The 72,089-nt window shown below is 43.4% G+C and overlaps 2 long non-coding RNA genes across 3 annotated transcripts; one reads left to right on the top strand and one right to left on the bottom strand.

Moving 5' to 3' along the window:
- Nucleotides 1-10,905: 10,905 nt before the first annotated feature.
- Nucleotides 10,906-12,737, bottom strand: LOC128346655 (uncharacterized). The gene is made up of 2 exons (XR_008317105.1): nt 12,244-12,737; nt 10,906-11,043 (listed from the first exon to the last, which is right to left on the bottom strand). It is a non-coding gene; the product is annotated as an uncharacterized LOC128346655 (long non-coding RNA).
- Nucleotides 12,738-15,736: 2,999 nt separating this feature from the next.
- Nucleotides 15,737-46,642, top strand: LOC128342418 (uncharacterized). Of its 2 annotated transcripts, XR_008314971.1 has the most exons (4): nt 15,737-15,811; nt 38,001-38,076; nt 45,473-45,655; nt 46,554-46,642. It is a non-coding gene; the product is annotated as an uncharacterized LOC128342418 (long non-coding RNA). The 2 variants fall into 2 exon arrangements; XR_008314970.1 differs by lacking the exon at nt 46,554-46,642 and having other exon boundaries at nt 45,473-45,766.
- Nucleotides 46,643-72,089: the final 25,447 nt, after the last annotated feature.

The following is a 72,089-nucleotide window of genomic DNA, read 5'->3' as shown; positions in this document are numbered from 1 at the left end:
TTTCTATTTCTTTTTCTTCTATTCTGCTATCCCCTGGTATTGCTATGTCGATTATTTTAACTTGTTTTTCTTTCATCTTGACTACAGTTATATCTGGTGTATTGTGTGGCAGATGTTTGTCTGTTTGTAGTCGGAAGTCCCATAATATTTTTACATCTTCATTTTCTTCAACTTTTTCAATTTTATGGTCCCACCCATTTTTGGCTACAGGTAGCTTGTATTTTTTGCAGATGTTCCAGTGTATCATCCCTGCTACCTTGTCATGCCTTTGTTTGTAGTCAGTCTGTGCGATCTTTTTACAACAGCTGATTAGGTGGTCCACTGTTTCATCTGCTTCTATCATCAGCATCTGTTTTGGTTGCTTATGCCCCCACCCCCACACACACACCATGCTCAGCCACAGGCTTGAGTAATACATGCACACCAGGGGTATATATATTGCAAGGTTTTGTTGTGGCTTCCTAGTTGTATGTAGACATTTATTGTGTTCCTTTTAATTCCAGTGAAAACCCATTTCACACACATCCCTTGATCATTTCCAACATATTACCTGAGGCAATGGGGAGTTCGTGCATTTATCTGTGGCAGTTGGGAATGTCTTTCTGCTGAAATGTTATGGCAGTCTCAGACAGGTTACCAGAAAGCGGGTGGTCGTGGTAGTCATCCACAGAAGTTAATTGCTCTAACTGTGCTGCTTCTCATGAAGCCATGTGTGAGTATGCGAGGATGCAGAATGTAGTCTTCTGTCTGCCACTAGTTCACAGAGTGCCTTGGAAGTAAGTTACACTGCTCTCATGTCTGTGCTGGATTGATTTCTTCCTTCTCCAAGAGACCAGGCAGGCTCTAGTCAATTTCTTAATTAGGTCCCCTTATCAACATGTGCTTGGAAGACTCCTGGCAGGAAAGCTCATCCTGGCTGGGGTACCCACTAAGGTAATGCTGCCACTGGTTAAAGGCTATCGTTTTATTGCTTATTCTTTCTCATCCTTTTATAGCCTTGCAGAAATGGTTCAAGATTGGAGTAGCAACAGTTTGTACACTCACAAAAGGAATTAAAGAGGTGCATGTTCTTCAGATACATGCATGTTAATTATTTTCTTTTTTAAAAAGCTTTTGCTGATCTGTTCATTTAGGAGAGTGCATGAAACAGAAATGTTAGCATTTGCCATTTAAAATGAAATGCCATTCTTTATAGATTCTCCTCCCCTCTTGCCCCTTTTCTCCAAAGGGCCTTTAGTATTGGCAAGCAATCAGATGCAAAAGGACATCCAATGGATAACTTCCAAAGATGGGTCAGAAGAATACTGAGGCTCCTATTTAACATGGTTTTTGTTATATCTCCCCTTTGCTGTTAAGCATCGACAGTTACGCTGTCATTCCAAGTTTATTTTCAGAGTATTTTTGTGACCTTGAACACAAAATGGAATCACAATGTTGTCTCTCGGAGGAGATGTGCTTAATAGAGGCTGCTTTTTAAAAGATCTGTCCTTATAATTCCTCTAGGGTTTCACCTTCATCATCCTTTTTTTAAAAAAAGCTCTGTCTCTGCACAAAACATAGTCTCACAGGCTTTCCCTCTCATGCTCTTTCTTTCTCCCCCTTCTGATTTTGAAGTCCCAAAGCTAAAACACAAGATGCAAGGCAAGGGAGTCTGTTCATTGGCTTGGTAGTATTTTTTTTTGGTGTGTGCTTAGTATACATATTTTAGATGGCATCTGAGCAACAGAGGGTGCATACAGATATACCTTTCAACAGAACTTGCTGTGTTGTTTTCTCTTATAGTATGAACCCGACTTTCTTCTGCCTTCACAAGGCATTTGACAGATGTACTTAGCAACTATATGAATATTGACCTTAGCCATCCATCTTGCTCTGCCTTTCAGTCTTCAGAAGGCAGTCTTCTGCCTTGAAAAGCACAGCATGAATGTTTATTCATTTCTGTGGCCATTTGTCACTTTAAAAAAGAGAGAACAAAATCAATTTAAAAAGAGATTCAAAACTGTTCAAGGGATAAGGTGGAGGTAGGTGCGTGACATCACAAGAACCAGCCAATCTGTGCTGTGCACAGTCGGCTTCTGCTGCAAACTGGCAAAAGCATTTCCTGCCTAAGCATGATTTTGGACTGGAAACTGTACATCATATATTGTGTTGTGAGTGTGCTTCAACAGAGGCTTGGCTGTGCAAACAACTACATCTGTTCACACCCTACAGAAGATACAATATGAATTAAAAGTAAGTTGACAGTAAGGTAGTAGTTGCTGTGAAATATTAACAGGTTTATATTTAAATTGACTGGAGTCAGACCCAAGGCTCAAGCATGCATGAAAACCAAATTTTAGATGGAAGCTCCAGTCTCTAGCGGCTTCTCTGTAAGTCTCTTTGTAGTTTCTATTGCCTGAAAGGAAAAGTCTCAAAAGTGCTTGACAAAACAGAATAGTTTTAATCTCCTAAAAGACAAAAGGAATGAGAACTGGCAGATATCTCTGGCAAGAAAGGCTCACTGACATGATGCCACAACAGAAAATGCAGTAAAGCACAAGTTCTGCAAAACTAGAACCTGGAGCAAGGCCTTATTTGAGCTCACTATACTGGGGGGAGTCATCTGGTGGGAGTCATTCTCAAAAACACAGTGGACCCATACTATTCTAAACTAAACTTCCAAAGGTGGTTAATCAGCACATTTAAACGGTGCCAGGAAGCGGCTAGTGTGATATATTGCCAATGCCCTACTCTAGATAACAAATACACAGCAATGCTCTGAATTGCAGCTTGGGGCATTTGTTATAGGTTTTATGCTCCCTTAGCACACCTTCTGAAATACAGTTTTCACAAAACAGAATAAATTAAGAGCACAGATACAATGGAAGTATCAAAGCACTTAAACATACAACACAGCAATAAAAGTGGGAACGATACTTACTCGGAGCTAGCACATGATAAAATCAGCCAACTGGCATTTGCAGAATAACCATCTCTTCAGATTAGCAGGGTTCAGATATAATGGTGGCAGCTGAGGTTGCAGCCACCTTGGGAGCACTCTTTCATCTATCTCTGCCCATGCTTCGACTTCCATTGCAGATTCCAATGTGTCGAGGTTGGTTGTGTTGTCTGAATCCACCAATCTTGGCATATCCTGATCTATTTCCCTCAGGAAACCGGACATCTGTAAATCACCTGAAATCTCAATAACAGATGTCAGGTTCCCTGGGGGAAGTAGGGCAGAATATGCTGAGATTGATGGGTCCAGATGACACGACCGATCTCGGCATATGGAACCTACGGTGGAAGTAGGGGCTTGCTTGGGTATGGGGGAGTGCATGTTCCTGGGGCAGTGCCTGGCAATGTTTTTTGAGGGGGGAGTTAAGATGGCATTGAGTAAGTTGCTCTTCTTATGAGCTCTCTCCAGGAATTTAATTTTTTACTTCTCCTCCTTTTATCTATGGCTGGACCAGGCTGGTTGATGGCTTATTTTATTTTATTTTATGGTTTTGGGCATGAAGTGATTGGCTTGGCAACTTCAGGTGCTGTTGTGACATTTGAACCTGCCCATTCTTTTTAAAAACAAATGAGGAGGGAGCTAGATGGATTTCCCAAGCTACAGAACTATAGCACCTCCTCTAAGAAGGCTCTGTCACTGGTTCCTGACAGGCGGACATGATCTAGTGATGAGCCAGAGAGCAGACAATGGTTGAGAAGTTCAGGGAGGCATATAGAGGCTTATACAGGTCAAGGAAATCCTTAAGATAACCTGCTCCCAAGCCATGTACAGCTTCAAAGGCAACAACTAGCAGTTTAACTTGAACACATTTATTGTAACAAATTAATAGTCAGTAGCCCTATTGAGGAATTCAAAACTTGGGTACAGCATCAGGTGCATAGCAAGGTTGGAGTGGGTCCTGGGACAAGAAGTGAAGATATGCCCCAGCTTCCTCAGGCCCTTGTCTTCTTCTCCCCCCACCTCACCCTGTGTGGGGTGCAGAAGAAGTATAAGGATATGGTGAAAAAGAAAACATTCCCAGCATGCACACTCTCTCTCCCCCCTATGCAAATAATACCAGACACCGATGCATGTAGAGAGGTGAGTGGCTGTTACCCATAGGCCCCTCTTCCCTTGGGAGCCCAGGGACATTTTCCCCTCCATGTTCAATTATAGGGAGAGAGCTGGTCTTGTGGTTGCAAGCATGACTTGTCCCCTTAGCTAAGTAGGGTCTGCCTTGGTTGCATATGAATGGGAGACTAGATGTGTGAGCACTGTAAGATATTCCCCTCAGGGGATGGAGCAGCATTTGGAAGATCAGAAGGTTACAAGTTCCCTCCCTGGCATCTCCAAGATAGGGCTGAGAGAGATTCCTGCCTGCAACCTTGGAGAAACTGCTGCCAGTCTGTGTAGACAATACTGAGCAAGATGGACCTATGGTCTGACTCAGTTTATGGCAGCTTCCTATGTTCCTATGTTCCTATAGCTATGCCCCTGTACAGCATGCACAGAGAATGGGACCACATTGATTAACCCTGCTCCCTGGCACCAACACACTCTGTAGCCTTGTATCGTATTCTTGGCATTTCTCTGGGGAAGGCAGTGCTGAATCTGGGGCAGCTTCCTTCATGAGATTTAGAATCCCGGAATGTGCAGGGTTCCAAATCACATGGAGAATTGTTCCCTCAGGAGTCAATGTCCTTCTCAGAAAAATGCTGAACTTGGGGGTGCAGAGTGCATTGGTGTGGCGGCATGGCTAGCTAGTAAGCTCCTGCATGTAGCCCTACCTGCTCAGAATTCCTGAAGGGAGCTAATGTAACTGGCCACAGGATTAGTATACAGTGTAATCCAGTTCCCACTGGCATCCATAGTCTCAACAAATCACAATTTGACTTGTTGTTAAGGGCAATCCCACATAGAAAACATCATTATAATCCAACCTGGATGTGACAACAGAAGAGATGTATCTGTCCAGGGTCTGGTTTCACCAGGTATGGCTACAGTTACCAAAGCTGGCAAAAGGCACTCCAGGCCACTGACATCACCTGAAAATCCATAGAGAGTGCTTTGAATCTAGGAGCACCCTCAAGGTGTGTACATGCCAGGTGTATGTTCCCAATAGATGGCATCTGCTCTGAAGGTGGGAAGGGCCAGAAGTCGGATTACTGGTGCAGCCCGTTTTCAGACTATATAAAGAATAACAGTTCTTTATTGGGGGTGAGGGTGGGGGAGAGGACAGTACATTTGAAAGTTGGCCACAGTCCAATGCTCTAAATCCTACTTGTTTCCATGAAGGAATAAAACATGCTTAAACCCCTCCCCTTGAAACCAATGGGACATAAAAGTGCTTAACTCTGATTGGCTTGTGCCCATTAGATGAAATGAATATGTTTGCTCACTAGGTGACAGTGTTTCCTACAATAAGCTTCAGTTTCTTTCCTGTCTGAAAGAAGCAGCCATGTTGGCAAAATGTCTTGGTTCCTTAAGTAGCTGCAATGTAGGTCAGAGTGAAGAACTTTCTCATTTGCAAGTACAAAGAAAGACTGGAAAAATCTCCATGTGAAATTCAGCACAAAAGTAAAGATTAAAGATTACTTTTCTTAAAGTATATGCGGCTACAGATCTTTGCCTTTAAAAATTTTTTCCACTGTAATAATTAACACCCACATACATTTCCAAGGTTACCTTAACTGTATGCAAGAATTCTCCTTATTGCAGTTCCCAGAAAAGAAATTGTGGGAGAACACTTGCTATTTCAGTGATTAGCAAGGTTTCAAATTACAAAAGAGAAAGGACATTTTTAATTTCAAGGTGTCAGATGATTGGATCTGTTATGACATGACATTACTTACAAAAGCTGTTCTTTGTCTGAAAAACTTTTGAATGCTGATTGAAAGAGTTTTCTGAGATATTTCTTTATTTTTTAAAAAAGTATAGAGACTGGCTGCAATACTTCTGACAGCTAGGCTGCTTGATTCAACCATTCCTTCCTATGCATACTTTCCTGAGAATAAGCCCCATGTTATAATTAAATTATAAGCACCCCCATTGAAGACACTGGAACTTACCTCTGAGTAAACATGCATTGGATTGCATTGGACTTAAGTTGTTTTACATATAAATCACATCCAATAAGAACACATGAAAGCAAATCAATGTTCTGCAAGCATCACCTTTATTCCCTCCCTTGCTCATTTGCAAGTACAAAGGAAGTCTGGAAGAGAGTCTATGTGAGGTCCAGCACCAAAGTAACAATCAAATATTCCTTTCTTAAAGATCTATATGGTCTCAGTTCTTTTAAACTGCTTTCTCTGTAATCATGAACACACATTTAAGGGCCGGATTAAGGGCAACTGATGCCCTAAGCACAGCCCAACAATGGTGCCCCCCCCACCGGACCCCTCCATTGCTTAACTGACAAGACATTAAGACTCAAGCAAATTATTTACTTATACCTTAATATTTATTTAAATTTTAAAAAGTTTTCTTCTAGATTTTTTAAGGTAAAACACAACAGTTCCACGGCCTATAATTTCTTATAAATAGCTGCAACAGAATGAATGATTGAGGAAAATATTTCATCTTCAAGGTCAGATATCATTTCATACGACCATCTTTTACGTGAAGTTTTATCAATATTTTGTACTGCTCTTTACAGTAATTTTTCACAAATCAATGCCTTTTTACTTCAGTCAGCGTGGTGTAGTGGTTAGAGTGCTGAACTAGGACTGGGGAGACCCGAGTTCAAATCCCCATTCAGTCATGAGACTTGTTGGGTGACTCTGGGCCAGTCACTTCTCTCTCAGCCTAACCTACCTCACAGGGTTGTTGTGAAGAGAAACTTAAGTATGTAGAACACCACTCTGGTCTCCTTGGAGGAAGAGCGGGATATACATGTAAAAAGGGTGGGGGGAAAGCAACATAGTTAAGTAGTTTATCAAAACTTTAGTCACTCACTGAGCCAAAGAAAACATTTTTTTAACAATGCAGAGTAAAGTCGAACACGGCAGATAAAAACAATTACAAAAATTCGGCTAAAGTTGAGTGTGGCAGTGAAATGCAAAGTGGGAAAAGAAACGCAAGGTGATAATAAGGGAGGCAAAAAAGGAGTGTGAGGAACATTTAGCTAAAAGCATCAAAGGGAATAACAAAAACTTATTTAAATACATCAGAAGCAGGAAAGATGCCAGGGAGGCTGTTGGACCATTAGACAATGAGGGAGTGAAAGGGATTATTAAGGAGGATATGGAGGTTGCAGAGAAGCTTAATGAGTTTGTTGTGTCCATCTTCACGGCAGAGGATACTGAGCATATACCTGTTCCTGAACCAGACTTTTCAGGGCTGTAGGCTAAAGAACTCAGCCAGATTGAAGTGACAAGAGATGATGTTCTAAACTGTCTGGAAAAACTGAAAACTAACAAATTGCTAGGGCCAGATGGCATCCATCCAAGAGTCCTCAAAGAACTCAAATGTGAAATTGCCGACCTTCTTGACAAAATATATAACTTATCCCTGCAATCAGGCTCTGTACCAGAGGACTGGAAAGTAGCCAATCTAACAACTCTTTTCAAAAAGGGATCCAAGGGTGTTCTGGGAAATTACAGGCCAGTTAGCTTTATGTCCATTCCAGGCACATTGATGGAAAGCATCCTCTGGGGAAAAAAAAGTAAAGCACAGAGAAGAACAGGCCCTGCTGGGGGAGAACCAGCATGGCTTCTGCAAAGGTAGATCTTGCCTCACAAAGCTTCTGGAGTTCTTTGAGAGTGTCAACGAGTGTGTGGATCAAGGTGATCTATTTGACATAGTATACCGGGACTTCCAAAAAGGTTTCGACAAAGTTCCTCATGAAAGACTCCTGAGAAAACGTAGCAGTCATGGGATAAGGGGACAAGTACATGTGTGGATTGCTAACTGGTTGAAGGATAGGAAACAGAGGGTAGGTATAAATGGAGAGTCTTCACAATGGAGAGAAGTAAGAAGTGGGGTCCCCCAGGGAGCTGTACTGGGACCGGTGCTTTTTCATTTATTTATAAATGATCTAGAAGTAGTGGTAAGCAACGAGGTGGCCCGATTTCAGATGATACCAAACTCTTTCAGGTAGTGAAATCCAAGACAGATTGTGAGGAGCTCCAAAAAGACTTCTCCAAACTGGGTGAGTGGGCGACAAAATGACAAATGCAGTTCAGTGTCGGCATGTGGAAAGTGATGCACATTGGGATGAAAAGCCCCAACTTCAAGTATACGCTGATGGGATTTGAATTGTTGGTGACTTACCAGGAGAGGGATCTTGGGGTCATGGTGGACAGCTCGTTGAAATGTCAACTCAATGTGCGGCAGCCGTGGCTGCTTGGAGATGTGTTCTAATGCTGCTGTTTCTGTCACCTGCCTTTTCTTGTACTATGCAAAATGAGTGTGCCTTGATGCATTCATTTAGTGCATGGCCCAGCACAAATAGTAATGTTGTGGCCACATGAAACACAACTGTGTGGAGGAACTTCAGTGGGCAAGTTGTTTGTGTGAAGTGGCTCCCTGTGGTTCTGATAATTTCCCATACATCAGCAGAAAGCTTAAAAAGCTTACATTCAGGGGCATAGCAAAGTTGGAGTGGGCCATGGGACAAAAAGAGAAATGAGCCCCCCGCCGCCCTCCAAACCTTCTTCAGAGAGTTGTGAGCAAAGAGCTCTTAGGAGATGAGAGCTGGTCTTGTGGTAGCAAGCATGATGTCCCCTTAGCTAAGTAGGTTCTACCCTGGTTGCATACAAATGGGAGACTTAATGTGTGAGCAATGTAAGATATTCCTCTTAGAGGATGGAGCCGGTCTGGAAAGAGCATCTAGGTTCCAAGGTCCCTCCCTGACATTTTCCAAGATAGGGCTGAGAGAGATTCCTGCCTGCAACCTTGGAGAAGCCGCTACCAGTCTATGTAGACAATACTGAGCTAGATGGACCTATGGTCTGACTCAGTATATGTTCCTATGTTCCTGTGTTCAAGCTGTCAGCCTACAACCAGCAGCCCTCCCTCCCTCAGGAGACCTGGGACATTTGTCCTTCCTTGTTCAATAATACCTGCAGCCCATGTTGACATGACTGAAAATGAATCACATGGGAAACCTGTTCTTACTGATCGCCTGCCTCATAGTGCTGCTCTGTGGAGCTGCATTTCAAGAGGCCACCTATGGAGCTATCTCCACATATACGTTGGCCCTAGAGTTGTGCACTGCACTTGGGATAGTTACAAAGATCTGCAAGGTCCTTTGCAGTTCTAAAATACAATGACTCTATGACTGAGTCTAGTAAGATTGTAAGAATGTCAATTCCTGTTTTTGTCACATTGTTATGTTTACTGTTTATCAATACATTGAGGTGGGTCTCACAATCAAAGAGACCTGCCTGGGGAGGGTGAGTGGGGAGAGAGGGCTTAGCCCGCTCTCCCCGCAGACGACCAGCCAGTTTGCTCTAGGCGGTCACAGCGGCCGCCCACACAACTGCTGGCTCCGTCATGGAGCCAGCTGGGGCTGGGGAGTTTGGGGGCTGTGCGGCCCCCGGAAGCTCCAGTATGCCCTGCGCAAGCGCTCAGGGCATACTGGAGAGACCCCCGAGCCAGGAGGCTGCTTTTAAGCCTCCCGGCTGGGGGTCTACTCATGAGTAGCCATGCCACGGAGCCGCGCCGCAGCAACTCATGAGCAAAAAAAAAAAAAAAAACGGGTTTGCAGAGCACTCGCTCTGCAAACCCTGTTTAAGGGGAGGGTTACTTGAGTGGGTTATCCACTCAGGAACCACCGGGCTCTCAGTTGAGCCTGGTGGTTCACACAGTTGTAGAAAATCGGGTTAGGGGAAGCCCGATTTTCTACAATCGTGTGAATAGCCTCATTGTCTTCTTTTTAAAACCAAATGCAACAGAACAAGCGCTTTCTCATGATCCGTGAGCTTGAAGGAGCTAGGGGAGGAAGCCTCAAAAAGCTTACCTCCCCTGCAGATGATCACCCACCCAGATGATTGCTGGCTTCTGCCAGAAGCAGGGAGGTTTGGGGGCCAGGAGGCCCACAGCACTCCCATAATGCACTGTGTGAGTGCACAGTGCATTATGAGGAGTCACTCAATGCCAGCTGGGGGGCTGCTGGTGTGTGGGTGCCATGCAGAGCCACGTGGCACTAACACATGATCAGTTAGCCCAGGCGAATGGCACATTTGCACCCTTAACCTGGGCTAACAGCTGGAGCTCCCTTACGGGTTTGCCACCATGCCACCACTGGGAGCCACATGGCTCCTGGAGGTTCTCATGTGCAGGTAAAACCAGACTGGGCTTCCCTAGCCCGATTTTGCCTGCCTGTGAGATCAGCCTCAGTCTTTATTTTAATCACATGAAGGATAGGTTTATGATTAAAATTAGCCTGGCAGTTCACCATAATGGCCATGCTGTATTCTCACTCTGCCTCTCCAGATAGCTGCATGGCTATGCCCACTTTCCATGCTGATTTGGGCAGAACACATTTCCAAAACCTTTTTTCACTTTACAATGAGTATACCAGCTAGCAATATAGTCCTAAATATGTTTACTCAGAAGTAAGGTCCCCTGATTAAAATCCACTTCATCCCATGAGAGTGTGCATAGGATTGCACTGTAGCAACAATTATGCTGAATATTCATACTGACAATATATAAATTACTACATAAACTGAGTAATTTTGGTTTTATATTGAAAAAAACCCTTTGGTTAAATTATATTACAAGCTGTCACCATCTGTTGTGCAGGACACTTAATCCAGCACTCAAGCAATTATCTTTTAGGAAGCTTGCAAAGCTATTTCAATCAATTTCTATTAATAACTTTGTTTTAATGTTTCTTTTAAAAATGGGAAAGCCCTGATCCAGTATGTGATATTTTCATTTCTTATGTGATATATTAATAAATCTAATCATTTCAGGTATCAATCAATAAATGTTTATTTTGATCAAATATCAAATACAGAGTTTAAAACAAATAATAAATACATAGATCATTTCAGGTATGTATCCAATAGCAATAATAATCCTGTTGTCCTGATGAAACAAAAAGAGTGCTGAACCTGTAAGAAAAGAAGGAAAGCAATGCTGGATCACACCAAAGGCCTATGCAGTCCAACTTCCTGTTTTCCATAGTGGTCAGTCAGATGCCTTTGGGAAGCAAGTCCCCAAGCAGGAGATTAAGGCATACCTCCCCTCTTCCATTGCTTCCCTGCAACAGATACTGAGGCATACTGTGCTACAGTAGCTGAGCCAGAGCAGCGCTGGCCTGTGTTCAGCCACCACAGTGACCCCGCTCACCCTACGCCCTAGTCTGATGTCAGACGCGGGGGGTTAGCCATGCCCCCACATCTGACGTCAGATGTGGGGTGTGTGGTCTGGCTCCTCAACAGGGCCGCGTGGCCCCATTCGGGAGTTAGAGCCAGGCCAACATTGCATTCGCAGAGAGGCCAGAAGTGGCTCTCCCTGCCTTTAAGGCAGGGAAGATCCGCTTCTGGCCACTCTATGAACACAGTGATGGCCATTTAACTCCTGAACTGGGCTGTGCGGCCCTGCTTGGGAGCTAAACCAGCCCCCCCACATCTAGATATGGTGGGGCGTGTCAGGGCCATGACCTGGGTTCTTTGAACCTGGTCGCCCAATCATGGCTATGCCCCTGCAGTGCTACCTCTGAACATGGAGGCACATCAGGTCATCAAGACTAGTAGCTGCTGATAGACTTATCCTCCAGTAATTCGTCTGATCCTCTTTTATAGCCATTTAAGCTAGTAGCCATCACCACGTCTTGGGGCAGTAGATTTGCTTGATTAACCATGTGCTGACAGTTCAGGCCCCTTCAGTGTATATGTAAAATTCTTCTTTTTTGGTCCTGATTGGCATATTTTCACACTTATTTGTATTGAACCACATTTGCTATTTTGTTGCTTCACCTAGTTTAGAAAGAATCTTTTGAACTGGCGGATCCAGAATGAGGAAGCAGCTGTGCAGCAAAAGAAACGGACTAACACTGCACTTCCAGACTAACTGACAGGGACATCTTTTTGGGTGGCACAGAGGGCTTCCTGGAGAAAAGGAAGTTGTCAAAAATGGCCTACCCCTCCATGAACTGGTGAAATTAGTCAGGGAGTGCTGTTAGTCTGCTCCTCTCACTGAGGTGGTGCTTTCTTGCTCTGGATGTCAGCCAGTGGCAAGGCACATTAGGGAATCCTAGAAAAGCAAAAGTCTCAGAGGCAATACTTTTGAAAACTAGAAATTGTCATGACCTGGGCTTCTGTGCACCTTACACCCTTGCAGTGAGGCCTCAGAATTCAGAGGGGAGAGGGCGCACCATCAACCAGTTCCTCCTACTCCAGGCTTTGCGGGGGTCACTGTGGCCACCCTCTCTCTCTGCTGAAGACTCCACACTCTTCCTACTAGCCCGTCATCATGGGCTAAAGGGGAAAAAAAGGAAAAGTTGTGCTAGTTGAATCGGTGTCGACTCCTGGCGACCACAGAGCCATGTTATTTTCTTGGTAGAATACAAGAGAGGTTTGCCATTGCCGTCTCCCACGCAGTACGGTATGAGATGATGCCTTTCAGCACCTTCCTATATCGCTGCTATCTGATATAGGTGCTTTCCATAGTCTGGGAAACACACCAGTGGGGATTTGGACCAACAGCCTCTTGCTCTCTAGGCAGGTTACTTCCCTGCTGCGTCATTAGGTGGCTGCCTGCATATTAAATAGCTGTTGGCATACTGATCAATCCTGCCCCCTCCTTTCAGGCCTCCACCCTGCTTTATTAACCCCCCCTCCCTTTACACATAGCTGCTTCCAATTCCCTGATTCCCTCTGCCCTCACCTGCCCCTGCCCTTCTCCATGAGATGACTCTCTGATGTCATTGAGAGGGGCCCCACTGTTGCTTCCGTGAGACTGGCATTAAGAGGTATCATAATAGAGGCTGGAGGCTGGCATATAGCCCTCAGACTAGTAGCTATTGATAGACCTGGCCTCCATGAATTTATCTAAACCCCCTTTAAAGAAACCCAGGCTCTTGGGTGTCACCACATCTTGTGGCAGAGAATACCATAGGTTAATTATGAGTTGTGTGAAAAAGTACTTCCTTTTGCCAGTTCCAAATTTCTTTGCAATCAGTTTCATGGGATGATCATGGTAGTGTTATGGAAGAAGGAGAGAAATTTGTTTCTATGACCTTTCTCCACACCATGTATGATTTTATAGATCTCTACCATGTCCCCCCTCAGCTGTCATTTTTCTAAACTAAAAAGCCCCAGGTGTTGTAGCCTTGCCTCATAAGGAAGGTGCTCTAAGCCCCTGATCATTTTGGTTGTCGTCTTCTGCATCTTTCCCAGTTCTACGCTGTCCCTCTTAAGATATGGTAACCAGAACTGTATGCAGTACTCCAAATGTGACCACACCATAGTTTTGTATATGGGCAATATAATATTAGCATTTTTATTTTAAGTCCCCTTCCTAATGATTCCAAGCATGGAACTGGCCTTTTTCACAGCTGCTGCACATTGAGTTGACACTTTCAATGAGCTGTCCACCACAACCCCAAGATCCCTCTCCTGGCCCATCCCCTCCAGCTCAGAATCTATCAGCATATATGTGAAGTGGGTTTTTCGTCGCAATGTGTATCACTTTACACTTGCCTACATTGAACTGCATTTGCCATTTTGTTGCCCACTCTCCCAGTTTGGAGAGATCCTTTTGGAGCTCCTTGCAATCTCTTTTGGATTCCACTACCCTAAATAGTTTGGTGTCATCTGCAAATCTGGCCACCTTGCCGCTCACTTCAACTTCTAGATCATTTTGAATACTTTAAAGAGCACTGGTCCCAGTATCTATCCCTGGGGGACCCCACTTCCTACTTACTTCCATTTAGAGAACTGTCCATTTATTCCTGTCCTTCAACCAGTTACCAATCCACACATGTACTTGTCCCCTTATCCCGACTGCTAAGTTTTTTCAGGAGTCTTTGATGAGGAACTTTGTTCCTCTGACAATTTTTAAAAAGCACTTGAAAACCCACCATTTCACCCAAGCTTATTCAGCTTTTTTAATTTTTACATTTTAATGTTTTTAATTTTTAGATTTCCTAAATTGTTTTAAGACTTTTGTGTATTTTTAAACTTGTTTTGTGTTGTTGTTAACCTCCCAGAGACAAACATTTGGGGCGGTATACAAATTTGATAGATAGATAGATAGATAGATAGATAGAGAGATAGATAGATAGATCGATAAATACATGCTTTTTGAAAGTCCAGGTATATTATGTCAACTGGATCACCTTTATCCAAATGCCTTTTGACACTCTTAAAGAACTCCAAAAGGTTAGTGAGGCAAGACTTGTCCTTGCAGAAGCCATGCTGGTTCTCCTTCAGCAAGGCCTTTCTTCTATATGTTTAACAAATTTCTCCTTAAGTATGCTTTCCATCAATTTGCCTGAAACAGATGGTAAGCTAACCGACCTGTAGTTTTCCAGATCTCCCCTGAATCTCTTTTTGAAAATTGGTGTTACATTGGTTGCTTTCCAGTCCTCTGGTACAGAGCCTGATTGTAGGGATAAATTATATATTTTTGCAAGGAGGTCAGCAATTTTACATTTGAGTTCTTTAAGGATTATTGTGTGGATACCATCTGGCCCTGGTGATTTGTTAATTTTTAATTTTTCCAGACAGTTTAGAATGCCATCTCTCGTCACCCCATCTGACTCAGTTCTTTAGCCTCTGTTCCTGAAATGCTCGGTTCAAGCACAGGTATACACTCAGTATCCTCTGCCATGAAGACAGATGCAAAGAATTCATTTAGCTTCTCTGCAACCTCCATATCCTCCTTAATAATCCCTTTCACTCTCTCATTGTCTAATGGTCCAACAGCCTCCCTGGCAGGTTTCCTACTTCTGATGTATTGAAATAAAATTTTGTTATTCCCCTTGACACTTTTAGTGAAATGTTCCTCAAACTCTCTTTTCACCTCCCTTATTGTCACCTTGCATTTCTTTTGTGAGAATTTGTGTTCCTTCTTGTTCTCTTCATTTGGACAGGCCTTCCAATTTCGGAAGGAAGTCTTCTTCCCCTTTATAACTTCCTTGACTTTACCATGCTGGCATCCTCCCAGACTTGGTGGTACCTTTCATCCTTTTTGGTATACATTCTAACTGGGCTTCTAGTACTGTGGTTTGAAATAAACTTCATACATTCTGGAGTGGAGTGACTCTCCTGATTTTCCCTTTCAGTTTTCTTTTCACCATTTTAAATAAGTTTTCCTTTTAGAGAAGTTTCCTCTTCTGAAATTCAAAGTTTCTGTGTTAGACTTCCTTTGGGATTCTCTCCTTGCATGTATGCTGAATTGGATCACACTTTGCTCACTGTTATTAAAGTTTCCATGACACTGACATCTCACACCACGTCCTATACACTACTCAGGATTAAGTCCAAAGTTGCCTTCTCTCTGGACGGTTCCATGACCAACTGTTCTAGGCACAGTGTGGTTCTAGGGTGGTTCTTAATTTCTAGTGTGGTAGCTTAATTTCTCAGAGACACTCTTTGGTTTAAGATCCCATTTGCTCCTGTGATGAAATGAGTTTGGAGAATAAATTGTATAAAGATATCTGGATAGGAAGGGGTTAAATCCCATACAAAGTGTGCTTGGCAGAGATAAGCCCTGCAGCTGTGTCTGGGAAACCCCCTTGTGGAGAAAAGCTGTTAGAGCACTTGGAATCTTGAGAATGGCAGTTGGCAGGTGGAGTGTGGATCGTGAAGACACAGAGAGAGGCTGTCTGAGATACAGCCTATAAGAAGACTGGGTTAAGGAGAACCAGGAAAGGTTCTGTAAAAATAAACATAGTTGTAATTCACATATATGAGCTCTGGGAAGAAAGTTTATACCAGAAGTACCAGAAAGTAAACTTTCAGTTTTGTTTCGAGTTGAATCAATTCAAGCTCGAATTGGGGTGATGAGTGATTCAAACTCAAATCGAATCACTCCTAGAATCAAGGGCCTGATTTGAGCCCAAATCAAATTGGCCCAGATTCAAGCTTGAATGGATTTGAGTTATTTGAGCAGCATTTTGAGTCTGGTTTTGTCCCCCCGCCAACTGATTGGTTTTCTGGCACTGGCTTGACATCCAGCTGGCCTGGTTGGGGCAGTCCAAATTCGAACCAGATTGGCCCCCGGTTCAAAGAACCTGCGCATGGACCAGCTTGAGTATACTTGTAAAGGGGAATCTTCCATGGGTAACAATGGTGTGTTTTGAGTTCCCCATTGTTTTCTATGGCTGAATCATTCAAATCGATTCTAGCTGATTCGTTGAAACAACCGACAATGGTCACTGTTTGGACAAATCATTTCAAGTATTTTGTGATTTGATTCAAGCACAAATCGAATCACAAACTACAATTCATGCACATCTCTACTGTCTGGGAACACAGTCAGCAATGTACATATTGCATCAGTGCAGGGGTGGGGGGCAAGGCATGTCAGGTAGTATGTTCATGCTCACTATAGAAAGTTTGCTAGCTATTCATGCTTGAATAGGGCTCCAGCTCACTACAGTGTTTCGTTGTTTTTTTGTTTTGTTTTTTTAAAAACAGGTTCTATAGTTTCTTTCCCAACAACCACAAGTGGCTGGTGGCAAAAATGGTGTTATGTAGGGTTACATATTTATGCTACCCTGAGCTGCTGGGAGGAAGGGCAGAAAATAAATTTAAATAATTATTATTATAATTAATAAAACAACAAATGGTCCACACCACCTACAACTGATGCCACTTGTAAAGCTTCTGTGGGCTGGAGTATAAGACAAGTATGAATCTGTTTAAAAATTTACATGAAGTGTAGAAAAATATATTTTCCTTTTAAGTGCAAGTTGGATTTTGGGTCAAGATCAACAACAACCAAAAACAATAAACAACAATAACAACAAGTTCTTGTTCTTGCTTTTGGCTGACTGAAAGACGATTGCTCAGTGAAACAGGGAAATTGTAGAGAAAAAAATATTGGAAATGGCTTTACAGGTCTTTGAAAACAAAGGCTCTCTTTCGTATTGAACTTGCAGGGCTTGCTGAGAAACATCTGAGGAAGACTTTAGTACAAGTCTTTCCCCTTGGCTTTTGGGAGAGCTATTCTATATTCTCTTTGAGAATGAAGCCAACTGAGAGTTCTCTTCTAGGATACTAAGGCTATTCTATCTTTAAAACTTGGATGAGGAAAAAGAAGGATTTTTCTTTCATGTTTGAAGGTGTCCATTGAAACATGTGCATCACAAATACTTTATCTTGGCTTTTGCAGGTCCATTCCATATTCTCTTTCAAAACTGAGTGGACCAAGAGTTCCCTTCTACTCCTCATTGCATCTCTTATGTGCTGGCACTAGAGCTATTTAGTTTTTAAAAACAGAATGAGAAGATGTCTGCTTTTACATTTGAAAGCTTCCATTGCTATACATACAGTGAATATAAATGATGGAAGAAAACAGACTGTGGAAAATCAAGTGGCTATCAGTGGCTGCACACATCCATCTAAATCAGTGGTTCCCAACCAGGATTCTTTCAGATGTTGCTGAACCACAACTCCCATTATCCCCAGCTACAATGCATTGATCTGAGCAGGCCAAATGTAAGCTCACGTCTCCTTGAACATATAAACAAATTAGAAGCTGAAGTTAAGGAGCGATCATTCCAAGATAACCAATCATGAAAATGAGCCCAGAACTGAGACATCTTACATATAACATACTGACCACATTTCAGCCTGCTGATTGCTCAGAATGAGAAAGGTAGCTGAATGCTTCACAGCCTTTAGGCCTGTAAAATGGAGCAATGCTTTACTTGCTTCTTGTCTTGCTGTTTTCCACTTAGGCGTTGGAGATTATTCCTTCATTTACCAGTGCTTTTTAGAAGCCTTTAGGCCTTTCTGAACAGAAATATTTAATATCAATAAATTCTCAACTAGTTTTTTAAAAGCTTATTCCTTCTTCCCTAACATGAACTAGACAAATTCCTAATCCTTTTTCAATCTGACTTTCACCCTGGGTTTGGGACTGAAACTGCCTTGGTCACCCTGGTGGATGACCTACGCTGGGAACTAGATGGGGGATTGCAGTGGCTGTGTGGTGGTGGTAGCATGATGTAGCAGTGGCTCTTCAAAGCCCTACTGGTGCTCCCCCTGCCCCCAGCAGTGTGGCCCGGTTGCATTTGCATAACCTCCACCATCTGTGTGACCTCCAGGCATGCATGGGGGCTGGAACCGGGCCTCTGCCAGACCACACTGCTGGGGCAGAGCACTGGCTCATGGACCAGCAGTTTGGTTTGAATTTGAACAGAACCTCCAAAACCAGTTCTGTGTGTACACCTATATTACACCTATTTTGAAAGCGTGGCACTGGCTGCCAATTTTTTCCAGATCCAATTCAAAGTGCTGGTTATTGCCTTAAAAGCCCTCAGCAGTTGGGGTCCTGGATACCTGAAGGACCGCTTGCTCCCAAGGGTTTTTGCTCACCCAACAAAGTTGTCAGATTTGCTGCATGTGCTGATGTTGAGAGAGGCTAAATTGTCATGCACGCAGGACAGGGCCTTCTCTGGTTTTGCCCCCAGGCTCTGGAATGCTCTGCCAGTGAATGTCTACTCTTTAACATCTGTAGCTCCTTTTAAAAAACAGAAGAACTTTTTGTTTGTTCAGGCTTTTACCCCTTAGGGGATGCTGGGTCTCTCAGCTTTCCTGTTTCTGTTTGCCTTTTTATGTTTGTGGTTGTTATTACTTTAATTGTTTCACTGATTTTAAGGTTTCAAATGTAATGTTTATGGAGTTTTACTGTACTTTAACTGTTGTAAATCGCCTTGGAATGTCTTATGGAAGATGGTATACAAACTGAATACCATGAAGATGGTATACAAGATGGTATACTCCATCTAGATACTGTAGATGGATGGATATGACATAACTGAAGCCCTAGCAAATTTATTTATATTTTGAAAAAGCGTTTCCTAAAGTTGTAATAACCTTGTCTTTTACTTAGTCAAATAATTTGAACAAAGGAATGGAAATGATTCAAACAGAAAAACATATTGATAATAGATTTTAAAAGGATATTGTAGAACTGGGAAAAGTGTAGAAGAGGGCAACCAAAATGATCAGGGGCCTGGAGCACCTTCCTTAGGCTAGGCTACAGCATCTGGAGCTCTTTACCTTGGAAAAGAGGTGACTAAGGGGAGACATGATGAAGGTGTATACAATTATGCATGGAGCAAAGAGGGTGGACAGAAATTTTTCTTCCTCTCTCACAACACTAGAACCAGGGGTCACCCCCTGAGACTGAAGGTCAGGAAATTTAGGACCGACAAGAGGAAGTACTTCTTCACAGCGCACATAATCTATGGAATTCCTTGCCATGGGATGTAGTGATAGCCACCAACTTGGATTCCTTTATAAGGGGCTTAGACAGATTCATGTTGGACAGATCTACCAATGGCTATTAGTCTGGTGGCTGTGGGCCATCTCCAGCCTCAGAGGCAGGATACCTCTCAATACCAGTTGCAGGGGAGCAACAGAAGGAGAGAGGGCATGCACATACCTCTTGCCTGTGGGCTCCCCAGAGGCATCTGGTGGGCCACTGTGTGAAACAGGATGCTGGACTAGATGGGCCTTGTGCCTGATCCAGCACGGCTGTTCTTATGCAGATTATGGTTCTGTTTTATAGTTGCTTCCCTCATATACACAAGGACATCTTAAGCAGATTTAACTAAAGATTTAACTTCAGCAACAACTCCATTTTGTCCTTCTCCTTTCCCTCCCTTTCTCTCTTGACTCCTCCCCCACACTTTCTACAGGATTCACCTTGGGACAAATGTCCAAAAAACAAACTGCAAAAGATTACTGAATAGAACACAACAGATTCATTATAAGGGATATTCTTGCTATGGACTAAAGCTACACACCAGGGGCGTAACTATGATAAGGTAAAGGGAGACAGTTGTCTGGGGGCCCACTGCCTTGAGGGGCCCCCCAGAGGGAAGTCACATGACTGACTCCCCCAGCCGTGCACCCACCCGAGTTTCCCTCAGTTGTATTCATCCTCCAAAATTGATGTGAGTGTTAAGACCTGGAGCTACCAGAGCAGCATGTCTTTCTCTAGTACCATTAAATGACTTGCATCGTCCACAATTTACAAAACCTTTAAAAAAATAATTTAGGATGGTGTTCTATTGTGGCACATAGGAGATATATATAAAATTTTTACTCTGCTTTTGGTTACCACTATTCAGCCTCATTTACGATTTCTTTACTTCATGAGCTGAGCTTCAATGACAGGGGGCCCATTTTAAAATCTTGTCTCTGGGCCCACTCCAACCTTGCTACGCCCCTGCTACACACACCTTCTGTGGCAAACATATTTCAACATGAAAAATGGTTTTAAAGGTTCTGAGATTGTTCCCAGAAACACTTGCCACAAAACTTACATTTTTTTCTAACTATATGCCCCTCTTGCTTTTAAGCAGCTACCTTGGCACAATTTTTTCCATTTTGGTTTTTCTTGCTAACTGATCCAGCCAGTCATGGGTCATGTAGCCAGCACAGTGCAGTCATGCACCAAAGCTCTATCAGGATGAGTGCAGGAAACATTAGTTGACACTCTGACTAATGATGCTGGCATTCTGACTGAGTGCAATGGAAGAAGCACTGGTGTTCTTGCAAAGTTCAGCTAACCCAACTCCACTGCTGGCAACTCTGCTCACAAATAGAGTAAAATTCTTTCAATGTTCCACTCTCAGAACTGGCAAAGTTTCCTACCAAACGGTCTCCCTTTCCTCAGGAAGTGCTTTCTGCCACCCGAAAACACATCTCTGAGATTCATGCAGGACTCAGGGCTTCCAAGGAAATGGGAGGTCATAAGAACAGCCACACACACATACTAGCACCAGTGCAGCATTAGTCTCAGACTTTTAGCCCATTGCACTGGTGCTTTGTTATTTTGGATGTCAACCACAGTCTAGTCTGAATAGGCTTGTTATTAACACCATGTAGAAAGTCACATATGATATGATGGTGTCACAAATCCAAATAAGAATAAGGGCCCCTGTCTGAATGGGTGACCATTTTTGCTCTATTTTGGCTAAACTGGGTGGATTGTGTTTCATGGGGCAGGTAATGTTTACTGCAAAACACAGACTTTGTTTTGGCTCAGTCCTTACATTTCAGATAAACAAATATCAGCAATCATTTACTAAATCTACATGTTTTTATAAACACAATTTATTATCATAAGGTCTTGATCCAGTCAAAATAAAGTACTTTAAATGCCTATTTATTGAGGTATTTAAGCACATATTTAATATTTCCATTAAATTAATAGGGCTAGAAAGTGTGTAACTTTGGCAGGATTGTGCTTCAGAGTAGCCAGCTAGGTTTAGTAGGTCTGTTGAATTCTATTCAGTAATCTTTTGCAGTTTGGGCATTTGTCCCAAGGGGGATCCTGTAGAAAGTTTCGGTAGGGGGGGGGGAGTCAAGAGGAAAAGGGAGGGAAAGGAGAGGGAGGAAATGGGGTTGTAGCTGAATAAACCTGTAGTTAAATTTATTCCCTTGGTGTGTGAGGGAAGCAGCTTGACTTTTATTAGAGAATGTTTAACATATGGTTTACAAAAGCAACAGTGAATAGAATTTCCAGATAAAACACGGCCGCGTACTAACGAATGTGTGGTTGCAATGGTAGAGAGGATATAGCACTGTACGCAAGTTCCTATGGGTTTGGGTAGAGTCCGATTAAAAGAGTTCAGTGAGAGGAATGTCCAAAAGGTCCAAGGGAGGGACAGATCCCAGCCTCACCTTGCGTGTGGCCGGCAGGGCCGTGCCAGTCTTCTTCTGCCAATTGCAGCCTCTGGGCGTGGGTCCTTGATGGCGGAGGGTCTTCTCCAGGTCCAGGGGGTCCTCCAGGGGTGTTGTCAGCAGGAGTTCCTGGCGTGGTCAGCCACTGTGCTGGCATGGTTCGTTTAGCATGCAGATATGTTATAGATCCCAAGGCGGGAGGTTACATACATACGTACATACATACATGCAGGTCAAGACAGCCATAAGAAAATAAGTGTCCATCTGAGTTAGTCGCGAGCTGCAAGGCATCGCCAATGTATGCAAGTCCTCCTTCGGTTCCACGCGTATGTGAATCTGCACAGAGTCCAGGATAGAGTCCAAGCCAGAAGGGTGGGGGAACCCGGTCTCAACTTGTGGGTGGGAGGTGGCACATCGTCCAGGGTGTCCTCTGGGGGTTTCCAGTATAAAACATGGCCTAATCCAATTTACTATTACAGTATACCAATATAAATAAGAAGGAATTCAAAGCAAATCAATCCTATCAGTGTGCAACTGATATATTATCTAAATTCAAATCCTTAGGTTTTCACTCTCTGTTTGCTACTTCCTGTGTTATACTTAGTGTGAGAAAGTCGGCTTCATAAGATGATTGGCTGTTTTTAATTAAAGCTACTTTTTGTTATCGTTTTCACTGCTTTATTTTAGGAGGCAGTCTCTGTAACCTTAAATCAGGTTACTACTTGAGAAAATGCAAACTAGTTTGAAACTAAAGTTTTAGTTTGAAACTAAAATTTATCTGATTCAGACACCATTCAACCAATTTTAGAACTGTTTTTGCATATCTTTAATGTCCCTTTGTGTGTGTGTGTTTAAGGAACCTCTAGTTGGAAGCCAACTATGGTTCTTCTGTCTCTAGAGCTGTTTTCCTTTGCTCATAAAGGAGTAAAATTCTCTCAACATCCCACTCTCAGATCTGGCAAAATTTCCTTCCAAAGGAATAACCAGGCTCTAATGAAGGTACCTCTGGATTAGATATGATTTAAATTACCATGATTTTTTGCATCTTTAGACACACAGTTGGCACTCTAGTGTTAATATTAACTGAAGCACATAATTCTTTCATTACTCATTCATGGACCTCATTCAAGAGAAATTCAATATCCGCAGCTGTCAGCAATGGACATTTCTATAGAGATCTGAGACATGGTACTTTCAGAGCCTAATTCTGATGCAACAGGCAATCGTTTCTTCTCAGGCTATGTCTACGACTGCTGTATTGCATTGCAAACAGCTTCTTAATCAAAAGTGTTACAGCTCATTTTGGCCCTGTGGAATGCATTGCTACAGGATATAGTGTTGGCCGTTAGGAGAACTGGCTGTAAAAAAGGATTTAATTCATAGAGAACAGGTCTATTACTAGCTATCAGATGGTCCTCCTCCTCTTCCTCCTCCTCCTCTCCTCCTCCTCCTCTTCCTTTTCCTCTTCTTCCAGAAGGGAATATTGTGAAACAAACTAAAGTTATAATTTTGGGCCTTGAAACACTGATGGCTGGGCATATTATCAGACAAGTAAAATTATTTTAGTATTTAGGATTATTTTTTCAGCACAAGGTGAGATACATGCATCCAAATTTTAAAGATGAAGACATAATATACTGCAATCATTTGGGGGGCATTTTTTGGTTCAAGCCAGGTGGTGGAGGAGGCACATTAGCACCTATCTTCCCCCCAGATAATCTGGAGAGGATCCAAGCCATGCCCACACGACAATCACTGCTGTGGACTGTGTGGCATTCTGGAGGCTGGGCAAATGTGTCCTGGCCTCCAGATATCCCACAATGTACCACACTACAAGCACAGTGCATTAGGTTACTCCCTCCCCCATGAGTCGGGCACTATAAGCACCCAGATCTGTGTCTGCTTGGGCTGACTGCAGCCCAAGCAGATACACAATCCAGTACCTGGGATAAAGCGCAAACTCATGTGCTTTAACCTAGCTTAAAGTCTGGGTCAGAAACTCAGACTTACAGGGGAGACAGCACTGGGATCAGCCCCAATCCCAGCACTTCACACAGGCAGCGAAACCAAGGCTTCTTTTGTGAACAGCCTCAGTGTGCAAAACTATTTTGTTGGGCAGAGCTACAGGGGTTTCAAAGAATAATCTATCACTTATGGTCTGAAAAACACAAGTTGGACTAAATTTACTTTAGGGAAAGGTTCCTCCTTTCCTTAAAATGATAATACGCATGCAGGTGACTTCCAGGCTTGACTACTGTAAGTCAATCTATGTGGGGCTGCCTTTGTACATAGTTTGGAAATTACAACAAGCACAGAATGCAGCAGCCAGGTTGGTCTCTGGGACAGCACGAAGGGATCATATAACACCAATTCTTTCAGAATTGGTCCCTAAATGGCTTAGATCCAGGGTACTTAAGAGAGCACCTTCTTTGTCATGATCCCTGATGCCTATTAAGATGATCGGGGGAGATCCAATTACAGTTGCGACTGGATCATTTGGGGGCAACTTGGGGCTTTGCCTTCTCTGTGGATGTCCCAGGGCTTTGGGATGCACTCCCTGTTAAAATAAGAGCTTCTTCATCTCTGATTGATTTTTGAAACAGTCTTAAGACACACCTTTTTCCCCTCAGTATTTTAATTAAAATTAATTTAAAATGGTTTAATTGCTGTTATCCTGTGAAATTATTTTAATGGTTTCACTTTGTGAATGGTTTTAAATGGTTTTTATTCTGTGAAAATTTTTTATTTTTTGTTTTTATTTTAAAATTGTTTTTTGTTTTATGTAATCTATCTGTCTATCTATCTATCTATCTATCTATCTATCTATCTATCTATCTATCTAATATATAAATATGATAGAAAGAAAGAAAGAAAGAAAGAAAGAAAGAAAGAAAGAAAGAAAGAAAGAAAGTTCCATGTCTACTTGCAATGTTGAAAGCTCTTTATGAAATCAGTTATTGCCAAATTAAAGAATCTCTTTTTCCCTTATGCTACCTGAAACCTCTCATCTGTCTCTGGCCAAATTCAGACCTAACATGAAACTAGTTAAACAGGGCAGAAGTTGGAACACGATTATGTCCGAATTCATAAAAATATGGTTTTGAGTTGAAAGTGACTTGCAGTTTGCCTTGCCAAACTCCAGTTTGAACCTTCAATTTGCACAAAGATTTGCTGCCGAGACCTCCAGTTTGGCTGCTGAAAAGTTACATCCAATCCTGGAAGCTGCCATAACTGTGGTTTTGTGCTGACTTTCAAACCTCAATCATAGAGATGGTGGCGTAGACCCTCCTGGGAACATGGCTGCTCCATGGCTGTGGCGCTTATCTCTGGCCGCCTCTCTGAATAGCAGCTCCACCCCTCCTGTCACAGATCCAGCTATAGAGTTGCCAGGCAACAGGGACACGGCCAAGTCCCATCCCAAGCTTGCAAGCTTGTAGAGCAGCACAGTCACACAAGGGCATTCTTTCTTCTCACTCTGTCCCTTGCTCTTTTCCACCTGGAAAGCAGGATGGAAAGGGGATGGAATGACAGGATGGACACTAAGTGCTTTGCTCCCTGAGAATGATGTATGTTCACAAGCACAAACACTCCAGGTGGCAATATAAACAGGGCACCCCATCACAGTGCTGGGAGGGGGGAAATTGCTAGGGGAGGTGCCCAGGGTCAGGCTTAAAAGGCAGCCTCAGCCAGGGATTCTTGAGCAGCCAAGTTCTTTTTTTCCCACAGAAAGATTGGGGAAGGGAGGCCCAGCCCCTTCCCCTTGTAGGTTTGTGCTCCCTAGGCATACTCATGAGCAGGAGCGGTCACCAGGGTCATCATTGCTTCAGGCAGTGGAGCAATAAGACATCTGTGTTGAGAAAGGATGATGGCACTGGCAGATTTGTATATGGTGCAATGCTGGAGTGAACCCAGGAATTTTGAATGGGAATAAAGATCCATCCTCACACCTGGTGTTCCCCCATCCATGCACGTGGCCAGGCTCTGATATATGGATAATCTAAATCTCCTTTGGATTTGTGCAAGGCTTCACAGGGAAGGTGGGGTTACAGTGCTTCTGTTTTGTCTTTTACCATGGAGAGTTGTGGTCAGGGCCCCTGTTGTTGGGTTAGCTCAACTCATGAGAGTGCAGTCAGACTGGAGACCTAGGGGTTACAGCCGCATAGTCCTCTCTAGTAGACTGGCCCTCTCATGAGAGGGATAGCTCACAGGCAGGATGGGATGCCAACAAGATGCCAGCGGAGCAGAAGTGTAGTTTGGTCTTCATGGACTACTTTGACAGGGGTGATCCCTTGCAACAGCATCCTAGGTTGTGGCGGGACAGACCCCCAGGATCCTTTGCCCTCCCTCATATACATATCTCCTCCTAGGAAGTCTTCATGTTCCCTTCCATTTCCCGAGTAACAGTGGAATAGTGACCCTCAAATCCCCCCTCGCCCCAAAATTGTGAGTGTGTGCAGGGCTATTTAGGTGCAGGGCTATTAGGAGGGCAGAGGTACAATTGTTGCCTGAAGAATTGCTGGCATGGCATGGCGTTTAAAGGGATTTAAATGCCCTTTCCATGCTGAGGTTGGTTGGATGGCTTAAAAAATTCACGATCCTGCTCAGCATGTCCCTTCAAGATCATGACCAATTGTGGCCGCTCCACTGACGTGCTGACACTTTGCCCACAGTCTGGCCATGGATCTTGCTGGGATTGGCCTCGGTGGCTGAGCAGCAGGGAGCAGCTCCTCTCTCCTGGAACTGGAGGTTGACAGACCACTGTTGGAATAATGTCTGCAGTGCGATTTAAAGTTTCAAATTGAAACCACAGGTTCGCCCACCTCTGGTTTCGTGTTATGTCTGAATTCGACCTTTGTGAGTCAGGTCAAGGAGGGAATTGCCATCATCACCATCATTATCATCTCCTCCTCCTCCTCCTCCTCCTCCTCCTCCTCCTCCTCCTCCTCCTCCTCTTCTTCTTCTTCCCAGTCCTCCAAAATTAATCTGCTAGTTGGCAGTGTGTGGCTAAAGATATGTATCACATAGGCAGCTAATAAAACTAAGGAACATTTTGTAAAAGCAAATGCAGTTGTAAATGTATTGTGATTAAATATCAGATTATTATGTAAAGAGGGCTCTGTAAATCACTTTGTACGATTATGAATAGATCAAATTCTAATATATAGTTAAGTACACAGATAACCTTGGTCAATGTACTATTTTACACTTGTTTCCCTGCTGTGTCTGTTCATTATTTTTCTTACTGAATCTTGGTGTTTTTTTCACATTGTTGATTGAACTGGCTTTATAAGCTTTGCCCCCTTTGTATAAGAACATATGAACATTCAAAGCAACACATGGAGGCAACTGGGCTTTGAAATATACTTGCTGAGAATGCACTGGCAAAATGGCCGGAAAAGGTTTTTTTTTAACAGCATATTACTGAGTGTAGGATTTCCTCCAAGTCTCATGGATGAAAGTGGATGTTATAGTGGGGAGAATCTGTTGACATATCAGGTTGCCAGGGAATGCGTGAAGAGTGAGAGTGTGAAATTCTAAAATAGAGGAGGTCCACAAGTCTGCAGATTCTTACAGCCACTGATGACCAGGAGATGTTAAAATGCAATTGGCCAAAGTACATTACTCTCAGCCTACTTATGACTTTGACTGAAACGTACTACTTTTTATGTTTTTTTGTCAGTCTCCAGGTCTCATTTACACATTGCATGTTAGAGGTTGTGTATTATGTTTAAAACAAACTTTTGCAAATTCGATGAGAATTTATTTTATTGCTTTTTTGACATTTTCAGATTATTATTTGAATAAATATCATTGTTCATTTATTATATAATTTTGTCCTGGTTTGAAGTATATTGGTGATTTATTGATCACCATGATAGACCAATCCAAGTCAGTAGGATTTCAGCAGTTGGAGAATTCAGAGTCCTCCATTCTTCTCTAAAATGTGATTTGTTGCTACTCAGACATCACAACTCTCCTTATCTTAAGCTTGTCATGGATGCACTTTCTTAGAATAGATATAACAGATCTTTTACAAAGTGGTAATTTACTATTTGTTTATAATCATTTGGTAAGTTGGTTGATTGAGTGGACACAGATAGCCATTTTATTTTAAATTAATAATTTAATTAATAAATAATTTATTACACACCTGCAGCTGATGTGTAGTAAAATTCTTCTTACCACTTGGCAGGATGATACACTGACAAGTAAGCCATTCTTTGGCGAGAGAATTTACCCTGAGGTAGTTGGGCTTTCTGTATGGGTTCCATCTTGCAAATGCAAAGGGATTTGAGCACCCATCAAATATGGGTATGGTTGTTCAACCCTAATAACAACAGCATTGCAATAGCAGTTCAGCATAACTTGAGAACGCTGACTCTAACTATCTTATTAATGCGCCTGAGAACTCTCACAATTACTTAAAGATTGAATCTACAGGAATAATCTACATCAGCAATTCTCAACCTGTGATCCTCCAGATGTTGCTGAACTACAACTCCTGTTATAAATTGTGGCTGGGGATGATGAGAGTTGTAGCTCAGCAACATCTGGAGGACCACAAGTTAGGAACCCCTGATCTACAGGAACCTATAATGTGTAATGCCCGCCCTCCTGACTCACAGGGCCATTGATGTATCAAGGTGGAACCAAAGCTGGAATTGTGTTTCAGGTTGGCATGCAGTTTGGAGTGTATTATAGTGGGGGGGAAATGTTTTTCACTCAATCACCTTACTTATGGACACACTAAGGCAGAAGTCTTGTTCACACTTACTTGGAAGTAAGCTTTATTGAACTCAATGGTTCTTTCTGGGGGGTGGGGGGAACATGCATAATAAAGGGTCAAGCTAACAATGAATAAACATGTCATGTTTCTGATTTTATTAGGGGATGAAATCTTGGCAGCTGCCCTAAGATCCTTTAGCAGGAAATTCTGCTGAGAAGTGATGCAATCATACCATAGCATTCTATTGTACTCTCATTTTGAAGAAATGATAATGGATTAACAGGCAAAGATTTGGCATAATGTTTGCAGCACATAGAATAAATCCATAAAATTACTGTCTAACTAGGACTGAATGCTGGCTACAACTTTGCTCGTTAATGGGAAAATGTCAGTAGTCTTCAATAATGGAAATTCTCTGAGTCACACTTTGCACTGAAGAGCTTAGTGGTAACAGCTTAGTCTATGCTTTTCCGTGACCTTGAAATCGGATGCACTAATTCATCAAGGGCAAAAACTGGTGCTGGCATGTGATTCTGCTATGCTACAGTTATAAATAGCTTCTATAGAGATATTTAGGCATGTGATGCATGCACATGGAAATCCTGCATCCTGCACATATATCCTAACAGATGATCAGCACTGGTTGCCTTTTAGGCTGGAGGAGAGAAAAATAGATATTTGGGCCTGGCCTAAGGGTTTTTGTCACCCTAGACTATAGGGATGAAATTGCAGAGTCATACCAGCTGGATCAGCTTTGGTTCTCTTTCCTCCCCCTTCCCCAGGGCCTGTGCCTCTGCCACACTCAGCCAAATTATACCTGCATAAGGGTGAGGCAGAACAGAACTGCAGAATCAGCCCAGCTAGAGCAGTTTGGGTTCTCTCTCTTTCCCTCCCCCGGGCCCAATCCTGGCTTTTGTACTTATACGTCCAGGTACTGCTGTCCACGGCTCAGCTAATCTCACAAAGGGTTTTAATAGGTATTCTAATGCCCTGTGGCTGGCTGGCTGGCAAGCTCTTTCCCCCTCCCCACCCCCTCACATGTGGGCATCCAGTAGGCATTGTTACCAGACAAGCTGTGTTTCAGGGTAGTGCAGATTTTGCAGAAAGCACCCCTCTATGTGCATGGGACTGTGGGATCACAGTCTCCATTTTGGATGCTTCAGTTCATGAGCCCATGAACTTTTCACCTGCCTAGATTTAGCAAGACCCACAGCTGGTCGCTCAGCATGAGTAAAGTGCGAGGCAGGTCAGAATAACAAAGACCTCATGGGCCAACCCCACCTCTTTCTTTTGCAAAAGAGAAGGCACTAACTGGTGATCAGACTAGACTTAAAAGGTGAACCAATTAAGGAAGGAAACCTCCCTTCCACCTGAGATAATGGTAACACACTCGTTGGGAGTCACACAAGTGGTACATTTCCGAACCCATCTTTGAATTAATAATTAGCTGGCAAGGACTCAGGGAAATGAGCATATCAAGACTGGAGATGTATAATCTTATACCCCTAAAGGTGTCCTGCTCTTCAGATATGCAATCCGGCACAGCTCTATTCAACTCAAGTAGCACATTTTCCATAACTTCATCTTGCCATTGTTGGCCAAGATTCATTCAATCTGATTATGCTCAAGTAGGCATGGGATTCTTTGTCTTTCATGAAATTTGTGACCCTTGGGGTAGACAGCATGGCTTGGAAGATGCCTCATGGCTTGGAAACTGCCTTTTTGGGTAGATTTACCCCCAGCCAAAGCACATACTCTCAAAGTCTTTCCATCTTGGAATCGGTTTGGATTTACTATGCACAGACTCTCAAAGTGACTGCATGGCAGCTTTTAGGGTTATGCGTTTTGTATTTTTTCTGTTTCGATTTGTACCAAATCCGAATCAACCCCATTTGGTATTTTGTCCAAAATTAAGCCTTCTGAATCACCCCAGCTTTGTTTTGTATCCAAATTAATCTGAATCTGAATCTGAATTAATTCAGATTAAAATTGGGTCACATGGTCAAAAGAGTGGGTGGGCCCAATATAGTGCCCAATGAGTGGAAGCTACCACAAAAATTTCAAAGGAATTGGGCAAGCTGCTGATTTTTGGTGAATTTTTGAAGTTTGCTTGTCTTTCAGATTTTCCCCATAGGGAATGATGGAGGATTCAGGAAAAGTATAGCTTCACGCGGGTGGGGGGGAGGGGTGGCCCAGAGTGGAGTGTGGTTGGTGGTAGTGCCCAGTTGGTACAAGGAAGCTACCACAATTTTTTCAGAGGAATTTGGCAATGGGCTGATTTTTAAAGAATTAATGAAGTTACGTGTCTTTCAGATTTTCCTTGTAGAGTATAATGGAGGTTTCTGCAGTCCCATAACTCCACTTGAGGGGCACTGGGGTGGCCCAGAGCAAGTGGCGGTGTAGTGCACATAGGGTGCCAACCACCTACATGGGTTGCCAACCCATGAAGTACAGGCTTTTGTTGTTCTAGAGGTGTTCTGAGAGTAGATTCTCTAGTAGCATATGAGAGTGAATTCGTGGTTTTTCATTAAAAAATCTCATTTGCTACCAGAGAATCTAAACTCAACACCTCACAAACAACAAAGCCCAGTACCCCAATGGGTTAGCAATCCAGGGGTGTGGTTGGCACCCTCTGTGCACTACACCACCACTCACTTTGGGCCATCCCAGTGCCCCTCAGGTGGAGTTATGGGTCTGCTTAAACCCCCATTATTCCCTATGGGAAAAAATCTTAAAGATGAGTAAACCTCAAAAATTCCTAAGAAACCTGCCCTTTGCCCTATTTGGAATCTGGGTGCACCACGCTTGGGGCACTGCCACCCAACCCACTGTTTTGCCCCTGAAGCCCTACATAAACAAGTTGAAAGAGTGAAGAGAATGATGAACAACAACGACACTTAATTTTTTGGTGGACAGGTGGTTGTGAGCCTGTCCCTGTGGCACTAGCACAGCAGCACAACCCATTTGTGGATTCAAGCAATCTTTCAATAAAAACACTCCCTCCACATGAAACAGTGACCACAGGTCATTTGAGGTAGCAAGATAGACCAATGAACTGCCTTGGTACTATGGAACAGCTTCAAATATTCATTTAACTGAAGTGGAGTGAGCTGTGGCCCAAACAAATCAGCCTACTGTTCAGAATTGTTGAGATTTATCATCACTTCATTTAAGAAAGTGCAAAACCATGGATCATGGTTATAAGAAAGAGAGAAGCAACTAAGATTCCTGGGGATGTCAATACATTGACAGGGTTATTCTCCACCCCCTCCTTTTGTCTCCTGTAGTCCCATGTGGATGACCTGTCCATGCAATGGCAAAAGTTGTGAACACTGGCTTAGACATCATGTCCCACCAAATTACATTGTGGCCTAAATTACATTAGACTGCTCAACTTGGGCAACAAAACATAGACACCACTAAAAATCATAAAAATCAGAAGAAAAACAAAATAGCTCTTCAAAAGAGCCCTGAACAAGTCAAGAGATTCTTTCTAAACCTTTGGAAAGAAAAACCTGTGTAATTTCAGAACTTCCCTAACCAACTTCTCAAAAAGCTTCTCCACACAATTTATACCATGCCTTTTAGTAAGAGCTTTGGAATTGCATCGAGCTCCCAAATATATTTGGGTATTTCTGTCTCAAAATGCTGTCTTCCAAATCCCTTTGCAAGGTCATTTTGCATTTCAATCACACTGAATACAAGACATACTTAACTAAACCATTCATGCTCAACAGCTTTTTGCATATCTTATCTTCTGCTAATCACTCAGTGCCTCAGCAGGAGTGGAGAGAGTCAGAGAAGTCAATTTCAATTGCAATGCTTTTCTGAAGAACAAAGCATTCTGTCCGAAATACAGACATTTCGATTTGGAAACAAAAACCTCTGTTTTTTAATTCTTGATTTTGTTTTGGTTACAAAACCTCTGAAATTGCCATTTGGGGGCACAAAACATTTTGTACCCAAATCGAAATGCACAATCCTAGTAGCTTTCACTCCTCACTCCTTTTATTCCCCGTCTTGCTGCTCTTCCCATAAGGAGACCTCCAAGTGCAACAAATGCACCACCAGACCAAGGATAGGTAAACTAACCTCTTGCCTCTCTGAGAAGCCTCCTCACCCCCTTCTTTTTCCCTCCTTCCCCGCCTTCAAGCACTGTCCACAGCAAGCCTTAGCCAGGCTCTGGTGTAAGCACCTTAGCCAAGCTGATCTACCTTCACTTTGGACTTTCAGCTAAATTACTTTCAGATTTTATTGCCTTGCCTTGCCTAAATAACATTTGTCTTCCTGTACCCCATTTTACTTTCAACAAAACATTTGAATGGCATTTCTGCCTCCTCATCCTTTTCCAAAACACAAAACCTGCTCAAATTGATACTGAAGTCAAACTGCTCCCTCTAGCCAAGCTAATTCCCCACACTAAGCCAGAAGCGTAGTTGGAGTTCCTAGCCAGCATTCCGGGGCAATTCTGGTAACAGCATCTAGCAAGCAGTGGGCAGCCAGCCGCAGTGGTTTCTTGCTTTACGACTATGAAATGACAGCTGGCATGGTGAGAAAAACTGCCAATACTGGATGCCTGCTGCCTGCTAGAGCAAACAGTGGACATCCAGCATTGGCGGTTTCTTGTGATGCAGTCTCCGGTTGACTGGAGGGTGCAAGAATCCCCCCTCCAAACAGCCAGGGAAGGTGAGAGAACTACCCACAGGCCATTAGAGCATGTTGCTGTCTGCCTATTGAAATATTTATTGCTGTACATACTGTACTGTACTGTACTGTACTGTACATAAGAACATAAGAGCTGGATCAGGCCCATGGCCCATCTAGCCAAGCATCCTGTTTCGCACAGTGGCCCACCAGAGGCCGCTGGAAGACACAGGCAGGAGTTGAGGGCATGCCCTCTCTCCTGCTGTTACTCCCCTGCAACTGGTGCTCAGAGGCATCCTGCCTTGGAGGCTGGAGGAGGCCTTTAGCCCTCCAACTAGTAGCCAATGATAGACCTATCTTCCATGAAATTATCCAAACCCCTCTTAAAGCCATGAAGGTTGTTGGCTGTCACCACATCTCGTGACAGAGAATTCCACAAGTTGATTGTGCATTGTGTGAAAAAGTACTTCCGTTTGTTGGTCCTAGATCTCCTGGCAATCAATTTCATGGGATGACCCCTGGTTTTAGTGTTATGGGAGAGGGAGAAGAATTTCTCTCTATCCACTTTCTCCACTCCATGAAGGATTTTATAGACCTCTGTCATGTCTCCCCACAGTTGTCTTATTTCTAAACTCAGTAGCCACAGGTGTTGTAGCCTTGCCTCATAAGAAAGGTGCTCTAGACCCCTGATCATCTTGGTTGCCCTCTTCTGCAACTTTTCCCATTCTACAATGTCTTTTTAAAGATGTGGTGAACAGAATTGTACACAGTATTACAAGTTTTGTACTACAAGAACTAAAAGTACTACACACCATAGTTTTGTATAAGAGCATTATAGTATTAGCAGTTTTATTTTCAATCCACTTTCTAATGATCCCTAGCATGGAACTGGCCTTTTTCACAGCTGCCGCACATTGAGTTGACACTTTCAACGAGCTGTCTACCATGACCCCAAGATCCCTCTCCTGGTCAGTCACCGACAGCTCAGATCCCATCAGCATATACTTGTAGTTGGGGTTTTTCATCCCAATGTGCATAACTTTATACTTGCCAACACTGAACCGCATTTGCCACTTTGTCGCCCACTCACCCAGTTTGGAGAGATCCTTTTGGAGCTCCTCACAATCTGTCTTGGATTTCACTACCTAAAAGAGTTTGGTATCATCTGCAAATTTGGCCACCTTGCTGCTTACCCCTACTTCTAGATCATTTATGAATCAATTAAAAAGCACCGGTCCCAGTACAGATCCCTGGGGGACCCCACTTCTTACTTCCCTCCATTGTGAAAACTCTCCATTTATACCTACCCTCTGTTTCCTGTACTGTATATGTACTGTATGAGTATGTGAACTGTACTGTATGTGTACACCATCAGTCTTTATGTGGTATACTAATTCCAGGCAATAAAGCTTGACAAGTGTATGCCTTTTGAAGTGTTTCAGATAACAGAAAGAATATGTACATTTATCCACAAAATGTTCCATCTGCAATTTTTATTTATCTAGACTATTAGAGGGGGAAAAATCACTTATGTCTAATTTGATGCCCCTGGGCACCCTAGGTGACCACCTAGTTCACCTATATAGTTTGAACAGCCTTGTAGATATTATGACTCTGACCAGCCACCCACATCCTACCAGTCCCTAGATGCTCACTATGCTTCCGTTTGACAATTATCTGATAACACCATAAGGTAGGAGGGAAGAAAGGGCCAGTGTAGAAATTCAGTATTGGGCATATGGCCTTCCATTCAGCGAACTTCTTTTTTTCCTGAATTGTTCCCTCCCTGAATTCTAGTGCTTTTTAATCCATCATGAATTGCTTTGAGGAAATTGCCCCTGGTAAATCATATTCATCATTTGGCCAATAATGGTGAAAACAAGCAGGATTTCAGTGCATATTTTTTTCCTTACTTTATACCTAAAGCTGTTTGTAAAGAAATAAGCATAGTAAGTACATGAGGACATGCAGAGAAAGGTTTACAACCTAGTACCTGGCTCTCAGCTGCAGGCTTAAAACTGTGTATGTCATTTTTGAGAAAAGACATCTTTTGATCATCGTGTTTGTACTCTGAAGGAAAATCTATCCTTCCAAAACGTGCAAAAAAAGTAAAAAGGATGTGAGACCACAAAAGGAATGGCTAAGCATTTCAAATAATGCTTAGTTTGCTTTTTGTGGGGTTTGCTGCTTCACAAATTTGGTTATGGCTTGAGGCCTGGTGAGTCAATGGGAAATATCTGACTCCAAGGATTTGATCATGGATGAGAAAGCCAACCTGATCTTTACAACAGATCTGTTGGGTGAAGTGGGTATCCCAGTGCTGTCTCAGCTGCAATAGCAGTAATGACACAGATCACGGGTGTGGAATAAGGATGTGCAAAATGTTTCAACGTCAAAATGTGTCTCTTTGAAACAGGGCATTTTGAGTGTTTTGTGCTCGAAACAAAGCACCTTTTAAAGAAAGGGCTTGTTTTGAGCTCAGAAAAACAACAACCTGATTTCGAGTAGAAATGTTTCAACATTTCGAGAACCATTTTGGAGGCCTGTTTTTCCTTGATGATTGGTTTTCTAGCATTGCACTGGCTTGTGATCTTCTTGCTTCTTGGTTGGCTTGTTATCAGCACAATCAAGTGTTGTCATGGGCAACTGTACCCCCATTGGCTGGGGGGAGGGAGCAGGGAGGGGAGAGCCCAAAGGAGGAAGTTGCTCTAGTTGAGCGTATGGCTGTGCTTGCTGCTAAGGGTGCTGCAGTAGCAGCTGTTACAATGCTAGGAAGTAAGGAGTCATAACTATGTGAGAGAGCAAGTTGTGCCAATGATGGTACTACAGCGCAGGCACTGTGACTGGCAGTGGATTCTGGGACAGTTATTCTTTTTTGGCAATTTTTGGACTGTGCTTGAAATGTGTGTTCTGTGTTTTCTTTTATTAACAGGTAACCAATTCCCTTTCATTGTGTGCTTCTGCAGTCTTTTTCAAAGCAGGGTTGCAAAATGCATTGCAAATTGCAATGCAAAACTTGTTTTTACACTCTGTGAGTGCAGCTTGTTCTGGCCATAAGGAACAATGGAGAAACTCTAAACACCCCATTGTTCCCCATGGGTAGCTTCTAGGGACACCAAAGTGGGTTGGGTGGTAGGGCATGGTGGGTGCTACCTACCACCCAACCCACAAAAGAAACAGGCTAGTGGGTGATATTAAACAAATTGGTAGACTGGCAATGCAATATGCATATTTGAAAGGACTGCCAAGTATTTCTTTAAGACCTTCAAATTTATTGCATAAAAAACAGATGATTTAAAAATGTAAATATGTTGTTAAAAATGTTGTTGGAAGCATAATAAAAACAGACATTTCAGTGTCGAATGCCAGCCTCAGTGTTGTTCCTGAGTGTTGTTCCTGTACAGAAGAAGTAGAAACAACACTGAGCCTGGCATCTGAAGCTGAAACGCCTGTTTTTATTATGCTTTTAACAACATTTTAAAAATGCAATTTATTTGAAGGTCTTAAAGAAATAGTAAACATTTTTTTTTAACATTATCCCCAAAGAATCCTATGCAATACTGTACTTGGGCAAGCATGTTGCACTATTGCGAGTAGGGGTGTGCATGGAACCGCTCTGAGCAGTTCGGTTCGAGTTCAAACTGAACTTGAACCAAACTGCCTGGTCCATGAGCCGGTTCATTAGAACAGGCTGGAGGTTTGGTTTGTGCCTAGAATCATGTCACCCTTGGCAGTTTGATCTGGCTCTACTGCTTCGGAGGAACCCTATGGGGTTGGAAAAGGGTGGGAGGTTACCTTATGGTGGTGTGGCTCCTTGGTGGTGGCTGGCCAGCAGCAGCTCCCCAAGGCTCTCCCAGCGCATCCTCCCATCAGCACAGGCCAGCACGGGCCTAGTTTGGGCCTCCACAAAAGCGCAGAGGCCATTAAAGTGATCTCCACACATGTGCGGATACTCAAACTGGGAGCCTGCTGACCTGCACTGATGGGGGGAGTGCCAGCAGGGCCTAGGGGTGCCACTGCTGCCCCACTGCTGCCAGGAAGCCACATCACTATCACAGCGTGCAATGTAACCCTCTGCCTACCCCCCACTTGCCTTTTCCAACCCGGTAGGGTTCCCCTGATGCTTGTAAAGTGGAATCCTTACCGGATTACCCTTTGCAATCACTAGAACCGGGCTGACCCAGTTCAGACTAGTTTGACCCAGTTCTAGGCACAAACTGAACCTCTGGCCGGTTCTAACGAACTGCCTGGTGGACCGGATGGTTCAGTTTGAACTCGAACCAAACCTCCTGCAGTAGTGCAACGTGCTTGCACAAGTGCAGCATTAGTCTGACTGTCAGTTATTGTCTCTCATTAAAACGCCATCTCTCTTCCCAGGGAGAATTCAGTGGAGTCTTCTTTTGCTCTCATCTCCAAGAGATTCCCATGTCACCCTTACAACATAATTATGTAAAAGAAGAGCTCTGACAGATCTGACCAAAGGTCCCTTTAATCTAGCATTCTGTTTCCAAACATTGTTAGACAGATGACTCCAAGACACAACCTAGCAGTGCTGCATGAATGCAGCAGTTTGCTCGTGCTGGTTGTCTTAGCATCTGTTATTCAGAGGTATATTGCCTCTGAATATGGAGATTCTATTTAGTTATAGTGGCTGAAAGCCATTGATGGTATTATCCATAAATGTGTGCAAGCTGTATCTTGTACACAAGTTAAGCTAGTAGTTATTCTTTTTTTAAAAAAAAGTTTAATTTTTCTAATATGTGTACTTACTAGGTTAAGTGATCCTAATGCATGCTCATGTTAGAAATTGTCATTTTTGTTATAGACAGGGGCTTTGCACCTTTATGATGGCACTGCACATTGATGTTTCCAGTGTTTGGAAACAGAATACAGCTCAACAGGTACAGTAACAGTTGCTTTCAGCTGCATGCCCATTTCTGACTATGTCGCCAACTCAGCTAAAATGCATCCTCAAATCTAAAAATGCACCAAGTGGATTCAGATACCAAATCTTAATGTACTAAATTTGAATTAGAGAATTCTAAAATGTGATTTGGACATGCTGATATCTACCTATATGGGAATCTGAAACTAGAAGTGCCTTCCTAAAATTAATATAAAGTATTCCTTAATGCTGTTGACTTACATTTGAGTCAAAACCAAAGATGACTTCTGATTTGAAGTTAAAAGTTCCCTCTTTTTAAATGAAGCACATGTTTAGTGTTTATGTAGATAAAGACCATGAATAAATTGGTCACTATCCTGGTGCTACAGTGTAGATGGAAAAAAGGCTAATAATGAAGAAGAAAGAGGAGAAAATGCAGTAGGAAGTGCCACTAGAGTCCGAAAAAATGCGGCTAAAGGAAGGCGTCTTTGTGTCTTTGGGTGATATTGGTAAATAATAACTAAACAAAAATGTGACTGCCTAGAAGTGTAGGTATTATATGAGGGCAATGTCACTTCCTGAATTGCTTATTGATGCCACACTATGAACAGAATCTCTGTTCTGATAATTGTTTTTTTAGATTGTGAGCCCCTTGGGGACAGATATCCATCTTATTATTTATTACTTCTCTATGTAAACTGCTTTGGAAATTTTTGTTGAAAAGCGGTATATAAATATTTGTTGTTGTTGTTTGTCCAGATAGGCTAGAAGAGTTGGCATGGGACACTGGCTGAGCCACAGTAACATCAGAACCAAAACTACTTGTAAAAACTACAATTACTGTAAAAGGAGTGTTCTCAAACGAGGCACATTCTGTTATACATATCCTATTTACTTATCAACATAATTTATCTCAACGATATGTGGACGCATTCAGTGTCACCAATGAACTTGTTTCAGCAATTATCTATCTATTGTTAAATTTATATACTGCCTTTCATTAAAACAATCCCAAGGTGGTTTACACAAAAATTAAAAACAAGACTATAAAAAATGACACAATTAAAATATTAAGCTAAAATATAAAACAAATCTGATTAAAAAGATTTAAAATACAAGCATGAAAACTGTGCAAAATACAAAGAAGCAGCAGTAGAGACAATCATATAAAATCCTGTGTAAAAAGCCAAGATTTAACACACTTTCTAAAAACTGTGATGGAGGCCGAGGAGCAAATAGCCACTGGGAGAGCATTCCAGAGTCTGGGGACAGCAACAGAGAAGGCCCTGTCCCGCATGCACGATGACCGAGCCTCCTTCATTGTCAGCACCCGGAGCAGAGCCCCCTCAGGTGACCTTGTCAAGCAGGCAGCAACCCTTGGGAGCAGGCGGTCCCTCAAGTATCCCGGGCCCAAACCGTTAAGGGCTTTAAAGGTCAAAACCAGCACCTTGAATTGGACCCAGAAACAAACTGGTAGCCAGTGCTGCTCTTTCAAAATGGGTATGATGTGATCCAACTGGGCAGCTCTGGATAAAATCCTAGCTGCTGCATTTTGCACTAGCTGCAGTTTCCAGATATTCTTCAAGGGCAGCCCCAAGTAGAGCGTGTTACAGTAATCTAGCCATGATGTGACTAAGCATGAGTAACTGTGGCCAGATCTATCTATCTATCTATCTATCTATCTATCTATCTATCTATCTACCTAAGAGGTTTGATGTTTATCTCTCAGCAAAAATGGCCATTCAGCAGCCTTTGTTCCTGTCATCTTGGTCTTAAAATACAGAATTTATTACCTTGTTTTCCTCTTAGTCTTTGGCATTGTCCATGTACAGCTGGCTTTGCAGATGTTTTTTGAGTAAAGGCAGTCAGTGGCTTTTTAAGATGTTGCAAATGTCGGCAGTATTACAGCCTTGTATGTTGCTTCCTGCTGCTTTGGAAAGATGCAACACACAAAACGTATCTGTCCTCCAAGACAGCTTAGCTAGCTCAGTCCCTTCCATTCCCTGAATCACCATAAACAAATCTGTGGTGGTGGTGGTGGATGTGTGTGTGTGTGTGTGTTTGTTGTGGAGAAGTATAGAAAATAGTGTTTTTTACACATGCATATATTCATGGATGTCATGTAATTCTTTTTTAAGAAGTTAAAATTCAGAGTATTCTATCATGGACTGTGTCAGTCCATGATATTCAGAGTATTCTATCATGGACTGTGTCACAGCATGGGATTGGTACTCTAGGGACAAGAGAGCTGCAGCAATTCAGTGTCAAAAACAAGAAAAGGTACATGACATGGTACTGGAGAGAGACACCTTTAATCTAGAAAAGGCCAGTGTATTCCAGTCTTCAAAAAAAGAATGGGCTTTCTTTCTCTTCAGTAAGAGAGTCAAGAGAGAGAAACTCCATTCTTCTTTGAAAGAACTGAGGGAAGAAAGAAAATACTCCCAGAGGAACAACTTTACAACTTGAAACACATTGGCCTTTTAAGAATAAATGTGACTTTCTACAGTGCATTTGGATATATTTCCCCTTGTTTTGGACAATCGAATTGGTAGTACCTGTTTTTATAAGTGGGGATCTCCAACGACCAATGTACTGTATTAGCAGAAATGTACTGTGCTGTATTTGAAGTACATTATGACATACTTTTTAAAAAAGACATGCATGTTCCTGACTTGCACACAAGTGGTGCAGAGTTGCTTGGGGAGATAAACTTTCTCCACCAGGAATGTATATTCAAACTGGATTACTCTGAAAGAAGGTGAGTGCAGTTGGAATCAATTTCCTGGACTGTGTTATTACAGCTGGGTGCCCTGGGTGCCCTGGTCCGTTTCATGCTTTCCCCTCTGAGCCTGATGCTGCCAATTGGGATAATAAATGATGGGTGATCCTGTTATATCTGATCTGAACTCCTTATTGGAAAAGTAGATTTCTGGATTAATTTAAACAATTAAATAGGGCATTAGGAGGGCTGGTGAGACAACTGAGAAGTGCCCCTACTTCCATCACCTCTTCTATGGGACCATATGTCTCCCCTCCCCCACAGAGTTTTGCATCTTTATTTCATCCTCTAGTGGAGTCTGAGATGACATATGTGTTTCGCTTTTCAAAGCATTCCCACTTTAACTTGGACCAAGTTTAACTAAACTGGAGGAAGAATTCCTTTTAAAGCTGTGGTGCACATCAACCCTACGTAGAAATTGCTCCTCCAGCAGTGCTATCTTTTCCTTCTTCTGATTAGATTCCTGCAGTCCACTTCCTTAATCTTGGATTGCTGCAGGAGTCAGGCCTGCAACAGAAGAGGAGTTAAAGAATTCTGGGGTCCATAGTGCAATTTGCAAAGCCTGTATTTCTCATGAATAAGCATGGCAGCTTTTCAGACAGCAGATTATTAAGACAACCTTGTGGAAAGGAAGTCAAAGGCTGATCTCCACTCTTGTACAAAAAGGCTGTTATTTGTGGAGTTGGGATTTAAAAGATAAGGGAAACCGCTTTACCTTTTGTAGCAATTGGCTCTCCCTTACCCTAAAGAGTGAACAGGAAGTGTACCCTGGCCTGACTGACAGGCTAGGGATCGGCCACTCAGCACATGGTGGGCGGGACCTTGAGGGCCGTGAGAGAGGAAGAGAAGGAATTATTTGTGCTCAGAAGGATCTAGGCAGGAGATGAGAGAGGACGGGTGGAAGGCTGAGTGAGGAGAGATGGAATCTTGCTGCCTCATGCTAGCTTGGAGAATTCTCTCATGGAAGGACATCTGCAGATCATTGGGAAACAGGATTTCAGGAAGCTTGAATTCTGTCCTGAAATTTGGAGTGGGTTCAGAGGGGGAAGGAAGCCAGGCCTTTTGGCTTCTGAAAGGTTTAGCAAAGAAACAGTGTGTTCGAGTGCGTTAGATTACTTTCTTTTGGTGTCTTTCAATTGTTCTAAGTTTGTTTATCTGTAACATAAGAAATGCTAAACCTGTGCCCAAGTCCATCCAGGGTGCTGCAAAAGTCTCTGTAACCTAAAGGGGCTTTTAAAGGTTCCTATATCCCTATTCCTTGCTTTTTGACGTATTCTTGCAACTACTGGATGTTTCTTTTACCCGTAACTAAAAGCTGAGAATGCCTCAGATGGAAGCAGTCTGTAGTATTTTGAATAAAGCTTTTCTCTTTTTGTTCTTTGTATCTTACCTGCCTCTGAGTGGATTTTTAACTCAGGAAAAGGAGGGTTTTTTTACTCTGGTGCAAACACATCTCAAGTTTGATTGCTCAGCAACTCACTCTACCAAGTGTGCTTTTTGGACTGCTTTTTGGGAAGGAAGGTCTCCCTGGATATTCAACCAAATGGGTGGGGGGAGACCTTGTAGTAATTAGGGTGTGGTGGCAGTGAATCAGCTACTGAGGAAGCAGTTTAAGTTTTTAAAATGAATAGCCTTTGTTGAGCAAAGATGGAGGGAATGATTCAGTATTTTTCTTTTCCCCATGTGGGCTTGCTTTGAGACAAAGGCTGGGACTGAAATCTGCTACACCCTTTAAATCTGAAGCCCTTAAATGACAACCCACTTCTCTGCTGTCTGCAGCCAGCAGAGAAGTGGGGAGTCATTTGTAGGCTTGAGATTTAAAAGGTAAGGAGAAAAAAGTCCCTTATCTTTTAAATCCCATGCTCTCAAATGACAACCCCCTTCTCTACTAACTGCAGACAGATGAGAAGTGGGTTGTCACTTGTGGCTTCAGAATCTTGCATCCCAAACTTCCAAATGGCAACCCCTTTTGAAGGGCTGCATGCTGGAAATCCAGGAAAGGAGTGAGCAAGGCAACCACCCGTGGGGGACCCATAGGAACAGAGGGCCCCCCACAAGAGTTTACCTCAGTCCCCTTCACCCTGGATTCACAGCATGCCGTCTCTCAAGTCAGCAAGAAGTCCCTTTAACTAGGCAGGAGGGCTTCTTTTGAAGGGCTGAAGCTGGAAATTTGAGGAAGGGAGGAGTGGGGCAACCCCTCATGGGTGACCCTTTGGGTCAGAGGTATTTTCAGTTTGAAGTTCTTCAAAAGCCGTCCAGATTGACAGGAATGTTGGAACTTCAAGGAATTCAGACACAACAAGAGGGATTTTAGCTGGAGTTCTGACTGTCTGGGTGCCTCCTATCCTGTCTGAACTTTTTCTGATAGTGCCTGACTGTGCGCATATTGAATCCGACATTCCTGTTGTTATTATTATTATTCATTATTATTTATTCAATTTCTGTACTGCCCTTCCAAAATGGCTCAGGGCAGTTTACACAGAGAAATAATAAATAAATACAATGGCTCCCTGCCTGTCCCCAAAGGGCTCACAATCTAAAAGAAACATAAGATAGACACCAGCAACAGTCACTGGAGGTACTGTGCTGGGGGTGAATAGGGCCAGTTACTCTCCCCCTGCTAAATAAAGAGAATCACCATGTTAAAAGGTGCCTCTTTGCCAAGTTAGCAGCAGTTGACTGCACAGCCCTATCAAATGATTTAACATAGGGCTGAGATAGAAACTGCCCCAGTGGAGGAAGTCCGTGCATTATGTCCCCCACCCCCAATTGCCTTAACATGGGGCTGTGTCAAAAACTAACCCATCACATGGAGTCTATGCATTTGGGATCGTTTTCTACCCTGTTCCATATTTTTATCAATAGCAGAAATATCACACCTGTTGATGGGGTCATATTTTTTGATATACTGTGTACCAAGAGCAGGTAAGAATGTAACAACAAGGGCATAGCTAGGAGTGTAGTGGTGTGTGTGTTTATACACATTTATACAGCCAGGGGTAGAAATTTACCCCATAACTCAGGATGAGGATTAAGCAACATCTTCCACCAATGAAACAGCATTATGCTAGTACAAGAGTAGTCAGGATCCTGTTCATTGCACACTCTTGCAATATGCTTTTTGATGACATTTTTTGCCACATTGCCTTCAATTTGATATTTGACTAGTGCAATTGTTGGTTTCAGGATCTGTACTGATAACCATTTGTGCAGTATTACACTCTTTTAAGCATGAGGAATAATGTTGATAGTATTTTATCATTGTTGGTGGGTGAATAATTCATCCAGAAATAGCTATGTGGTTTTCTTCAGGCTCTTGCATATAATATGCATCTGTTTTATTTGGATTTTGTCATTTGTGAAAGGAATGTTTTGAATTAATTCCTCCTTGCTAAAAACACTGATTCAAAGATACTAGCCTAGGATTTGATATGACAGATATGTATTTAATGCAAAGCAAAATACAAAATACACTAAACCTGCATTGAAAGTGCATTGTAACTGTCTTCAAGGAAAGTGAATTATATTAATTTGTTATTGTTAAAATGTCACTGTTCTTTTCTTTCCGTTTTGATGGATCATTCATTTCTCTGTTCAGGGTATTTGGCTTTGCTTATCACTCCTGATGTGGAAAGAGAAATGTAAGCTTATGTGAAATATTCCGTCCCCCCACCCCACTTCATATGAATAGGGAGGCTATTTCTTTTTAATTTGCAGAAGGGGTACTTTCAGAGCTGGCACATGAAAGGTGGCTGGCATTTTGGTTCCAGTGAATTTCAGCCCACACTGTGGACTTATTTAAAGCCACTGGTGGGCCAAGCAGCCCAACTGTGATTAAATCAGCTCAGTTCCTGGCAGCCCAGTTACAATGCTCAGAAAGAAGACCAGATACAACCAGATATGCTGACCTAGTAGGTGTGTGCTGCTTTGTCCAGGACTATGATCCCCAAACCCCTGCATTGGCATATGCCCTATTCATTTTAGTGGAACTTTACTTATTGAAAAATTTCAAGATTGGGCTGTAAATTAGGAACAGGGGAAGTTAGTTTGAGGATTTAGGCAGACCTCACCAGATGTTAGCTCTGAAATCCTTCTTGAATGCCCAGGCTCATGAGATCATGGTACAGAGCAAGTCTTTAAGCATGTTCCGTATTCCTGTCTTCAAACATGTGCAATTATGTATAAAGGCTGAATTATACATTGCAGGCAAGATGGGATGCTATCAAAAATAGCTAGCTACCCATATCAAGTTCTTTCTCCTCTTCCCCTTCTGTGTCACCAATCATGACACATAATCCATGTCCTTGTGTTGCCATATGGTGTGCTTTCCAGGCTCCGCTAACAGCAAGTAATATAGAGCAAGGGTTCCCAACTCTGGGGCTCTATATTTTGTTAGTCTACAACCCGCATCAGTGGCCAAAGGCTGTTGTGGCTGGGGACGATTAGAGGTGTAGTCCAATAACATCTAGAGATGCAAGAGAGGGAACCCTTGATGCACAGGGCAATGAAACAAACAACGTGGTGATGTCACAACCCAAGTCAATATTGCAGCACTTGTATTCACTTATATCCCATTTTTCTTCCTTTGTATTTGCTATTTGATCTCCCATCAAACCTACTCACTCACTTTCAGCATGGTTGCTGCATCATCTGTCGGACCATTGCCCTGAGACTGAAGGGGAGAATAGGGGAGAACTCATCATGGGATGCCATCTTCCCCTGTGTCATCCACAATGGGCAATGTCAACCTAATGGATTCAAAGTCAGAAAGTGTGATTTCCAGGGAGAGCTTCAGCACACTGCAGTAAAGCTCTGGGTAATGAAGTCTATGCCACTTTTCATTTCCTCTGAGCAGATTTTATTTTCCTGTGATGACTATGATGTATGTACAAGCAAAATGTCTCTCTCCCTCTCCCTCTTCCCCCGCCTCTCTCTCTCTCTCTCTCTCTCTCTCTCTCTCTGTGTTGTGTATGTATAAGCAGAAGTCAGAGTTAAAAGTGCATGCATCTTAATGATATGATGTAAGCTGAAAGCACATTGATACAGATGTTCATTTTAATGAGCACTTCTTTAACCTGGAAGCTCCTAAATAATCACCAGAGAGCAGCCCTTCCCATTTGAGCTTCTTGTATTTTAAAAATCTCTCTCTCTTATAGCTGATGTATGGCTGCAAACATCAAAACCATCAAATTATTGCAATTGTGGGAAAGATTATCATTATATAAGCTTCATGTGTGTCAGCTTTAGGAAACTAATAGCTGCACTTCTAGGCATACTTACTTGGAAAGTAGGCCCCATTGAACATTATGGGCTCTACTTCCAAATAAACATGCATTGCATCAGGCTGTAAAACTAAATGAGGGCAGGCAGGTGTCATGCTTGGATAGCACATTTCCCCCCTCTAACTTGGAATCTTTTGTTTTATGCAATTGTCCAAAAGCTACTCAAAGAAAGAAAGAAAGAAAGAAAGAAAGAAAGAAAGAAAGAAAGAAAAAGAAAGAAAGAAAGACAGCTTAAGTCATTGTTTTAGTATGCTAGCCAGGAATACAGCAGCAATTCATTCTAATGGTTTTGCTCCAGCAAGCCAAATCAAATTCAAAGTGATGTTTTCATCAGGAAGTCTATTTGGATCTAAGATGGATGCAATGTTTCATTTTAATTAAAGCCATTCCTCTCAGCTCCATAAATAAATATACTACTTTATATTCCATCAGTGAGGGAAATCTGGCTACAGGGTTGGCAACAGAAGCAAAGCTCTCTTTCCTCTTTTCAAGAGGGAGAAGAAAAAGATTCAGCTGGCTCAGATCAAAAGTATGTGTTTATATTCCATCAACATTTCGCCTTCATTTCTTTACCATCTATCATTCAATCCTAGATGCTATTAAGCAGTGGTCAGCAGTGCTCAGTTTTGCATGATCTGCATATGTGAATTTATTTCCTTTCTGAGTACTAAAGATGTTTTAAATTGTGGGCCTGCGTCCCAACCCACTATAGAATACTGAACAGATTTGGCCCAGTCGAGGCTCTTTGTATTGTACAGGAGCTTTGATGAGTATATAGGACTGTTGCATCCACAAGTGCTTCCTCATTCACTCTAATGATAATGTAGAGACACCCCTGACTGTGATAAGACTGGAGCCCTATTCAGACATTTTTGTGCAAATGACTGTACTTATGTTCATTTTAAAAGGGAACCTGGGAACAGCCCCACCCCCTGCCCGCCAATACATAGTACAGAATAGGAAGCTTATTATTGCACCTGTGTTCAACACAATGGGTGAATTATTGTACCTGTGTATGGATCTGTACCTGTGAACACTTGACACTGGTTGTGCAAGTGTTGAACATAATGTGTGAATAGGCTACAGAAACCTGTGGGTGTAGAAGCACCCTGTGTGTAGCTCGGATCACATCCTCTGAAAAGATAGCAACTTGTCCTAATCCTGAATATTTATTTAGCTGTTCATTGGATTTATAGTCTGCCTTTCAACTAAATGGTCCTCAAGACAGCTTACAATGGATTTAAGTAATAATTTAAACAAACCAACCTGCCCCCAGCTCTGCAGTCCTTAGCCCTCTGGGTGAAAGGAAGCTGGAGGATGCTTTTGCTGCTGCCACTTGTTGTTAGAGCAGAGAGTTATTTTTAGGGGGTAGGGAACAGGCTCCCCTACCTTTCCTAGACAGGCTGCTTGGCCAACTGCCATGGTGCTGTATCTAAGAGGCAGCGGGAGGCAGGCTATTGCAGTCTGATGACCCCTGGCATCCTTTAAGCCTGGTTGCTTTGCCCAGCAATAGAGAAGTAATCCTCATCAGGAGGCTGCCCCTTGAGGCGATGGAGTTGCCCACACACTAGTTCAGGGGTTCTCGACCCATGGCCCTCCAGATGTCACTGAACTACAACTCTCATCCCCACCACAATTTATTATGGCCAGGGATGATGGGAGTTGTAGTTCAGCAACATCTGGAGGACCACAGGTTGGGAACCATTGCTTTAGTTATATGTTTTCAATTGCTGTTAGTTAATGTAGTGTGTCCCCAGTTTACCCCATTCATGCACGTCCTGTCTTTATTGAGGTACGAGGGCAATATCTGAAGCTGAACTATAGTAGATCATGCTTAAGAGCTTATGCAAACTTATTTCCCTTGTCTATGTATCTATTGGTGTCCAGACCTTATGAGATTTGCTGGAGGAAATGGTCTCTGTACATCAGCAGAGTTCATTTCTGGCAACCCAAATGCACAGATGTATTGTAGCAGTTCAAATCCCCATTCAGCCATGAAACTAGCTGGGTGACTCTGGGCCAGTCACGTCTCTCTCAGCCTAACCTACTTCACAGGGTTGATGTGAGGAGAAACCTAAGTATGTAGTACACCACTCTGGGCTCCTTGGAGGAAGAGCGGGATATAAAATGTAATACATACATACATACATTTTTAAAAAGAGTGTACATCATTCCCAGGTTTCACCCTGCCCCAGAAAATACACACCCTATCAGAATACAAGGTATTTGGACATGATAAATTGGGGTGTTTGAATCAACCCTAATTTATTTTATGTATGTTTATATGTATGTATTAGTTATTTAGTACATTTGTATACCACCCTATACAAAAAAGCCCCTGGGGGGTTTAAAATATAAAAAAAATTAAAACATTAACACGATTAAAATCATTTAAAATACAATAAAAGCCTGTAAAAACTGAAGCTTTAAAACTATAAACTAAAAGCCTGACTAAATAGGTATGGTTTCAGGTCCTTCTTAAAAACATTCAGAGAAGGAGAAACCAATTTCATTAGGAAATGCGTTCCAGAATCCTGGGGCAACTCTAGAAAAGGCTCAGTTTCGGGTTGCAACCAATCGAACTGCTGGCAACCACAACTGAAGCTCCCCAAATGATCTTAATAGGCAGTGGGAAGGATAAAGAAGGTAGTGTTCTCTAGGGATGTTCTCTAGGTGGTGTTCTCTAGGCACGAAACCGGTGGGGGCCGGTTCTATGGCAGGGGTGGGATAACTTTACAGCGGGAGAGGGTGCACTTAACCCTTCCTCTGATTTCCCCCCGCTGGTCCTGGCTGAAAAACCAGTCAGCTGGGGTGGCAGCATACCTTCCTGATGCCCCGCCCATTCTTCAGACCGGAAGTAGGTGGAAGTAGTGAGCACATGTGTACTCATCGGGCACATGCACGCACATGTTGCGCTCATGTGTGTATGTGTACTCACTGCTTCTGCCTACTTCCAGTCCGAAGGGTGGACAAGGCGGCAGGGAGGTACGCTGCTGCCCCACCAGACCAGTTTTTCAGCCAGCACTGGCAGGGGGAAAGCAGAGGGAGGGGTAAGTGCACCCTCCTCCACCCTTAAAGTTATCCTACCCCCGCTGTCGAACTTTTCAACCAGCCAGTGTTCAAACCTGTTCGGAGGCCCATAAAAGGGCCTCCAAACAGGTTTGTGCATATCCCTAGTGTTCTCTTAAACAAATTCTCTTTTATTTGGGGGATTCTGAGAGTTCTAATCTTGAGTGGAAACATTCTAATTTCTGCAACTGTTTTACAGAAATGTTTTCTTTTTTAAAAAAGTATTTGTATCCCACCCTTCCAGTGCAGTACTGCTTAGGGCATTTCACAAAGGCAATAAAACTAATAAAACAATATAAATGTAATTATACAAGACTACATTAGAGTTCAGAATCTCTTGTTTACACCCACAAGAAACTGCATTTTAAATTCAAGTCTCCTTTGCGAAGCACTGCAGTCAAAGAACCATCTCTTCCTAAGGAAAAAGAACTAGGGATATTCTGGATAGCTTTCACCAATTGCTGGAAGCTGTGTTTGGCAGTATTTTGCAGGTTCTTAAATTATATAGCAGAAATCAATTATTCTTCATTGCAATGAGCTAGAAGATGAAACATATGGAAGCAAGATCTATTTCCATCATGTCATCTTGTAACTGAAAAAGTTAGTTACGAGCTATTTCAGCATGACAAATCGTTCTTCTTCCTACTCTCTTTCCCCTAGAGCCCTCCTATTAACTGGTCAAGAGTTTATTAAGAATATATATTTATATTACTGCCCTGCTTAATCCTTATTTATAAGCCTCCATTTTGTAGTTAAGGATGGTTAATGAGTTGTTTTTATAATAATTAGAGCTTTAGCTAACATAAATATAGCAACAGCATGTAGTTTCTGCCTGTGAAATAAAAAGGAACTAGATGTTATATTTACTATTTATTGGACTTCTAAAAGATAGCATGAAAAAATGCTCTGTTCCAAGAGGCTGCTTCTTAGAAAACGCATTATTCTTTCAATCAGACATGTATAAGCCAGACTCTTTTCTTATACATTTAAAAGGTAGCACTATCAAAATAAAGATTCCCTGTAGCCTACACCAGAAGCAAGGCTGCCATACAGAACTCTCCATAATAGTTATTATGTGTATTTAATTTGTTAAAAAAGAGGCCACAATCTAACACAGAGTTGTGCTGTTAAACCAATTGATTCCAATTGTGCCAAGGTTATACAACTGTTCTCTAAGAATACCCAGAATTTAACAGTTTGAGTTATGTCCCTTCTTTTGTATGTACCCAGGTCATACACTGCTAATGTCACTAGCCTGTCAGCTCACAGGACAAGGAAGAGGAGGAATTCACATTACCTATTTTTATGTGTTGTGATGGCAATTATCAAGTGCTAACCAATTGGCTTGAAACTTCCTTAATGCACTGGTTTTCTCCTTGAGAGCTTTTTCAACATTTACAAGTTGCAGCAGTCCATAGGGATTCAGGTTGCATATATCAAATTAATTATCACATGAAAAGGTTGGAAGTGGGTTGTGTGAATTCACCTATATGGAAGTTCTAGATTCTGCCCCAACCATCTTGTTCCTAACTTAGCAAGTTCCTCCCTTCATTTCCATTGCAATTAACCGTTTTCTGTTTATCATGTTTCGTTTTGCATTTTTATACATCACCTATTCATAATAGGTTTTGATACAGTGAATTATCTTTTCTACAAGTTGTTTTCCTTTGTATTTGCCAGACTCTGCTGTTATTTCTGTTTCCCAGTAAATTATTATTTTCTCTGTATTACTTTACATGTTGTAATTGCTTTGTTATCTGCGTTAGGGGGGAAAAAGGTAGTCTCGGTTCACTCTTTTCATCACTGACAGAGCCTCAGTGAACGAATTGCAGCTCTCTCCTCATTACCACTGCTTTCTTCTGCTCAGTTTAAATGATAATTGCCCTTGTCAGCTTCATGTAACATTAGCTGCAAAATCTTGTGGTTCAAAACACACACATGTGCGCACGCACGCACGCACACACATACACACACAACACAAACACAAAGGCATCAAACAAAAGATTAATTAGGTGGAATATTTTGTTTATAAAGGAAATGTTTGTCTTTCATATCACCAAATAACTGGGCTCAAATTCATAGAGTAAATATGACAATAGAATGAAAGCTGACAAAAATGCTTTGATAGAATTTGTGTAGGAGGGTTGTGTTTCTCTAATTTGGTCCAAATGACATTTTAAAGTCAAACCAATTTAAAGTTGTATTTTTAGCATATATGCACTTTGTCCTCAAAGGTTACCCATCTCTATAGATGACATTTCATCATGTGGTCTTTTTTCTTAGGAGTGTACAATTGTATTCAGATAGTGAGTCCTTTCTCACAATCCGTGAAAATGGGCTTGGGGCGTGCAGGGGGGAAGGCTGTAAAACCTTACCTTCCCCCATAGATGATTGCCCTGTCCATGCTGGGCATGCGGATTGTGCGCCCACATGGACTCCAGCTCTCCAGGGGCAGGTTTGCTGCCATGCCACCACCAGGAGCTACATGGCTTCCAATGGTTCACACATGCAGCAAAGATTGGGCTAAGGCAGCCAAGCCTGATCTTTGCTGCACATGTGAACAGCCTCATTATATTGTACTTGCATACAGGTGGACACAAGTACATGTTTTTGTGTGAATGACTGTACATGTGTCCATTTTGAAATTAAATCTGGGCAGAGGCCTCCCTCAAATCAGCAATAGGAAGTCTACTACTGTACATTTAGTACTACATAACACACCATTTTCTTATCTGGCAGGCTCCTTGACACTTTTAAATAGCGCTTGGTTAGGGACCTAAAAGATAAATTGAAAATCTGGACTCTTTACATGATGTATTTTTCCCCTCTCCATGGAGGGTATCTCCTGGTAATAAAAACCATGTACACTGTCATACAAGAAGTACATCTGTGGCTGTGAATACAGCAGTCAATGTGCTAACATAACAGCTCCTCATTCTGTGTAGTTACGCCAAAATATCCTGCTGCACTTCACAGGAGGCAATAGATGCAGCACTTCCAACATTAGAGGATGCTTCACCCATGGCTTTTGTATGTATGCAGATGAGTGGCTGCTCAGTAAGCTCACACTGTACTCTGTTCTTCCACAGGCAACAACAAAAAAATAGTAACAATTAAAGGGATTGATTTTGCTTGTATTGTTAGGAGATGAGAGTTAGCTAAAGGCTGGCCATCTCACTGTTAAGACACGACCACTGGGTAAAGCCCAAGAGATGTCCCTGAATGGAGAGCTAATGGCTGACAGATCTCTCTGGAATATTCTGATCTGGGAAGCAAGCCATCAGAGTTTGGGAAGGTAGCCCTTCTTTCCGGATGATAGGAGGGGGCAGAGCTCAGCAGGATGTGTGTGTAGCAGTGTTATCTGCAGTTCTAGTCGTTCTAGGGGCTCCACTACCTGAGTTTGGCTTCTTTGGGAGGAGAAATCACTACAAGCTTGCGGTTTCTCTGTAATATTTGGTTTCTTTGAAAATATATAAGTTGACCATCAGATAGAGGCAAGCTGCAGTGCACTCTACAAGTCAGGAACAGATTTCCAAAGAGCATCCCAAGGCCTTCAGCTCTCTGCTCTTTTGTTCAGCCCTTCCCAAAGTTAGTTTGCCTCTGTCTGTGGTTTATCTTTCCCAATTGTTTCTTTACACACATGTATCCTGTTTAGCTCAGCACATCCTATCTGCTGCACAGTGATACACATCATCTTACTAAACTCTGATGACTTTCCTAGTCAGAATATTCCAGAGCGCACTCGCTCTCCCTCCCCCCTCTCCCCCTCCCCTATTAGTTCTCCATGCAGGGGTGTAATGTATAGCCACCATGTCTGGTCCAGGCTAGGGATGTGCATGGAACCAGGCGGGGGTGGCTCAAGGGGGTGGGGGGTGCCACTTTAAGGACAGGGGAGGGTGCACTTACCCCTCCCCCAGCATCCCTCCACTGTGTTCATTTTCCGTAAAATGAACTCCCTGCTGCGCCTTCCCCCTCTTCGGCTGGAAGTGGCCTAAAGTACCAGGTGTGCGTGCATACGTCATGTGCATGCACGTCAGATGGGGTGCACACACGCACCCAGTACTACCAGCCACTTCTGGCCGAAGAGGGGGAAGGGGCAGTAGGTAGTGGTGTGCACGGACCGGACCAGAGCCATACAAAAGGCCTCCAGACTGGTCCAGAATTCAGCCGGTCCGGCGGTTCGGTGGGGGGGGGATTTAAGGGTGGGGGGTAGTACTTACCCCTCCCACTGCCACTCTGCCCCCTCTGGTGCTCGTCTTTAAGCAAACGTTTTTGGGGCGTCAGGGTTCCTCCCTGCCGCCCCTACTCCTATCGTTGGCTGAAAACTCAGGAGCAAGTAGACGCTGGCGCCATGCATGTGCCCGTCGCAGCAAACGTGTGACGTATGTGGCGCATGCGCACTGGCAGCGGCAATAGGCGCATGCGTGGCGCCAGTGTGTACTTTCTCCTGAGTTTTCAGCCAACAATGGGGGTAGGGGCGGCAGGGAGGAACCCTGCCGCCCCAAAAACATTTGCTTAAAGACGAGCGCCGGAGGGGGAAGAGCAGTGGGAGGGGTAAGTACTACCCCCCACCCTTAAAGTGACATCCCCCCAGTGCTGGACCATGCTTCCATGGTTCCATGCACATCCATAGCAGTAGGGAGGTACAGTGCCACCCTGAAGGCTTTTACGGAAAACAAGCGCCGGCAGGAGGAAAGTGGGGGAAGTGGTAAGAGCACCCTCCCCTGCCCTTAAAGTGGCACACCCTGGCTTTGAACTTTGAACCCCTCCAGTGTTTGAACCTGTTCGGAGGCCCATAAAAGGGCCTCCAAACAGATTTGTGCACATCCCTAGTCCAAGCATTGTTGTTTTGATTAACAAAGGAGTTCACAAGAGCACACATTTCAGGCATTGTCCATCTTGTGTGATTCACAGCTCACAAACTGAAGAAAATACACACTGAGCATGCTTAGCCCACTAGATAAACAGAACCCCACTGAGCATGCTCAAAAATCCAAGCAAGCTAGACTACTAAACTACAAAAACACTACAAGGGGCATCTCCTGGGCTATAAGCCAGTGAACTGCCTGACAAGTGATGGCCAGTCTTAGTAATCCCAGGCTAGTGGTTGCCTTTAGATGTAATGCAGAGCCGCGGGTCCAATGGACCCATGGTTCTGTGCTCCCTTCCCCCTGCTCTCCCATCCACATTCAGACATACTGGAGAGCATCTTCTCTGCAGTCAGCAAGACTGCAGAGAGGCAAGGGAGCTGGCTGCGTGGGCTTCTTTCTTTCATGAAGGACAGCCTGCACAGCCAATAGCAGCCGGAGAAAGGGAGGACCTTCCTCCCTCAAGTCCAGTTGGGGGAAAGCCTAACTGCAGTGCCAGTGTTCAGATGTAACGCTGGCACTGCTAAATGGGAGGTCAAGGGGATGAAACTTTGTGCAAACCACAGGTACAATTCTTGTTCGGGGAGGAAAACTGCGGGTCAATTTTTTGCTGTAACTGCGGTTGCCTGCATTCGGACATGCAGTTTGTGTAACTGGAGATGAAGGGACCTCCAGTTTTGTGCTACATGTTAATGAAGCCCCAGTCTGGGGCAGGGGTACAATTTCCACCTTGCTATGATTATGATGAGAGCTTTAACTCCAAACAGCTGCCTGCATTTTCTGGCAAATACTGAGTGCAGAAGGCTGGCTCACTCACTGTCTGTGATGGTGGTGCACCACTGTGTGGTAGGCTGCTGACTGGCCTGTTGCCCTATTTGAAACGACAGCAGGCACTTTTAGTGTCTCCTGCCTCTGGGATTCCAATTCTGGCTCTTCCACTCAGCTCATGGGGCTGCTAGCCTGGGCTGTACATTGACATGGCCAGGGTAAGGAAAATTGGGATATTGTTGTTGTTGTTGTGTTGTTTACACAGTCAGACAGGTGTTATTGACTGGTTTGTTATATACAGACATCGAGTTCTTCCTATTATTATTATTATTATTATTATTTATTTTTTTCTGGGGTGGGTAATAGAGAGGAAAATTAACTGGGAAGAATCTGGATGGTGAGTTAATGTTGAAGAGGGGAATCAATAGGCAGAGCATGTATTTGGCAAGATCAGGTTCGTACATTAATTGGGGACAGGAAATCAATGGAAAGAGAATTGATTTGGTGCAGAGTCTGGATGGGAAATGTCTGGTTAGCCCCATGAAAAATGGCTTTTGTTGTGCAGCAGCAAATGCGAGGGTCAAAAGAGTGGTTTGATGTTTGGGGGCTTAGATGCCTTACCTGTTTTATGTTCAGTTTGTGGTCTTGAGAAATTCACTTGTGTCCATCTAGTCCAAATTCTGTTTCCAAAAGTGGTGAGTCAAATTACTCTGACAAAGTCAGATATGACAGCAGAGAGCTCAGTTGGAGGTTCCAGATGTCAGGGCTTCCTGTGTTGTGTCTGAACTCATTCCAGTAATACCTAACAACTTGGCCCAAGTTAGCCTTGCTAACTTGGCAAAGAGGCACCTTTTAACATGGCGATTCTCTGCATTTAGCGGGGGGAGAGTAACTGGCCCTATCCAGCCCCAGCACAGCATCCCTCCAGTGGCTGTTGCTGGTGTCTATCTTATGTTTCTATTTAGATTGTGAGCCCTTTGGAGACAAGGATCCATCTTATTTATTTGTTATTTCTCAGTGTAAACTGCCCTGAGCCATTTTCAGAAGGGTGGTATAGAAATCAATCAATCAAACAAACAAACAAATAACAGAAGGCCTCTCAGGTCTAACATGACTGCTGGGTCACACAATCATATAGCACAACCTTTAATATCTGATATTATCTGGTTTAAGAACATAAGAACAGAAGAACAGCCCTACTGGATCAGGCAAAAGGCCCATCTAGTCCAGCATCCTGTTTTGCACAGTGGCCCACCAGATGCCGCTGGAAGACACAGACAGGAGTTGAGGGCGTGCCCTCTCTCTTGCCATTACTTCCCTGCAACTGGTACTCAGAGGCACCCTGTCCTTGATGCTGGAGGTGGCCCACAGCCCTCCAAGTAGCCATTGATAGACCTCTCCTCCATGAAGTCATCCAAGCCCCTCTTAAAGCCATCCAGGGTGTTGGCTGTCACCACGTCCTGTGGCAGAGAGTTCCACAATTGGATCACGTGTTGTGTGAAAAAAGTACTTCTGTTTGTTGGTCCTAGACTTCCTGGAGTGACCCCTGGTTCTAGTGTTGTGTGAGAGGGAAAAGAATCTCTCTCTCTCCACTTTCTCCACATCATGCATGATTTTATAGACCTCTATCATGTCTCCCCGCAGTCATCTTTTTTCTAAACTAAAAAGCCCCAGGTGTTGTAGTCTTGCCTCATAAAAAAGGTGCTCTAGGCCCCTCTTCTGTACCTTCTCCAGTTCAACAATGTCCTTTTTAAGATGTGGTGACCAGAATTGTACGCAGTACTCCAAGTGTGGTCGCACCATAGTTTTGTATAAGGGCATTATAATGTTAGCCGTTTTATTTTCAATCCCCTTTCTAATGATCCCTAGCATGGAATTTGCCTTTTTCACAGCTGCCACACATTGAGTAGACACTTTCAACGAGCTGTCCACCACAACCCCAAGATCCCTCTCCTGGTCCGTCACCGACAGCTCGGATCCCATCAGCATATACTTGAAGTTGGGTTTTTTCGTCCCAATGTGCATCACTTTACACTTGCTAACATTGAACCACATTTGCCATTTTGTCGCCCACTCCCCCAGTTTGGAGAGATCCTTTTGGAGCTGCTCACAATCCGTTTGGGATTTCACAACCCGGAAGAGTTTGGTATCATCTGCAAATTTGGCCACATCGCTGCTTACCCCTGCTTCTAGATCATTTATGAATAAATTCAAAAGCACCGGTCCCAGTACAGATCCCTGGGGGACCCCACTTCTTCCTTCCCTCCATTGTGAAAACTCTCCATTTATACCTACCCTCTGTTTCCTGTCTTTCAACCAGTTAGCAATCCACACATGTACTTGTCCCTTTATCCCATGACAGCTAAGTTTCCTCAGGAGTCTTTGATGGGGAACTTTGTCAAAAGCTTTTTGGAAGTCCAGGTAGACTATGTCAACTGGATCACCTTGATCCACACACTTGTTGACACTCTCAAAGAAGTCCAAAAAGTTGGTGAGGCAAGATTTACCTCTGCGAAGCCATGCTGGCTCACTCCCAGCAGGGCTTGTTCTTCTAGGTGCTTTACAATTTTATCCTTGAGGATGCTTTCCATCAATTTGCCTGGAACGGAGGTTAGGCTAACTGGCCTGTAAATTCACGGATCGCCCCTGGATCCCTTTTTGAAAATCGGTGTTACATTAGCTACTCTCCAGTCCTCTGGTAGAGAGCCCGATGTCAGGGATAAGTTAAATATTTTGGCAAGGAGGTCAGTAATTTCACATTTGAGTTCTTTGAGGACTCTTGGATGGATGCCATCCGGCCCTGGTGATTTGTTAGCTTTCAGTTTTTCCAGACAGTTTAGAACATCATCCCTTGTCACTTCTATCCGACTCAGCTCTCTAGCCTCCATCCCTAAAAAGCCTGGTTCAGGAGCAGGTATATGCTCAATATCCTCTGCCGTGAAGACAGATGCAAAGAACTCATTCAGCTTCTTTGGAACCTCTATATCCTCCTTAATAATCCCTTTCACTCCCTCATTGTCTAATGGTCCAACTGCCTCCCTGGCAGATTTCCTGCTTCTGATGTACTTAAAGAAGTTTTTGTTATTCCCCTTGATACTTTTGGCTAAATGTTCCTCAAACTCTCTTTTTGCCTCCTTTATTGTCACCTTGCATTTCTTTTGCCAGAGTTTGTGTTACTTTCTGTTCTCTTCGTTTGGACAGGAAGTCTTCTTCCCTTTTATGGCTTCCTTGACGGTACCCGTTAGCCATGCTGGCATCCTCCTGGACTTAGTGGTACCTTTCCTCCTTTTGGGTATACAATCTAACTGGGCTTCTAGTATTGTGGTTTTGAGTAAACTCCATGCACTCTGGAGAGAAGTGACTCTCCTGATTTCCCCCCTCAGCTTTCTTTTCACCATACTCCTCATTTTGGAGAAGTTTCCTCTTCTGAAATTCAAAATATCTGTGTTAGACATCCTTGGTGATTCTCTCCCCGCATGTATGCTGAAATTGATAGCACTGTGGTCACTGTTCCCTAAAGGGTCAATGACACTGACATCACGCACCAGGTCCTGGGTGTCACTCAGAATCAGATCCAAGGTCGCCTTCTCTCTGGTCGGTTCCATGACCAACTGTTCTATGGCACAGCCATTTAGCGTATCTAGAAATTTGACCTCTTTGTCCTGACTTGAATGTGAATTTACCCAGTCTATGTGTGGGTAGTTGAAATCACGCATAATTACAGCCCTGCCTCTCCTTGACGCCTCCCTGATTTCCTCCTGCAACTCCCAGTCACTGTCGGCATTTTGATCCGGAGGGCGATAGCACGTCCCCAGTAGCATGATTCCTTTCTGGCCTTGTATAGTCACCCACAGGGTTTCTGTGGAGGACTCCAGTCCACTTAGGTTTTCTAGCTTGTTAGATTCTATCCCTTCTTTAACATACAGTGCTACCCCTCCTCCAAGGCGCCCCTCCCTGTCCTTTCTATAGAGTTTATACCCAGGGATAACAGTGTCCTACCGTTTCTCACTGTTTCACCATGTTTCCGTTATGCCCACTATGTCTATTTCTGCGTTAGCAACCAAGCACTCCAGCTCACCCATCTTGGCTCGGAGGCTTCTGGCATTAGCATATAAGCACCTATACACTGAATCTCTCCCCTGATGTATGGTATTCTTTTGACTCTTTGACCTGCTGGCACAGGCTCCCATCTGCTTTTTATGCGGTTCTGCTCTGTCCCCTTCTGTTTTATTTGAATTCTTTGCAGCCTCACACTTTAAAGGATGGCTTTTGCCAAACGGGATACTGCCCAGCTCCCGTCGGCTGTTCCCCAGGTGTCATTTTAAAAGCTGCTCTGCAACCTTTTTGATTTTAAGCACCAGCAGTCTGGTTCCAGCTTGGTTCAAGTGCAGCCCGTCCCTTTTGTACAGGCCTTGCTTGCCCCAAAATGTGTCCCAGTGCCTAACAAATCTAAACCCCTCCTCCCGGCACCAACGTCTCATCCATGCATTGAAACCCCTCAGCCCTGCCTGTCTCACTGTACCTGCACGTGGAACAGGTAGCATTTCTGAGAATGCTACCTTGGGGGTCCTGGACTTCAATACACTACCTATCAGCCTAAATTTGGCTTCCAGGACCTCCCAACTACATTTCCCCACATCGTTGGTGCCAACATGCACCACGACAGCTGTCTCCTCCCCAGCACTGCCTAGGAGCCTGTCTAGACACTGCGTAATGTCTGCAACCTTTGCACCAGGCAGGCAAGTCACCGTGCGGTCAACACGCCGGTCACAAACCCATCTCTCTATCCTTCTAATGATTGAATCACCTACTACAAGGAGGCCCCCACCCCCCAGAGGATATGTGCGAGAGGATATGGGCTCATCATCCATTGAAGGGGTCCCTTCTAAAGGAGCATTTCCCTCTTCCTCAGACCAATGTCCTCCTTGCCCAAGACCTTCATTCTCCCTGACAGTAGAGGAGCTACCAGCCCTGGAGTGGGATGCCTCGTATCACATCCCTGAAGGTCTCGTCCACATGCCTCTCTGTCTCTCTAAGCTTCTCCAGATCCACCACCTTGGTCTCGAGGGAACGGATTTGTTTCCTGAGAGCCAGGAGCTCTTTGCACTGAGCACACACCCATGACTTCTGCCCATGGGGCAAATAGTTGTACATGTGGCACTCTGTGCAATACACTGGGAAGTGCCCCTTCCCCTGCTGACCTTCTATCTTCATACTGTTTTGGTTGGCTGTTTACAGTATTTACGGAGCTTATTGTCCGTTTATTAGATAGTTTATTAGGATAGGTCTCAGCTGTAATGGTCAACTATTTAACTGTCCAAACAGCCTTTCCCAAGAATATGAGGGATACGAGGGAGGAATATATACTTACATTCTCTTCTTCACCAGGCTCCTTCTGATCCTTGTGGTCGCAGGGGCTTGATCCAGGCTCCCGCGCACACTTCCCGCTAAACTCCTGCAAAACTCCTATGTCCTGTTTGCTATCCCTGTTCGCTATGCTCTCAGGCCTTCACTTCATATGAAGAGTAGCCTTCCAACTGTCACACAGGATGTGAGTCACAGGAAAGGAATGTGGGCCTCTCCCAGCCCTAGGTGACTCCACCCCCACCACTGAGTAAACACTGCCTTTAGGTAACCCTAAGAACTCCTAGCCCTGTGATATCTTAACTCTAACAAGTAACCTTAACAAGTAGCACACAGAGAGATAGAGAGACTAAGACCTACCCCTTAAAGAGAAACAGCCCCTGCAGAACTCCCCTCTTCCTGTTAGTTTGTTTGAAGGGGGAAAGGCTAGATGTTTAGAAGGGCTTCCTCACCTTCTCGGCTGTGTCTGCTCCTCCCAGAGTAGCCTTCCAACTACTCCTTCCAACTACTACTGAGGCAAAGCAGCTAGACTGGCAAGTGGGGCCAAGCCAGCTAGCTCTGCCCTACCTGGCATAAGATTTCTCTTACCTCTACATGAAATCCAGGAATAGGTTTGCCCTAAAGACTGGCACTCTCAGCTCCTACCAACAGTGTCCCATTTAAGATCCCATCACTATGATCGCACCCTGACATCAGCCATGAAAGTCCCCTTGGCAGCAGGAGCGGCAGAGAAGCCCTTTACAGATATCTGTTCTGGCACTAACATGAGGCCTGCCACAGGGATGAGGACCCTCCTGCCTAGTCCTACGAGCTTTGTGCTCACTGACTATCTAATATGGGGGGTGGGGGAGAGCTGGTCTTGTGGTAGCAAGCATGAAAGGGACACCCTTTGCTAAGCAGGGACTGCCCTGGTTTGCATCTGAATGGGAGACTATGTGAAAGCACTGTAAGATATTCCCCTTAGGGATGCTGCTGCTCTGGGAAGAGTGTATGCATGCTTGAATGCAGAAGGTTCCAAGTTCCTTCTTTGGCATCTCCAAGATAGGGCTGAGAGAGACTTCTGCCTATAACCTTGGAGAAGCCACTTCCAGTCTGTGTAGACAATGCTAAGACTGATGGACCAATGGTCTGACTCAGAATAAGGCAGCTTCTTATGTTTCTATCTTCCTAATAATATTGGGCTGCGAAGCACTTAGTCCCATAATTCTAAAGATGCTGTTTTGCTGAGGGGATCTTTGAGGTCTATCTGATGAAACACTTTCTAGATGTAATTGCAAATCTAAAGGAGCACATCGAGTGCAGCCTTTCAAATTTTGATAGTTGCTTCTAAGCAACAGTTATCGGCACAAAACCCTTTAAAGTATAATGGTGCCCAAGAAAACCACTTTAGCTAGCTTTTAATTATAATGAAAGGTGAAGTAGTAGTTCACTAACAAACACAACCCTTAACAATTTGTTCCAATGCATTGAGGCCCAATGAGCCTTGAAAGAGAGTGAAAAACATTTTTCACTTAATTATCTGTTTTCTTCTTTAAAGGTAGAGGTGATACTAATAACTTAATATAGTCCTGACATAGAGTGAGGGGGTTAGCATCAAACAATGCTAAAATATTCCACTTCTGGCTAACAGTAGATATTTCACATAGATATTGCATGCATATGGAAGTTTGCAAATCCAACAGGAGACATACTCTCTTATGCATGTAGTGGCCTGTAGGGGGTGCTTTTCAAAATGGCCCCACTTAGAGCCTAAGTACGTCTCTTCAGCCTCCTGAAGTGGCCATCAAAAATCCCCAATAGATTTCTTCATTCAAATTTCACTTACTGCATAGGATTTTTAATGCCATTTATGTGCCAAAGACCCAAAAAGTCATATTGCCTGCAGGACACACTATAAACGACATGTCTCTTTCTTTAAATCCAATTCCCTATACACACAAACACCACTAAACAATATCAGGGTTAGCAAACTAAAAGCTTTCTGATTCAGATGAGAATTAAGAAGTTTTCGATTCTCACTTATGTTCTAACCCCTGCTAACTTGGCAAAGAGGCACCTCTTAATGTGGTGATTCTCTTTATTTAGCAGGGGGAAAGTAACTGGCCCTATCCACCCCCAGCACAGTACCTCCATTGACTGTTGCTGGTGTCTAATGTTTCTTTTTAGATTGTGAGCCCTTTGGGGACAGGGATCCATCTTATTTATTTATTATTTCTCTGTGTTAACCACCCTGAGCCATTTGTGGAAGGGCAGTATAGAAATTGAATAAAATAATAATAATAATAATAATAATAATAATAATAATAATAATAATAATTATTATTATTATTATTATTATTATTATTTTAAAAAAACACATGAGAATTACAAGTTAAGGCACCCAAAAAGAAAAGAGAAAAGGAAAATAAGAAAGTTCTTCCCAGAGTAAAAATTACTGCTAGGGCTGTGCATGGAACTGGTTTTTGTGGTTCAGTTTGAATTTGAACCAAACTGCCGGTCTGCGAACTGTTTTGGACTAACGGACAGGTGGTTCGGTCCGTTCAGTTGAACTGGTTCGATCTACAAAGGGGAATTCTGCCTTTAAAAGTCTTCTAAGAGCAGCGGGGGGGGGGGGGGGGGTGGAGTGGCAGCGAGAGTGTACCTTACTGACAGCACCAGCGGTGGTGATTCCTCTAAACACGAGCACTACCCCCCAGCAGTGCAGCTCGCATGGCAGTGACACGGTTCCAGCCTCCACGCATGTGTAGAGGCTGGAACTGCACCACCATCATGTGGGATGCACTGCTGGAGAGAGTTTTGGGGTTTAGAGGAGCCAGCATTGGTAAGGTGCCTTTTCAGCACCCGGGGTTCATGGACTCTTAGGCTGGGATTCTTAAGTTGGGGTTCATGGATTCCTTGAGTGTCCATGAGGTACATCCAGGGAGTCAATGGAAAATTAAATATGTAATTAAAGGTAGTGCCCCCAAAACATGGGCTAACAATCTCACTAATGGTGCAGACGTACAGTGTGCAAAGCACATCTGCATTGTGTAGCTGCGTGATGGATGCACGGAGGAGGCAATTTCTGCCAATCCCCCTCCCCCAGAAGATCTGGGAGTAGGGCTCTGAGGGTCACACAGTCCTCAGGGACCTACTTAAGAGTAGCAGGGTGAGCTTCCAGGATTGAGGAGATCAGTGGTGGGGAAATGCCCCCATGCATGTAGTGTGACTCGCATAACTAAATGTTGTGGAACCACTTTTCATCCTGGCCCTTCATGAAGTTGTCAGACACTATTTATTATCAAACACAGTATGTCCTTTATTTCTGTGTGAATTTTAATTATAAAATTATAATTTATAAAATTAAAAATGAAGTGGGGGGGGAGGCAGGATCTATGGATAATACTTGAGAGTTTGAGGAGCCCATAGGTGCAAAACATTAAGAACCCTTGATCTGAATCAAGGAAGGAGGGAAGATTACCGGGGTGGAACTCTTCCTGGTTTATTTAACTGCTAAATTGTAGTTGCAATGCAGTCTTTCTCTCTCTGCAGAAATGCTATAAATGTTATCACTTTTCAAGTTTTAAAAATCTCCCTTAAATGCATTGGAGGAATCAAAGACTTGATCCAGATATCTGCCATTCCTTCAGCCAAATTAGGAAGAAAAAAACCTGTTGGGGTTATTAGTAGCCACTTTGGGAGGCTGAAGAGAGGGACTTTATACTTTTTAGTAGGGCAGTGCAATTATGTTGATCCAACAGGCACACAATTGTCAGACTAAGCTGCACAGCAGCAGGAAGGACCTCTGAGGGTTGGAACTCTGACAAAATTCTCTCATGTCCATGCAGAACTCTGTCAGAATTCCAGCATGCCTGTTGGATCATCCCTTCCCGCAACCAGCCACCACCCTGGTTGGCAAAAATGCTTGTCTTTCACAGCAGGTCAGGCTTTCACAGGGTGTGGGCAACTCCTCATAAAGGACCCACAGTGTCAGAGGGTCCCTGTAGGGAATTGCCTCACTCCCCAGGCTCCAGCATGCAAAGTTAAAACCACCCTTGAAGCTAAGTCAGAGACAAATTCTCTCTTATTTAAGGTAGAGTTGGGGGATGGGGGTTAAAGGGCGGCATCCTGAAAATTAGAGGATGGGGAAGCAAGGCAACTCTCCAAAAAGGACCCACAGAGTCAAGGGGTCCTTATTAGCAATGTGCATGAATCATTTTTTGCAATTCAATTCAAGTTTGAATTGAATCAGCCTGATTCTATTTGAGCTTGAATCTTCTGCCCTCAAATCTCGGTTGATTTGATTCAATTTGATTCAATTCAAATTGAATTCAAATAAATTCAGTCACATTTTTAAGGGCTAGGGGGAACCAAAGTGGGTTGGGTGGCAGGGCCCCATGTGTGCCAACTGCCACCCAACCCCCAATGGAATGGGGCAAAGGGGTAAATTTGTAGGAATTTTTATGTGTTGTAGATTCTTGGTTGTGAAAAATCTTCTTCTTAAGGATTCATTATAAAGAAGTCATTTCACAACCGAGAGTCCACACATAAAAACTCATAAAACTTCACCCCTGGCATTGATGGCAGAAGCTCAGAGGGGACAAAATGGGAATCACTGGGGACGAAATGGAGGGTTGAATGGCCGAATTGACTTAAGCTTGAATCAAGGGTGATTTGATTCAACTTCGAATCTGGTAAGCATCTTCATGGGTGATTTGAGTCAAGGTTGAATCACTCGAATTATCCAGATTCAAGTAGAATCAATTTGGCCACAAATCATTTTGCACCTAGTCCCTATAGGATGCTGCCTTGTTCACTGGTTTACATCATGCAGCCCCAGCAGCATGGAGCTGAGCCAGAAAAAAATTATCTCTGACTTGGCAGCAGGTCTGGTTTTTAGGGACTACATGCTGGAAATTGGTGGCCTGGAACGCAGGGCAACCCCCTATGAGGGACCTTCTGACCCTGTCAGTCCCCTTCCAAGTGGAAGGGGAATGACAATTGTTGGCCCTTCCAATGATTTCTCTGTCAAGTCCGTTTATATCAGATCAGATTCAACATTTTCCAAGGTACAGAGATGTCGTATTTAGGCTCTATAGCCTACTAACAGACTTTCACAATAACATTCTGGGGAGATTTTATGATACGGATTATCTGGACCCTTTATGATTTTATGATACAGATTATCTGGACCCTTTTCAATCTGGCTTCCGCCCCGGGTATGGGACTGAGACTGCCTTGGTCGCTCTAGTGGATGACCTACGCCGGGAACTAGACAGGGGGAGTGCGTCCCTGTTGGTTCTGCTGGACCTCTCGGCGGCGTTCGATACCATCGACCATGGTATCCTTCTGGGCCGCCTCTCGAGTGTGGGAATCGGAGGCACTGCGTTGCAGTGGTTCCGGTCCTTTCTTGAGGGGAGGGTCCAGAAGGTGGTGCTGGGGGACTACTGCTCGGCCCCGTGGCCGTTGGCCTGTGGGGTCCCGCAGGGTTCGGTCTTGTCCCCCATGCTGTTTAACATCTACATGAAGCCGCTGGGAGAGGTCATCCGGGGATTTGGACTGAGTTGTCAGCAATATGCGGATGACACTCAGCTCTATCTCTCCTTGTCATCTGATCCTAGGGAGGCGGTGGATGTCCTGAACCGGGGACTGGAGGCCGTGATGGGTTGGATGTGGGCTAACAAACTGAAATTGAATCCGGATAAGACGGAGGTGCTGTTGGTCAGTAGGAGAGCCAATCGGGATGTGGAGATTTTACCAGTTCTGGATGGGGTTGCACTCCCCTTGAAGGAACAAGTACGCAGCTTGGGGGTACTACTGGACCCGGCTCTGCTCTTGGAAGCTCAGGTGGAGGCGGTGGCCAGGGGTGCCTTTGCACGGCTTTGGCTGGTGCGCCAGCTGCGTCCCTTTCTCGAGAAGGCAGATCTGGCCACAGTTACCCACGCCTTAGTCACATCGCAGCTGGATTACTGTAACGTGCTCTACGTGGGGCTGCCCTTGAAGAATATCCGGAAACTGCAGCTAGTGCAAAACGCGGCAGCAAGGGTGTTATCCAGAGCTGCCCGTTGGGAACATATCACCCCCATTTTGAAAGAGCTGCACTGGCTGCCGGTTCGTTTCCGGGTCCAATTCAAGGTGCTGGTTTTGACCTTTAAAGCCCTAAACGGTTTGGGCCCAGGGTATTTGAGGGACCGCCTGCTCCCAAGGGTTGCTGCCCGCTTGACGAGGACATCTGAGGGGGCCCTGCTCCGGGTGCCGACAATGAGAGAGGCCTGGCTGTCGTGCACTCGGGACAGGGCCTTCTCTGTTGCTGCCCCCAGACTCTGGAATGCTCTCCCAGTGGTCATTCGCTCCTCGGACTCCATCATGGCTTTTAGAAAGCTTGTAAAGACTTGGCTTTTTACCCAGGCCTTTACATAATCGTTTTTACTGCTGCTTCTGGGTGTTTTTATTTCTTGTATTGTTTTATGCCTGTTTTTATATGTTTTTATACTCTTAGCATGTTGTTTTTATTGTGTTTTTATTGTATGTTTTTAACTTTTGTAAACCGCCTTGGGGCTATATTTTAACGAAAGGCGGTATAAAAATGCAAAAATAAATAAATAAATAAATAAAATAAATTTTGTAAAGAGCCCCCTATAGGCCACTGAGTGTGTGTGAGAGCATGTCATCCAGTGGATTTGCAAATTTCCATATACATACAATATCTGTCTGAAATATGTCACTGTAGCCGGAAATGAAATATTTTTGTCTAAGCCCCCGCACTAATTTGAGTATTGAGTGGATTGTATAAGACTAAAAGGTGTCAGGATTACATTGAATTAAGAGCATGGACATAAGGTTAAAAACATCAGACCAAGGGCCCATTTTAGTAAAATAGTCCAGTATCCTGTTTCCAGCAGTGACCAGCCAGATACCTCCATGAAAACTCACAAGCAGAGCATGAAGGCAGCAGTTGTCCCCCATTGTGTTTCCCCAGCATTTGTAATTCAGAGATATACTGCTTCTGAGTATGGATGTTCTATAGACTTATCACAATAGCCATAGGTGGACCTATACTTCAAATATTAAAAGTTTTTTTTAAAGCTTCTTAAAACCAAACTTTTAAAAGCCCCTTTAAAGCCAAACTAGCGCTGATCACTAGTGCAGTAACCAGCTAGTGTATGAATAACAAATGAGCAGATAAACCTCTATCTGGAGTAGACTACTTGAGACTACATATGGGGGCTTACCCAACTGAATGCTCATCCATGAAAAGAACAAAAACCTTCATTCAGAAAGCTAAATGTCAGGGGGAAAGATTCTAGAGCAGGACTACACAACTGCCAAAGAACTGGGAGAACGAACTACTAATCTTTCTCCCTGACGTTTAGCTTTCTGTCTGAAGGTTGAGTGTGTTATGTTGATGGAGTGTTGCTGTCTTTGCTGCAGGGTAATTATTTTAGTAATATAGGATAATTCTTTTAGGAACCCTTACTATTCATTTTCACTGACCTGGAATAAAGTTCCAGGCTGCAGATAAGTGCACCAAAGAAATACTACAAGTTTTCATAATCAACCCAGCTATCATGGTCAACTGATTTTGGCCTATCTAATATTGCGGGGTGTGTGTGTGTGTGTGTAAGGGAATCTGTGATTCTTAACTGCTCAATAAATATGTCTCTTCTCTCTAATCTTTTCCCAATAATGTAAGCCCAACATTTTAGTTTTTGATGCTCAGTTGGTGAAGACCCTGCCTTCTCCCAATAGTTGAAGATTAAGCTTGTGGTGACCACTGTCCTCTAGGTTCCGGCATAGTTCTGGTTGTTCAATGTGCCCAAGTATAATTACCGAGAGAACCAGGGAAATTATAACACAATCAATTTCTCTTATTACCTGCCACCTTTCCACCAAAATTCTGTATAATAGGGTAGAATGATGAACTATGCATAACTCTCCTCAAGGATTGTAACGCTGCCAACCACTGGAGGAAGCCATTATATAAATCTTATTTTTTTAGGCTACCGAATCGATTCATTTCATTCTATTCCATTATCTTTACAGCCCTAATAGATAACAAGGAAACACAGAAAAAGAATTGGCCTTTGAAGGCCATACTTGCTTGTCTGTGTTTCCTTAATATCTATCAGGACTGTGTAGATAACGGATAGAAAGCCACGAATTGATTGGATAGTCTAACAATACCCAGGCCTAGACAAGGGGACTGTTACATCAGCATGTGACAGACCAATCTGTTGGGAAAACAAAAAAAAAAGTGTTTAGTTGCATTCCACAAGGGGATAGTTTTGTAAGTGAAATATTTGACATCTGAATACTTCACTGAATGAAAATAAGACTTGCAGCATGAAATCTATTTTACATTCTTGGCTTGGGAGGCAGTGAGAAGATTATTGTCTGAGATTGTCATGATGTTTTCGCTGAACATTTCACAAGAAAAAAATAGCAAGGGCTTTATATTGGTCACTGAGGACAATGTGTCAGCTTGAGATGATTCATTGTGTTGCTTTCACTAAGATGACAACCAGGGGATATCTCTGAAAGGTTTCAGGGAATATGCCACTGCTGAGATAAGAGGATATGTTACATCTAAAAGCAACCATAATAGATTTATGATTTATAATAGATGTATAGATTTATGACAGCAGCTATGATTTTAAGCACCGAAATCTCACAAGAGCTTTGGATTTAATCTCTTTGCTGTAGTTAATTAATACTTTTGGCAAATGCAATTCTTTACTAATACTAATAAATGTAGACTTAATATGATTTTCTGTCTGATTCTATGCATGTTTACTTTAAAAATAAGTCTCAATGAACTCCCAAGTAAATGTGCATAACTACAGCCACATGGCATGGTCCGATGCATGTTTACACAGAAACAAATCCACGTATGTTCTGTGGGTGCTATCTAGACAAACAACAAAATTGCAGAAGTAGTATGTTCTGCTCATGCAAGGGGGAAGTTTTTGCCAATCCCTCCTTCCCTCTACTGTCCGTGATGCTGCCCCAATATGTATCTGAGGGCTTCGACACCATCAGGGACATATTGGAATTACGGGCAGCAGAGGGAAGCAGGGGAAGCAGTAAAAACCTCTTCTCTTCCCTTGTATGAGCAGAACGTACTTCTCCAAGCATGATGTTAAATTTGGATATCTCAATGAAGCTTATTTCTGGGGCACATTGCATTGGATTGTGCATTGGATTGTGGCCTTGTTCAGTTTACTCTATATGAATCCAGAAGGAAGAATAATAAAATGTGGGATATATGTACAGTTTATTCTGAAAATCAGCTAGCATTACTAGGAATTCATTGAGAAGCTGGCAGTTTCCTACATTTGTAAGCATAGCACTGATCTCTGAAAGAAAGGAAATATTTTTTACTAGCTGAACCGGGCACAGAGAATCTGTGCCTCTTGTTTGCAGCCACCACTGTCCCCCCCACATCACCGTCACCACCTTCTTCTGCCTCCGCTTCCCTCCCCGCCCACCAGCCAGCCTCCCTGAGCCACTGTTCCCACCGGTGCTTCCTCCTCCTGCCCGTCAGCTGGCCGGCTGCTACCTCCCCCACCCACAAGCCGGCTGCCACCGCTTTCTTCCCAATTGCCGTCTTCTTCCCAATTGCTTGCCCACCGGACAGCCAGCCAGCCAGCCAGCCAGCCAGCCAGCCACCACTGCCATTTGCCGCCATTCACCGGGAGAGGAGAGCTGGTCTTGTGGTAGCAAGCACGACTTGTCCCCATAGTTAAGCAGGGTCTGCCCTGGTTGCATATGAATGGGAGACTTGATGTGTGAGCACTGTAAGATATTCCCCTCTGGGGATGGAGCCACTCTCGGAAGAGCAGAAGGTTTCAAGTTCCCTCCCTGGCTTCTCCAAGATAGGGCTGAGAGAGATTCCTGCCTGCAACCTTGGAGAAGCTGCTGACAGTCTGTGAAGACAGTACTGAGCTAGATAGACCAAGGGTCTGACTCAGTATATGGCAGCTTCCTATGTTCCTGTGTTCACCACCATTTTGTTTCCCTGCCAGCCGGGCAGCTGGCTGCTGCTGCCATTTTCTTCCCTCCCACCCATCCCCATTGCTATTGCTGTCCGGCAGCTGCTTGAACTCTTGCGAGAGCTGCCACACAGAGGATTAGCGAAGGGTATGCCTAAGAGAAAAATACACACACACACACACACACACACACACTTAGTGGAATTCTTTCTGTTTCGGTAGTTAGAAACTTCTTTGGGGTGAATCCAGCATGAAATTACAGGGAGTGCTACAGGAAACACACACACACACACACCCATATATAAAATATGTATGAATATTTTTTATATAGTTAATACAATATCTTTTAAATATACAAACTTTTTATAAAACTGAAGACTACAGAGAAAAGAAGATTCTTGTATTAAAAAGAGAGGCTGGAGTAGCCTGTTTTCCTAACACTTGAATTTGTGTTTTTATGTATATATGCGCGCGCGCGCACACACACACACACACTTCCGTTATGAGATAGGCTACTCCAGTCACTTGCTTACATCCAGATAAAGTTACTCATGATCAGTCTTGTCAAAATTAATGGAACAAGATTACTTGTCCCATTAACTTCGTTGGGAGTACTCTTGAGTAACTTCGTCCGGATGTAAGCCAGTGACTGGAGTAGCCTATTGCATGGCCATAACATTATAGCGTGTGTGCGTATGTGTGCGGGCATATGTGTGCGTGTGCATTTTTTTAAAAAGAAAATCTCTATAGGGTTCCTGAGCTGAAGGTTTGTGACAGAAGGGGTACACTTGTTTTAAAAGGTTGAGAACCTCTGAATTAATAAATAATAGAGAGATGAGCGTGAAGAGGGTGAGTTGACTAGAACGATAGATTTCAAATCTTTTCCCACTCAGCAATGAAGCTCACTGGATGACCTTTTGCCAGTCCCTTTTTCTCATCCTATCCTACCTCACAGGATTATTGTAAGGATAAGGGTGGGGGAGAAGAATGATCATGTATGCCACCCTATGCTCAGAGACTGCTGCTGTGTTGGGGTTGGGTAGATGAGAAAAAGAAACCAAGCAATATAAGAAAAGCATAGAATCAAAAAGAGAAATCCATGTTTCTGCTGAAGAACTTTGGAAAAAGAGAAAGAGAGATATTGAAGGACGGCCACCTGTTAACAAGAGAGCAGCAATTCATTACATAAAATGAAGGGAATAAAATAGAAAGAGAAATGGGAGCAAGAATAGATAGACAGAAGGAGAGAAGCATCCCAACACCAAATCAATCAATCAACTAGAGAAAACAGATGCTCATAAAATGGAGTGAACACAGTCACATACAGCAAAATGAAGTGGTGGTGGGGAGAATCATTTCCGGGGGGAGGGGGGAGAATTCTTTCCTTCACCATTCCCCACCTGTTTTTATTTGCTTCCAGAAGAAAACATCTGAGGTCGTACTAAGATTCAACTTGAGTTCAAAGAACAATGACTCACCTTTTCTTTTCCTCACCTCAGAAGAGTTCATATTTTCCTTCTGAGCCAGGATTTTAAAAGGTGTGTGTGTGTGTGGGGGGGGGGGTTACAGCAAAGTAATTTAGGCTGCAATTATGTCATACAAGGGAGAAGCGGCAGTCACTTAAAATGATGTATTGCTGGGATGAATAAGGACAGTTACCACTTCGAAAGGTACCCCTCTGCCCAATTAGCAGGGATCATTTTCCCCAAAGTTGCTGAAACATGTTTATTCTGCCTCATATACTTTTTGTACTTCCTCAATGGCCTTATTTTGAGCAAGATATGGGAGTATCAGGACAGATCAGTTCATCTTCCTGAGTTTTCCCCTCTGTTCCAGCCTCTACAGTGGCTGTCTGAATCTATTGCAAAGTGCCTCCTTTGCTTTGGAGCTGCAGAGAAAATATGAACAGTCCTGCTGGAGAAGGCCCG

Source organism: Hemicordylus capensis, chromosome 2, assembly GCF_027244095.1.
Source record: "Hemicordylus capensis ecotype Gifberg chromosome 2, rHemCap1.1.pri, whole genome shotgun sequence".
NCBI classification, from domain to species: domain Eukaryota; kingdom Metazoa; phylum Chordata; class Lepidosauria; order Squamata; family Cordylidae; genus Hemicordylus; species Hemicordylus capensis.
The sequence above is the reverse complement of the archived record's forward strand: the minus strand, read 5'-3'. Positions and strand labels throughout refer to the sequence as shown.